This window comes from Trichosurus vulpecula, chromosome 1, assembly GCF_011100635.1.
Source record: "Trichosurus vulpecula isolate mTriVul1 chromosome 1, mTriVul1.pri, whole genome shotgun sequence".
NCBI classification, from domain to species: Eukaryota; Metazoa; Chordata; class Mammalia; order Diprotodontia; family Phalangeridae; genus Trichosurus; species Trichosurus vulpecula.
This window is the reverse complement of record NC_050573.1, coordinates 415,562,194-415,634,282: the sequence shown is the minus strand read 5'-3', so window position 1 is coordinate 415,634,282 and position 72,089 is coordinate 415,562,194. Positions and strand designations below refer to the sequence as shown.

The window sequence follows — 72,089 nt, the reverse complement described above, 5'->3', positions numbered from 1 at the left end:
TTGAGCTTTGGTTCTTTTCTAGGTCCAGGTCAATGGAATGTACATGAAACCAAACTAATTTTCTGGGGACTTCCCACCTGTAGGGTTTGGTTGCCATGCTTCAAACTCACATCGATGTGGTTATGCTGGAATTAAAATCCAACTCACATTGAGGAATGTGAATCAGTTTTTCAGGGCATTTGTTTTCCCATGGAAGTTATTTGGACAGTGGAGCTCAGGTTAAAAGGCATCGGGAGTAGTGATTAGAGAGCTGGCCTTGGAGTCAGGAAAAGCTGGGTTCAAGTCCTGCATCTCATATATATTGATTGCCTGATCCTGGGAAAGTTATATCTTTCAGGGCTCTTGGCAACTTTTTAAGACTATAATTTGTGGAGCAGGTACCCATCTCTATCAATAGAGGGATTTCCTCATACAAAGTCCACTTTATTAATGAAATTACAGGACTGATTAAAAACAACAAAAGGGACATTATATTTCTTTAGTTAGAGTGGTAGCAGGTTTAATTGTGTTGTGGAGGATGATGGTGAGGCAGAAGAGAGTGGTTAGTGTCTTTCCTTTCTCAGTTAATGATTGGTGCCCTAGTGTGGGAGGAGGTCTGTGTTCTTGTCCAGGATCCTCTCCAAATGGATTGTTCCTGATGAGTGAGTTGCTTTATTGGTCTAGTAGATACATAAACTAAAGGAATGAGTGAGCCAGTCCTATCAGCAGCCTCCATGAATTCTTTCACCCTTCAAGTGAAAGCCTCACACTGCTGTGTCCCACCATAGGTGACTTGTTTTAGGAAGTGATCCCTGAAAAATTCTTTGGCTGCCAACTTCACACACTGCTGCTTAGTTCATAAATCTGCTTTGTCAGTGTGCCCTAAAGCAGTCGACTATGGCCTGTCTCCTCTCTACCACAGCAAATTCTGCTTCCTGGGAGGATTTTCCAGGTTGCCAGGAAGTGACTGAAGCTGAGAATTGTAATAGGAATGGTCTTAAGTCAATTCCTGGGTGCAGTTGAGCCTGAGGATGGATTGGTTTGGAGCCAACCTTTCTCTGAGTACCTCAGCAGGAGAACCATTCTGGTTTTCTGCTGCAGGGAATTACTTGCTTTTGTCAGATTTTCTGATCTTATTAAATATGTTTTCTAGCAATGCACTTCCTGTAAGCCACATGTTTCTAAACATTTGAGGAGGGGGTCTGTGATTTTTCATTTTCTTCAATGGCTGTACACTAACAAAGATGTGTGGCAGAGGTGTGAGAGTTGACATAATAGACTCTAACAGCTCCAAAAGTGGCATTAAGATCTACCATGTACAATAAATACATATTCTATTTACAACAGACTTGGAATTCTTTTCTTTGCATTAGAGACTGAGAGTGGCTAAGAGTCATTCATCACAGTGAGGTTTTTAGAAGATTTATGACTAAATAAAATTGCTTGGAAGTTTTTTTTTCTTTCAAGGACAAAATCATTTCCAATTTTCATAGCTTTTATTGACTTTTTTTTCCAGACTTTAAGCCCCTACATTTTGGATGTGGAGGATAATATTAATTATTTCTTGTAGGTCTATGTAGAACTAATGTCTGGCTCCATCATTCAACTGAAATTGCTCTATCCAAAGTTACTAATACTCTCTTTATTGCCAAATCTAAGGGCCTTTTCTCAGTCCTAATCTTTCTTCTTGACATTGTCTTCTCTCTAGATTTTTGTGACATTGATCTATCCCGTTCTCATCTGCTTCTCAGTATTTGATAGATCTTACCTGTTACCTGTGCCCCCCAAGACTCCATTGTAGGTCCTGTAATTTTAACCTTTAGAATATCTCTTTTACATGTCCCTTTCTAATAATATAGCCACCACCCTTGTGCAGGCCTTCATCATCTTACATCTGGAATATCTCAGTCATGTGGGTTGATCTTCCTGCATTAAATCTCTCCCTGCTCCAATCCATCTTCCACTCAGTTTTCAAATAGATTTTCCTAAAGTGCATCTCTGACTACGTCACTCTTCTATTCAATAAACTCTTCTCACTCCTTATTGACTATAGGAAGAAATATAAAATCCTTGCAGTGGCTTTTAAAGCGCTTTATCACCTGACCCCTTCCTACTTTTCCAGTCTTCTTCTACCTACTCCTTTCATAGTACTCTGAGATCCAATGACATTGGCCTCCTAACTGTTCCTTGAATAGGACACTCCATTTGCCAAATCTGAAGGTTTTCATTGGTTTTCTACCATGCCTGGAACTCTCTCCTCCCTCTTCTCTGATTCCTAGCTTCCCTGAATTCTTTAAAGTTTCACTTAAAGTAGCACCTTCTCCAAGAAGCCTTTCTCAGTCCACCTTAGTCTTAGTGCTGTCTCTCTGAGACTACCCCAGTTTATCCTCTCTCTCTATGTGTATATGTAATTTGTACACAGTGGTTTATGTATTGTTTCCTCCAGTGAACTCCTTGAGAGCAAGGACTGTGTTTTTACCTTTCTTAGTTCTGTGTCTGGCATATAGTAAGCGCTTAATAAATACTAGCTGATTGATTGAAATTAAAATAAGTGAAAGGGATAAGTATATTATCTGATGAAAATGTATTCCCTCACTTACTTCTCTGCCCCCCACAAAAAAAAATAAGGATAAAGACTCACTCCATACCTTACCTTGGTTTTGGCCTCAGCACAAGACAGAAATTTCTAAGGGATTTGAATTCTTATGACAATTCCTTGTTACTCTCCCTTAAAGAGTTCTTCCCTTGGCAATAAATAAACAAAGAAATAAATAAAAGTAAACAAACGAATGAATAAATAAATAAGCAAATAAATGAATAAATGAATAAACAGACAGACAAGCTGAGAGAGAGAGAGAGAGAGAGAGAGAGAGGGGCAAGGTTTGTTACTTTTTCTTGAGAAGGAGTTATTATAGGGGCCTGGACCTATTTAGGGCCTTTTAAACAGGGAGAATTTCAGCAGGCCCTCAATACACACCTATGGGTAAGGGACAGTGCTAGGTGCTGGGTATACAAAGACAAAGATGAAAACCAGACTCTATTCTCATGGAGCATACATTCTATTCAGAAGCGTAACCAGATAAATGAACACAGGATAATTTGAAGAGGAAGAGAATATTAGCAAATGGGAGGATCATGAGAGGTTTTTTTTTTTTTTTTTGGTAGGAGATGGCAGCTCAGCTGAGTCTTGAGGGAAGATACATATTTTAACAGTAAGAAGTGACAAGGGAATATATATCAGGCATTGAGATAATCTTGCAAAGACAGTGAGGCCAGAGATGGAATGCTTAGTGGGGAAAAGAGCAAGTAAGCTCATTTGGCTAGATATAGAATGTGTGAAGGGGAATAATGTTAAAGAAACCTGGAAACCTACCAAAGATCTGTAGGTTTTGGTAAAATCTAGTAGGAACAATGGAGGATTGTTGCATAAGGCAGCAATTCAGTTGAATCTCTGCTAGACTGTAAGAACAAAATCCTTGTTCTGAACTGCCTCCTTGGGGAGGACTGAGGCCCCATTCTCCTCAGTAAAGAGAGCGATTGCAACATAGTGCAATCAATCAATTAACAAACCTTTATTAAGCTCTTATTTTGTTCTAGGCACCATGCATAGGTTCTGGGGACCCACATGCAAAACTATAACCGTCCCTACCTTCAAGGGCATTCTACTAAGTTAACACACACACTGAGCATTGAAATCGAGTGCATTTCTAGATTGTGAACTTAGCTAGTGGCAAAATCATTGGCATTATTTTCTTGGTTTAACTTCTAAATCTTGGTTCAGCCTTTGAACTCCCTCTCATAAATGCTTGGTAAATTCTTGACTTGTTGCCCGTAAAATGCTGGCCTCTCAGAAATGATATGTTGAGGCCTTCTGTCCCTAGTCCATGTACCTGACTGGCTGAGCCATTAGATCTACTGACAGTGCCTTGCTTAGAGGAAGTGACTAATAAATATTTGTTAAGTAGAATTTCTGTGGACAATCTCAGGACAGTCAATCAGGATGTCACGGGTCTTCTCAGCAGCAGGAGGAGAGTCATAGCTCTTTGTTCATTTACTCCATGAAACTCAGATAGTGACTTCTTCATTGAAGGTCTCCAGCACCTCTGCTTCTGCTTTGATGTGCAGTAAAGTCCCATGTTCTTCAGGAAGTCTTTCCCAGGCTCCCGAATCTTAGTGTCTTCCTTTTGAGACTACCCCAATTTATCCTTGATATATTATTTTTACATAGTTATTTGCATGTTGTTTCCTCCATTAGACTGCTGTTCTTAAGAGGAGAGAATGGTTTCTTATCTTTTTTTTTTGTTTGCCTTTCTTTATATCTCCAGCACTTGGCACAATTTTTGGCGCATAATGGGGGTTAATAAATGCTAGTTGACTGACTGGAAGTGCCCTATCCATTTTGTTTTGCTTGACTATGAATATCTGATACAAGTATGTTTCTTTTTTTCCTTTTAAGGGTAAGGGATAAGTGGAAGGGAGAGGGGGGGCTAATAATAGGGTCACGAAACACAGATAAGCAGGACAGTTTTGGAAATAATGTTTTGAATATATTAGATGTTTAAAGAGAACATCAAGCTGTTTATAATACAGATTAGTCAATTAAAATTTAAAAAGGAAGGTACTGTCCCACTGCCTGCTGGATTCCTTGACCTATTCATGACCCTTATGCCATCACCCAGGATTTCTCATGGCTGAGGATATGGGCAGATGAGTTTTCTCACAGAAAATTGTGGGGTATGAGGTATCTCCAGGAAAACTGAGGCTTTATGTAGCTGTTTTTAACTTTCCATTGGCCATGAGCTATTCTATACTAATAGTTTTGGACTCATTAACCCTGCCAAGACAAGGGATCCCCTGAATTATCACTGACAGGGATATTTTCTATCTCTGTGGGCTACCTAATGTCATCATTTCAGAGCAAGAAATTCAATTTCTCTTCCATTTGGGGCAAACCCTCTTCTCCTACCTCCAGGTAAAGGCATATCCATGTCCTATATAGGAACTATAGACTGATGGCTAAAATAAATGGACTAAACAAAACATCAGAGCATACCTTTGGTGCTATAATACTACCAGGATAACTAAGCCTTCCTATACAAAATTATTCTTTTCCCATATAAAGCTGTCTTTCATTTTCCACCCACACACTAGTCATGAATTAATGAGTTGAGGAACTCTAGGCAGCCCAAGAAACCCAAAGTACCATGCCTGGTAATGCCAAAGTGACTTACAAAGCTCAGGTTGACAAGGAACAGGTTTTGTGGCAACTCCTATACAACTCTGTTTCCAAGACCTGATGAAGCACAGAAAAGGCAAGAGATTAATAGATGACAGCTCTGTTGGAGTACAGGTATTCCCGCTGGAAGAGGAAAGTTTGAGCTAGTTTTGTTGTCAAAAGGAAATCCAGTGAAATAAGCAGGAGTCAGGAAAGGAACCGGAAATGTCAAATCCAAGGAGGGTAGGATGAAGCAAAGACCAAACACAAATCAAGTTGAATGGAGAATGAAGCTGAGTATAGTACAGATGATTAAGCTAAATGAAAAAAAAAGTCTGTAACAGAGAAGCTAGGGATCAAAACCATAGATAACCAATGTGTAAATATTGGAAGCCAGGTCACTGTGTGGATAGCTGTTGAATGATGGTTTCACATTAGCCTGGGGCCTCTTGGCGGAGACACAATAATCACCCCATGTATTAAAGACACTGCCATATGTGAAGCCAGTGTCCTGACACACTGGATGCCCACCTGCCCTCCAGTGTGCTCTACTTTCCTGAAAAAAGGCATGATTCCTTAGTAGAGGCCTTCTTCATCATTAAAGATCATTATTTTAAAGATTATTTAAAGATCATTAGCTCCTCCATGTGGTCCAGCTAGTATTTCAATGTTCTTTTTCACTTAATCAATTTTTGCCTCTATTCTTACCTAACCTTTAAGTACTGAATGGGCATTGCTTTAGACAAACTGAGACCTGGGAAAGACCTTACTTTAAAAAGGCCAAAGTCTCCCACTGCATCTGGGGCCATTGCCAATTGTCTTGATCTGTGTCTTGCCACCGGACTCGATGACTTGAAGAGAGAGAGAGAGAGAGACAGAGAGAGAGAGAGAGAGAGAGAGAGAGAGAGAGAGAGAGAGAGAGGCTGATGACTTTGCACAGCTCTGCCTCACTTAAATCCAATTCACTTGCAAGTAAAGACGTCACCCTCCTGATGTCATTGGTCCTCTTCGGGAACGAAGAACAAAACAACAATAGAGAGGATGAGGACAGTCTGAAAGGGGAACTCTTAGCAGCTGGGGTACTAGGAAAGGTGCCCTGCAAAAGCTGAATTTGAAGGAAGCCAGGGAAATCAGGAGGCAGAGATGAGGAGAGGGCAGAGCATTCTAGGCACAGGAGGACTGCATGTACAAAGGTGGAGTGATGGGAGTACACAGTGATGAGTGTCACTGGAATTTTGCATCATAGGACAAGCCAGTCAATTTTACCCTTTGAATCTCTATTGACCCATGATGCTAATATTTATATATATATATATATATGTATATATATGTAATATATCTATGTATATGTATATATATGTACATATGTATATAGTATATGTATATATGGATCTTGGACATCACTGCTACTTTTGGTCTCCCTTCTTGCTTTTTTTTCCCCCTGATGATAACAGAATCATTGGTCTTGCACAACATTGGATTTTCTTCTGGTCCCTTAGTATTTGCACTGAAAATACCACCCTTATCCCCAAAGCTGGTCATCTGGCCCCATGGAGGATAATTCACCACAGTCAGAGATTTTGTTTTCACCCTGTAAGGTAAGGTTACCACCCACAGGTAAGGATTAGCTCCCCAATAAATAATTTTGAGTTGAATAACAGCGAGTGCTTAGGCAGAAATATGATTAGAGACTGAGGGTGGTAGGCTCTACTTTAAGATTTCACATATTCCAAGAAATTTTGTGTTGTCAAATTTGGACCTCCAAAGAACCCAACACGAGTTTAGCAAATGCCTTAGGGAAACAGTTTCTCTTAACTATTATTTATTACTGTTTCCTATGTGTCAGCTTTATTTCCCCAACTCAAATTGAAGCTTCTCTCAGGAAGGCATTGTCATAAATGTAGAGTTGAAAGGGACCATAGAGGTCATCTATCCAATTCCCTTATTTTATTTTATTTACTTTTTTGGCCTGACAAGATGTACTTCATTTTTTAAAATAATATTTTATTTTTCTCCCAATTATGTATAATAAAAATTTTTAACATTCCTTTTTTTTTTTTAAGTTTTGAGTTCTAAATTCTATCCCTCCCTCTCTTCCTCTCTCCCAGAGATGGCAAGCAATCTGATATAGGTTATACATGTGCAATCACATAAAACATTTCCATATTAGTCATTTTTGTACAAGAAAAATCAAATTTAAAAAAAGAAAGTAAAAATTAGCATGTTTTGGTCTGTATTCAGATGCCATCAGTTATTTCTCTGGAGGTGGATAGCATTACTCATCATGAGTCCTTTGGGACAATCTTCTCATTTTAAAGTTGGGGTGACTGAGGCCTGAGTATATTGAATTACTCCACCAGAATCACATAGGTAGTAAAGGGTGAGAGAAATGATTATTAATAACCAATTAATATCAGGGAGAAACAAGGTTTTTTTTTTCCCTTTCTATTTCCTCATTTAAAAGCAGCCTCTGAAGGACAGAGTTGATTATGATTATTGCATGGGACCACCCAATTGGGAAAGCTTATTTCTTTTTAAAGGGTAAAGAGGATTTAATCTAGGTGAATTCTGTCCCATTGTTAAACTACATAAGTGGTCTGGGTGGAGGACAGATCCTTTGTATAGATTGCTAGAGGCAGAATGATCTGGGTGTGGAGATGAGTCTCTCTGTCCCAGTGATATGATTAGAGTCACATCCTCAAGCACCTCCTTAGAATAAGCCTGCCTTAATTCTATCATTAATTGTTAACCAATTAGAGTTGATTTCTGCCTGTTGGCTACACCCACTCTTCGAGGGTATTTAAGGGTTCAGAGGCCTCCAAGGGGCATCTTTTGTCTACAAGAAAAAGTTACTATCTTCAATCTATTATTTGCTAGCCATAATTAATAACTTGATTATTAATTACCTAGAAATTATCTCTTGGATTTTTAATTTGTCACAGGATAGGATTAGAACCTAGGCCTATGTTCAAATCCTACACTCACTCCATTGAACCATACTGCACAGTTCTGAGCACAGAGCAGAGTTTGAGAAAGTGCTTATTGACTGATGATTGAAGTGTGGCAAATATAAAGTGAGTGTGCTCTTGATGAGAAGGCTACCAGTTAAGAAATGAGTATGATTTGCTATATGTTTGAGTGAGGAGAAAGAACACCACAGGAAAATTCTTTGGATTGAGTCTTGTTATTTCACTAGTATGTAGACACCCTAGTAAGGAAACTCCCTCCACCACTGCAGATTAGTGATGGTTCCTCTAATTATAGCCTTAGGGTAGTACTTAGAAGACTGAGGGGTTCATATATTCCCCTGCAAAATCTCAGTGTTGCCATCAAACTTTCTACCCTCTGTATTATGAAGGCAGAATTTATGATTTCAAAGAGAATCATGTATATGTCTGAATGGTTCAGAACCGCAGGATATAAGGAATTCTCTAAGTAGAAGGCAGAAGAATTAAAGCATTTATTCAAGCTCCAAAGTAACAGACCCATGAACCAGCGTCCCCATTTTGATATTTCGATCAAAAGCTTCCAGGCCCAATAAGTCCGCCTCACAAGAGTAACCAGGAGGCCACAGAAAAGCATGATGGTATTAAGCCAAATCACATTCATGCTCCCCCTCTCCGGTAAGAGGATTACCCACTGGCCCCAAGTCCTTGCTCAGCACTCCTTGGCCCACACTCGGGTCAGCTCTGCTACCAGCAGCTCCTGCTTTGGCTTTATCTTCAGCTTTGGCTGCAGCTGTCTCTGGCTCCAACAGAAATCAATCTTCAAACTGTCTTCTCTCCTCTTATAGAGTTTTTGACGTCATCAAGCGTCGTCTGAATGCTCTGGTGATTGGTTCTTGAGTTGGCCCCTCCCCTTAGGACCCTGGGAGGTTCACAACCACACAGATTAAGTTAACACCTAATAGCGCATGGCTCCAGAGTTAACACCTCCCCTTAGCCAGCCCCACCTTGTCACCAATCCACACCCACATAGGTTCCACACCTAATAGGGGTTTGGGCCTGGGGCTTAGCACCTAGTAAGGCTCAATGAAATACACTGAGTTACTCAAAGAAAACAAAGGCCATTTTGCTTACCAACACACCCTCACTTGCTTCAATGATGTTTTTCACATAATCCCTAATGCTTGAAACTGACTTCTTCTCCAATCTCCATCTGTTAAAGTTCCTCCTTCACTTCATAGCTCAAATCAGGTGCTGTTTCCTCTTTGAAGTGTCCCTTGATGTTACCTCCACATCCCAATGTGTGTTAGGTGTAGAACTTGTACCTAGGCCTTCCTGACTTGGAGCTGGTTCTCTATAGTAACTCTATACCACTCTTACTCTCTGTTTGCAAAGTAGAGGATGAAATGATTGATGATATAAGTGAATACTGGCCATTTGCTAATCCCTCTTATCCTAAAAACTTATTACCAATTAATAACCAAGAGAAATCAAGGGTCAGAAGAAAATAGCTTAGAAACTTGTACATTTAAGGCTCTAAAGGGAAATATTCCAAATTGTGATGAATCATCCAGATTTCTCAACAAAAGTTTAAAGCAATATTGATAAATTCAGAGATCATTTCAGTGGTTTTTAAAACTCTCAACAAGTTGACTCAACCAGCTATTGGTTGAGATCAGGTAACGGAACTGATATTATCTCTACCTGTTGATGATGAGACTATGCAAAAAACTTAAATGATACTTTTAGTTATCTGTCTGATTGTGCTTTTATTTTTTTAAAAACTATTTTGTTTTATTACATGTTTCCAAATTCATATAAAAATTATTTTAATAACCACTTTTTAAAATTTTGAGTTCTGAATTCTCTCCCTCTTTCCTGGCCATCCCTTCTTCTTGAAAAACCAAGCAATTTGATTTTGATTATACAACTGAGGTCATATAAAACATATTTCCATATTAACCAAGCTGAAAATGAATACACAAACAAAACGTAATAATAAAAGCAAAGAAAGTTTTAAAAAAGCATGCTTCAACCTGCATTCAGAGTTCATCAGTTTTCTCTCTGGAGGCGGATAGGATATTTTTTATGGATCCTTTGGAATTGTCTTGGATCATTGTCTTGATAAGAGAAGTTAAGTCTTTGAGAGTTGATCCTCCTTACCATATTGCTGTAAATGTCTACACTGTTTTTCTGGCACTGCTCACTTTGCTTTGCATGAGTACATATAAGTTTTCCCAGGTTTTTCTGAACCATCAATCATAATTTTTTATAGCAGAAAATTATTACATCACAATCATATATCACAAATTGTTTAGCCATTCTCCAATTGATGGGCGTCTCCTCAATTTCCAATTCTTTGCCACCACAAAAAGATCTGCTATAAATATTTTTGTATCTTTCCCTTTTCTGTCTTTGGGAAACAGACCTTGTAATGGTATTTCTGGATCAAAGGGTATGTAAAGTTTTATGACCCTTTGGTTGTAATTCCAAATTGTTCTTTAGAATAGTTGGACTAATTCACAAGTCCACCAATAGTGCATTAGTGTCCCATTTTTTCCACATCTTCTCTAGCATTTGTTGTATTCCTTTTCTGTCATCTTAGTCAATTTAATATGTATGTGGTCATATCTCATAGTTGTTTTAATTTATATTTAGAGCATTTTTTCATGCAACTATTGATAGCATTGATTTCTTCTGAAAACTGCCTGTTCATATCCTTTGACCATTTATAAACTAGGGAGTGGCCCTTATTTTTATGTTTGGCTTAGTTCCCTATATATTTGAAAAATGAGGTCTTTAACAGAGAAACTTGCTGCAATTTTTTCCCCAGTTTCCTGTTTTACTTCTAATGTTAATTGAATTAATTTTGTTTGTGCAAAAGCCTTTTAATTTCATATAATCAAAATTATCCGTTTTACCTACCATGATATTCTATCTTTTGTTTGTTTATAAACCCTTTTCTTATCCATAGACTTGACAGCTAAAATTTTCCACACTCTCCTAATTTATTTATGTTATCATCCTTCATATATAAATCATTTATCCATTTTGACCTTATCTTGGTATGTAGTGTGAGATATTTGTCTATGCCTGGTTTCTAGATTTTCAAGCAATTTTTGTCAAATAGTGAGTTCTTGTCTCCAAAGCTTAGATCTTTGTGTTTATCAAATACTAAATTACTATGGTCTTTTGGTACTGTGTATTGTATACCTAATCTATTCCACTGATTCGCCACTCTATTTCTTAGCCAGTACTGGTTTGTTTTCATGATTACCACTTTGTAACAATTATCACTAGGCAACTCTTAAAACATTTTTTTCATTGATTCTCTTGATATCTTGTGTTCCAGATGAAGGTTGTTACTATTTTTTTTTCTAGCTCTATAAAATAATTCTTTGGTCATTGATTTGTATGGCATAGAATGAATTAACTTAGGTGGAATTGTCATTTTGTTTTAATATTGGCTTGGCCTACCCAGGAGCAATTGATGTATGTCTAATTGTTTAGATCTGTTTTTAATTGTATGAAAATTGTTTTGTAATTGTGTTCATATAGTCCCTGAATTTGTCTTGGCAGATACACTCACAAGCATTTTACATTATCTGCAGTTATTTTGAATGGAATTTCTCTTTCTATCTCTTGCTGCTGTGTTTTGTTGGTAGTGTATAGAAACGCTGATGATTTATACTGGTTTATTTCATATCCTGAAACTTTGTTGAAGTTGTTAATTGCTTCAGCTAGTTTTTCAGTTGATTCTCTAGGTTTTTCTAAGTATACAACTATATCATCTGCAAAGAGTGACAGACTTGTTTCCTCATTACCTATTTTCATTCCTTCATAGTTTTTGTTCTTGTCTTATTGCTGTAGCTAGCATTTCTAGTACCATATTGAGTAGTGATGGTGGATATCCTTGCTTCATTCCTGATCTTACTGGGAATGCTTCTAGTTTATTTGCAATACAGATAGTGCTTGCTGATGATTTTAGATAGATATTGCTTATGATTTAAGGAAAGCTCCATTGATTTCTATGTTTTCTGGTGTTAATTAATTAATCACTAGGAATGAGTGTTTTATTTTGTCAAAGGATTTTTCTGCATCTATTGGTATAATCATATTATTTTTTGTTGTTTTTGTTATTGATATGGTCAATTATGCTAGTTTCCAGTCCTGTATTCCTGGTATAAACTCCACCTGGTCGTAGCATATGATCTTCGTGGTATGTTCCTGTAATCAACTTGAAAATATATTTTTTTAAAAATTTGCATCAATATTCATTAAGGAAATTGGTTTTTAATTTTCTTTTTCTGTTTTTGATCTCTTTGGTTTAGGTATCAAAACCATATTTGTATCATAAAAGGAAATTGGTTGGACTCCTTTACCTAGTTTTACCAAAAGGTTCTGTAGTATTGGGATCAATTATTCCTTAAATATTTGGTAGAATTCACTTGTGAAGACTATCCTTTCAGGGACAATAAGGAATAGTTGGCCTTTCAGATTTATGGAGAACAGAAGAATTTTTGATGAAACAAGAGATAGAGAACATTATTAAATGCAAAATGGATGACTTTTGTCACATTAAGTTGAAAAGTTTTTGTACAAACAAAGCCAATGCAACCAAGATTAGGAGAGAAGCAGAAAACTGGGAATTTTTACAACCAATGTCTCTGATAAAGGCCTCATTTTAAAAATATATAGAGAAGTGAGTCAAATTTATAAAAATACAAGTCATTCCCCAATTCAAAAATGGTCAAAGGACATGAACAGGCAGTTTTCAGATGAAGAAATTAAAGCTTTCTATAGCCATATGAAAAAATGCTCTAAATCACTATTGATTAGAGAAATGCAAATCAAAACAACTCTGAGGTACCACATCACACCTATCAGATTGGCCAACATGACAAAAGAAGAAAATGCTGGAGAAGATGTGGGGAAATTGGAGCACTAATGCATTATTGGTGGAGTTATGAACTGATCCAACCATTCTGGAGAGCAATTTAGAACTATGCCCAAAGGGCTATAAAAATGTGCGTACCCTTTGACCCGGAAATACCACTTCTAGGATTGTATTCCAAAGAGATCATACAAATGGGAAAAGGACCTACATGTACAAAAACATTTACGGCAGCTCTTTTTGTGGTGGCAAAGAATTGGAAATTGAGGGGATGCCCATCAGTTGGGGAATGGCTGAATAAGTTGTGATACATGAGTGTAATGGAATACTATTGTACTATAAGAAACGATGAGCAGGCAGACTTCAGAAAAACCTGGAAAGACATATATGAACCGATGCTGAGTGAAGTGAGCAGACCAGGAGAACATTGTACACAGTTACAGCCACAATGTGAGATGACTAACTTTGATAGACTTATCTCTTCTTGGTAATGCAAAGATCCAAGACAACTCCAAAGAACTCATGATAGAAAATGATATCCATATCCAGAAAAAGAACTACGGAGTCTGAATGCAGATTGAAGCGTATTATTTGCTTGCTCTCTTTTTTTTCTTTTTCTTTTTTTGTTTTGTTTTTTCTTTCTTGCAGTTTCTCCCATTGGTTCTAAGTTTTCTTTACATACATGACTAATGTGAAAATAGGTTTAATCTGAATGTATGTGTAGAGCCCACATCAAATTACATGCCATCCTGGGGTGGGGGTGGGAAGAGATGGGGAGAAAATTTGGAACTCAAAATCTTGTGGAAATGAATGCTGAAAACTAAAACATAAATAAATAAATTTTTTAAAAAAGAATTCACTTTTGAATCCATGTAGTCCTAGGGATTTTTTCTCAGGGAAGTCATTTACGGCTTGTTCAAATGTTCAATTTCTTTCTCTAGGATAGTGTTCTTGAATTATTCTATTTCCTCCTTTGTTAATCTGGGCAGCATATATATATATATATGTATATATATATATACACATATATATATATATGTACATATATGTATACACACACACACACACACACAATTTCTGAACTGTACTGTTTATTTTGCTGCTTGAAACCTAAGCGACAGTATGCCACTATCATTATGGGGTTTCATTTAAACCTTTACTACACTGCAGGCACAGAAATATATGGACATATTTTTAGAGAATTAACATTTTGCAAAATGCAGGAAACATTTTTATTTATATATGAGAAATGGAAGTGTTCAAAACGGTATACAATTCAAGTTTTTGTAGGTTATTTCTATGAGTGAATTTCTGCAGGTAAAACATGTTTGAATTTAACCAACAGTAGTATGTCAATATATTTAAAATCATGACAAAAATCTTCTCTCTGGTCATTAGTTGCCCATAACAAATTATTATGATATTGTATATTTAGGGCAAGATGTTAATATAGCATAAATCCCATGGCAGTTTGATTTTCTTCTGGAAATTAAAGCTGTTTTTCTTGGGATAAATACAGCAGCAAAACACAAACCAGCTAATCAAAAAAGCCCTTCTGCTATAACTCCAAAAATTTTCAGGGCACATCAACCAAGAGTAGTTTTGCCATTCCCAGTTCTTTTAAGGTTTACATCACTGAAGTGTTGACTTAAGTATGTCTTGTAAAAGCTAGTTCTCTGTTAAGCCAGTTTACTGACTACAGCTTGGTTGAGAGAATTTATCTGGCTGGTCCATTTATCTAGTGCAGTATCAGGGATGACCCCTCTTCTGATGATACAGTTCAAGGAGATGGTTGACTTGATCAATTCGGCCATGAATAGTGTTATCCAATATGCATTTTACCAGTAAGTTCTCCCCATCAGCTACATCTATCTTTAATTCCTTCAATGTACTCCCTTATAAAGGGAACATCCATGATGGTGCTGTGATTTGTTTTCAGAATCTTCTCAAATTCAGTGATGTCATTACTCTGATCAGCACTTAACTAAATTCATCATCACTAGAATCTCTGGATCACTTTTATATGGTTTTGCCTCCTGAGAGTAAAATGGATTTATTCCCAATTTCATTACCATATTTGCTAAGCTCAAATATTTTAAGTAAGTGGTTCATCTGGGACTCCCTGATTCATCATAATTCTTGAATGCTTCAAAAAAATCCGTGTGAGCCTTCTCAAATTCACCTTCTCATAAATGCATTTTGCTGCCACATTCTCCAATGACACCCATGATCAGTGGATGGGGGATGGCTGATTTGATGTGCAATGACTATTCATACAATGCTTTAAGTTTTTTGTTATTTTTCTGTGCTTTATACATTTGAATTTCTAATGCATAAATTTCTAATAATTCTAATAATAATAATTTTTAAGGTCATTTTCTCCAACATCTGTCTGGCATGACTGATGCAATTGCAGCAAAAATTTATGAAGCTTTCCATATTCTTCTCATTCTAGATATTTTTTTCCAAGCTTTGTGTTTGTCTTAAACCACAGACTATCATTCTTCCAGAGCTTCCAATGTTGTTTCATGGAATCCCTGCAGTAAATTCATCTGTTTGGAAGTAGAGATATAATCAAGCATTGAGTTTAATAGACTTTTCAGAATAGTTCCTTATGATTAAACTCCAAAAGTAGGTTAATAGTTGTTTATAGCTATCCAGCATTTCTGGATAGTTTGTCAACTTGAAGTTTATTTTAATCAACTGTTTCAGTGCTTTACATCTCCAGTCTCCCTTTTCACCTTCAAGCTCCAAAACCTTCTGGAAACTGCTTAATGCTGCTTTTGAGTCATCTTCCTTCAACACTTTGGAATTGCATTACTGGTTTTCCAGTGCTACATTTTGTTCAGAGTATTCCAGGTCATATCTTCCTCTTCACTGCATGTGAAATCATCCTCCTTCTTGGCCTGGAGTTGGGGGGAAGGAAAGGGAGGGGGAGGAATAACCAGAGATGACCTCCTCCCATGGAAGCTTATATTTTTGTAAATATTCATCCATTTCACTTAGATTATCAGTTTTACTGGCAGATAATAGGGCAAAATAACTCCTAATAATTTCTATATTTTCATCTTCATTGATGTTACATTTACTCTTTTCATTTTTGATACAAGTAATTTGGTTTCCTTTCTTTTTTTGATCAAAGTAACCAATGGCTTATCTGTTTTTTTCTCTCATAGTTTTATTTATTAGTTGAATAGTTTTTTTAAATTCAATTTTATCAGTCTTTCTTTTGATTTTCAGGATTTCCAATTTGGTGTTCACTTGGGGAAGGTCAACTGAAAATTAACTGAAACAATTTCATCAGATTTCAGGATATAAAATAAACCCACAGAAATCACCAAAATCTGTGAATAATACTAATAAAGCTCAGCAGCAAGAGAAATTTCATTTAAAATAGCTACAGAATGTATAAAATCCTTGAAAAATCTACATATATATATATATATATATCCTGTTGTTTCTCTCTTAATAACATTTCTTGTATATATCTTCTTCTCTCCTCTGACATTGCCACTACCCTGGTGTGGGACATCATGATCTCATGCCCAGGCTATAAAAGTAGCCAGCTGGTTGATCTACCTGCCTGAAGTTTCTCCCCACTCTGATCCATTCTCCACTCACCTGTCCAATTGTTCTTCCTAATCACCCATCCAAACAGGTTACTTCCCTATTCAAGGAACTCCAGTAGCTCTCTATTATCTCCAGCGTCAACTATAAATTCTGGTTGGCTTTTAAAGCCTTTCATAATCTGACCACTTCCTACCTTTCTAGCATTTATATTTCACATTCTTCCACCATACAAATACCTGAATCATGGTCATTTCTTTTTTTCTCTAATTTGTTTAGGATGTATCTTTTTATATCTAGGTCACATATCCATTTGGAGCTTAACTTGTTATGAGGTATAAAGTGCTGATCTAAACTTAGTTTCTGTCCAATTTTCTCAGTAGTTTTTAAATAGAGAGTGCTCTTACTCCAGTAGCTGGGGGCATTGTGTAGCCAAAGACTAGGCTACTAACTCTGTTTGTTTTTCTATATTGTGTACTGTTCCGCTGATCATTCTCTCCATTTTTAAGGTAGTAAGAAATTGTTTTGAGAATTACTGCTTTGTATTACAATTTGAGGTCAGTTATTGCTAGATCTCTTCAAAATTCATTTTTTCCCACTCTCTGCACTAAAATTCTTGACATTTTGTCCCTACATATGAATTTCATTTTTTTCTAATCCAATAAATTAATACTTTGCTAGTTTGATTGGCATAGTACTAAATAAATAAAAATAGGCATATTTTCATTTTAATTATTTTAGTTTAGCTTCCCCATGAGTAATTAGCATTTCTTCAATTATTTAGCTTTGTATTTATTTTTGAAAACAGTTGTAGATCAACAACAGGATTTGCAAATTGATTGGATATGAGGGGTGAGAAAGAGTGAGGAGTTGATGATCTTACCTTGGTGCAAACCTTGGTAACTAGTAGTGTGAAGGAGTAGGGAAGTTAGGAAGAGGGGACGACTTGAGGGGAAAGATAACAAATTCAGTTTTGAACATGTTGAATTTGAGACATCTATGGGACATTTATTTTGAGATGTCTAATTGGCAGTAGGAGATATGAAACTGGAAATTGAGAGACAGGTTAGGGATAGATGAGTAGCTCTGATAGTCATCTTCACAGAGATAATTAATGGGAGCTGATGAGATATCCTAGTGAAATAGTATAGAGAGAGAAAAGAAGAGGGCCTAGGATAGAACCTTCAGGTACACTCATGGCTAGTGGATGTGACCTGAATAGAGATACATCAAAGACAGAGTAGGAGTTGTCAGACAGGGAGGAAGAGAAATAGGAGACAGCAGTGTCACAAAAACCTAGAAAGAAGAGAGTATCCAGGATGAGTGTAATTTATGAGTGTAAGTATCAAAGGCTGTAGAATGATCAAGAAGGACGAGGATTGAGAAAAGGCCATTGGATTTTTCAATTAAGAGATCTTTAGTAATTTGGAGAGAAAAGTCCTGGTTGAACAATGAAGTCTGTACAAAGGACTACAAAGGAAGTAGTAGCCTTTTCAAGGAATTTAGCTACCAAAGGGAGAAAAGGTATAGGAAACTATCTAGAGGATAGAGATGGATCAAGTGTGGGTTTTTTTGAAGGTGGATGATGCATGAGCATGTTTGTAGGCAGTAGGAAAATAGTCAGTAGACAAAGGGAGAATGAAGATTAGGGAGAGAGATGATAGGAAAGGCAATCTACTGAAGACAATGGGATGGAATGTAATCATTTATCCATGGGGTTTGTCTTGGCAAGAAGAAGAGCCAATCAATCAATCAAAAAGCCTTCATTTTGTTTACTATGTGCCTCTGTGTTATCAGAGGACCAGCTTGCCTAGGTGTCAGAGAGGCCAGAGCAGGACAATTTTCTGTTACATTAACTTTGTAATATAGTCCATGAAAGGATTGGGGCACTAAGATTTGCTTAGGAATGGGAGCTCCCCCATGGAAATGATCACAGATCTTTGAAACCTAATCCTTTTCTATATCCTCTTTTGTTCTATGCTGTAGCTTCTGGTCTTTCCCAGCACATGGCAGGAATAATTGTGAAATGGAGAAATACAAATTTGGGAAGAGGCTATGACCAGACATGGATTGATGAATGGACCGAGGAGGGGCCAGAAGGAAAAATCAATTAGAGAAGTTGAATGGAAAGTAGTATATGTAGAACAAAGAATACAGAAGTGTTAGGGAGCTCAAAGTACATTAAAAAAGCAGATAGTTAAGACTGATCATAAGAGAAACTATCCTTAGAGTATCTAGGAGTGGTCAGGAACAGAGAGAACCTAGAGATTAAGAGAAAAAAAAACCTGACAGCAGTAGCTAGAGAGAAGAGGGGGAAATGGAAATGAAAGATTGAAATTTAAGTCACTGCGCATATAGTGAGAACACAAAATTGTTTCTAGAAACACTTCAGTTATAAAAACAAAAGGAAACCTACTGTCAAAGAGCTTAATTTTCAACTTAAAAAGAACTGTGTGATTACCAATAAACGACAACTTTCCACCCTCCCTCCCAAAAAAAAAATGAAGAATGACTCAAAATGAGGAAAGTATCATTTAAAAAAATCACATCTGTCTTGCAAAATGTATAACAGAGATTTCAGAGTTTCACTCATAAGTAGAGATACTTTCCTCTAATTACACTTCAAATTTGATTTTCCATCTGCTATGATTATACATATTTCACCTTATGCACCTCACAGGTGAATTTTCAAACTTCATCTGCACTGTAAAAAATCCTCATTTTTAAAATGTGTTTTATCTTTTCCAGTCATATCATTTCTGATTCAATTAGCTCAATGATGACTCTTGGGTTTTCTTCAAATTTACTGCAAGGGATCTCTCTATCTCTTTGTCTGTCTCTGTCTTTCTCTTTCTGTCTGATCTGATACAAGGAGGATTTACTGCCTCTCAATCCATTCAGTGAAAACAGTAATCCAAATTTCCCAGAAAAAGGACATTTGCTTGCTTTTTTAAAAATTAGTAAGATGATCCCACATTATCTTACAGGTGTTTTTTTAAAGATCTGTCTGGATCTGATAAGTCATTTCTAATTAGGATAAATTAGTCCCATCCTCACAGAAAGGATAACCATGCCATATGTCTTGACATTTCAGAGAGATCAGTAAGCCCCTGGGAAATAAGAACATGAAATTACAATGACATATTTAATTTAGAGGAAACAGGAGAGTCCTTCTCAGAAGCAGTTCATTTTCTAATAAGCAGATGATTATTCTCTGTTCTGTTGGACCTTCAGGCAAACCCTGGAGAAGAGTATTGGCAGGTAATGGAGTATGTATGGTGGTTCTCACTAATTATACTTTTTTTTAATCATACAGAAAGATCCTAATCAACCTGATGCAAAGGACAAAAATCCAATGACTTTCCACCTATGTTCTTGGTAAACCTCAGAAAAGGCTCTTGAAGGGAATTTAAGGATAGTGAATTTTCTAGGGCCGCTGATATAATTATAGAAATGAAAGTAGCCCTTGGAGATCATTTGATCTACTCCTCTCCCTCCCCTCCTTCCTCCTCCTCCTCCTTCAGCTTCTCCTTCTTTTTCTCCTTTTCCTTCCCCTTCTCTTCATAGGAGAGAAAGGGTAGTATTTGAGAGATATTACAAAGGTGAAATTGAAAGGCTTTGCCAACAGATTGGATATGGAGGGGTAGTGGTGAGAGATAGTTAAGATTTGGGCATGATACCTAGGTTGTGAGTCTGAGACAATGGGAGGTTGGTGGTGTTTCCTACAATAAGGAAAATAGAAGGGGGAGAAAGGGGAGAAAGGGAATGGAGTACAGGGAAAACGATAATGAGTTTGATTTTGGACATGGTGAACTTAAGATGTCTACTGGGTATCTAGTTTGAAATGTCTGAAAGGCAGTCAAAGATGTAAGAGTGGAAGTCATCAGAAAGGTTGGGGCAGGATAGGTGGATTTGAGAACCTTCAGCACAGATATGGTAATTAAATCCATGTAAACTGATGAGATCACCAAGTGAAATAGTATAGAGGAAGAAAAAAAGGCCCAGGATAAAACCCTATGGTACATCTATGGTTAGAGGAATACTCTAGATTACAATCCATCAAAGGAAGCTGAGGAGTGGTCACATAGGTGGGAGGAGAGCAAGGAGAGAATGTTGTCCTGAAAGTCTAGCGAGAAGACAATATCAGGGAAAAGAGGATGATCAATAGTTCAAAAGGCTGCAGAGAAGTCAAGGGGAAAGAAGATTGAAAAATATCACTGGATTTTGCAATTAAAAGATCTTTGGTAACTTTGGAGAGAGGTGTTTTGATGGAATGATGAAGTTTAGAAGCCAGATTATAAAAGGTTGAGAATGAGAGGAGAGAAAGTGAAGGCACCTATTATAAACTTCTTTTTGAAGGAATTTATCTACAAAGGGCAGAAAAAAAATGAGGATGATCACGGGGAATGAAGGATCAAGTGAAAGTTTCTTTTAGGATGGAGACATAAACACGTTTTTAGGTAGGATCCAGTATACAGAGAGAGGTTGAAAATAAGTGTTAAAGTGGGGATGACAGAGGGAGCGATCTGTTGGAGAAAATGGGATGGAATGGGATCATTTGGTCAGGTAGAAGTGTTAGCCTTTCTTAGAAATAAGTCTGCCTCATTATGTGATACAGGGGTAAAGTAAAAGATAGTGGTAGAAGGCATGAGAATGATATTCTATAAAATATAAGGCAAGGTTCTCAGTCTAGAGGGTAGGGAGAAGGGGAGACATGGGAGGTTTGCAGTGGGATGAAAAAGTCTGGAAGAACTGCTGCGGAGAGTGGAACAGTAAATTGAAGAGGAAGGTGTAGTAAGATTGCCTAGCAAAAGTGAGGTCCCAGTTGAGGTTGTATAACATAAATTTGTAGTGAATCCTATCAGAATGCTTGCATGATTCTTCTACCTTCTTTCAGTGGTAAATGTTTAGGCATGTAGACAGCAATGGTGGGAATGGTCCAAGGTGGGGCATGGCAGGACATAACTGGCAAAACGATAAGGGGCCTAGGGTTTCAAGAGAGGAGAATGGCATAGAATTGAATTGGTTCACAAGGAGTCAAGAAGGGAAAAAGAGAAGATAGTGGTTAGTACAAGAGAGATGATGTAAGAGAGAATTGAGGGGTCAAGGGATAGGAGGTTACAGGGTGGACAAAGAGTAAGGTTTTATAAGGGAAGGCAGAGGGAGAGGCAAAAAGCCAACAGATTAAGTTTAGATAAGGGGATTTCAGAATTCTTGAACACTGTACATTTGTGAATGATGGCAAGATCAAAGGTATGACCATCTATGTGGATGGCTGAGGGGAGGGGTGGAGAAGTAGATCATGAGAAGTGAATACGTTGAAGACCTGTGTGGTTAGGGTGTTTGAGGAGAGTCAGTATATATGTTGAAGCCCCCTAACATGCAGTGTGAGCATGTATACCTTAGAAATCAGCAAATACTACAAATAATGCTTTGACTTATTATTTTGTTGATTGTTTAGATTTAAGAAAGTTTTGATCTTCTTTATCACCAAAGTAAGATTCTATAGTCTGAGTTTTTTCCTGCTATTTACTCATTTTCCCAGCCAATTACCTGACTTTTTAGCTTTTTGTTAAGGTAAGAGGAAGGTGTACTGTCTTCAGGGGTTTTGTGTGGCTGTTTTCAGAGATATTTCTAGGGACCTGTAAATCTTCAGTTCTTCCAAGGTGGTATGATTGAAGGAGATGTGTTTACTCCATTCCTGGCCTGTGCTCTGGTCTGTGAGTGACCACAGCACTCTTTTCTGCCTTGGAATGATGAGGAGGGTTACCTCTCCACTGCCGCCACAAATTCTGCCACACCAGCCCTCCTCCTTGCCCCTGGACTGCCACCCAGTTGTCTTTGGCATTTGTGGATTGAGAAGTCTGGAAACTATCACAGCTGCCAGTGATTCAGTCCCCTGCAGCCTGTTCTAGGTTTTCTGGTGCTCTGGTCTGTGTGGTGCATTTTGCGCTGGACTGTGATCTTCTCTCAGACTGGTTCAACAGACCTTTTCTGTTGACCTTCGAGTTTGTCTTGGGCTGGAAATTGATTTCACTCTGCCATTTTATGGGTTCTGCTGCTTTAGAATTTGTTTAGAATAATTTTTTACAGGTATTTGGAGGGGTTTAGGGGACAGTTCAATCAAGTCCCTGCTTTTACTCTGCCATCTTGGCTCCACCCCCAGAAAGTTTTAATAAACCTAAAAGATTAACTTAAAATATGTATGCAAACTTTGTTCTTCATTTTTATGGCTTTCCAAAAGGCATGGTTGTTAAGTTGGTCTGTAAACCTCGCTTAAACCTAGCAGGAGAATAGCAGAAGGCTCAGGACATGCAAGACCTCACTAGACTAGAGGCCTGATGATTATAGGCTAATAATAATAACAATAACTACCATTTATATAGTGATTTAAGGTTTGCCAAGTGCTTTATATCCAAACCTCACAATACTCATGTTAATTGATATCAAAATCAATACTAAAGTTGATATCAAAACCAGGCATCATTATCTATATCCTAATGGTCTCACACACAAGTGGGTTATTGGTGATAATTTTCAATGAATAATTTCATATGTAAGCATCAGATAAATGATGAAGCATTTAAAGAAGACTAGTGAAACCTGCAAAGTTGCTGGTACTCCAAAACACTGACAAATAGAACATTCTTTGGAGAATGTGTCCAAAACAAATTCATTTCAATAAACATGTATTAAGTAATGACTATATGTATCTGCAAGACCCTAAGTACTGGAGATAAAAAAGATAGGATCAAAACAGTCCCTACTTTCAAAGAGTTTATATTCTATGGGGGATTATGGGAAACAATATATACACAGATAAGTAAATGCAAAATTTTTATGAAGTGTATACTCAATTTTATGCCAAAGTCTATACCAAATACACACTCAATGGAATGAGTACGGGTATATGATATGGCACTGATGACTGAGGGGAGGATGGTGTCAGGAATGGCCTCACATAAGAATTTTTATATGAGATGAGACTGGTGAGGAGAGAAAACATTTTAAGTATAGGAGAAAGCCTTTGCATTGATACAGGTGGGAAATGGAATGTCATGTACAGAGAATAGTGAGTAGGTGGTTGGAATGTAGCTTGCATGAAGGTGAGTAATGTTAACTCCATCAATAAAATAATATTTTATCAAAAAAGCTATAAAAAGACACTGAAATTTTCTGAGCAAGGGAGTGACATGGAGAGAGATAGAGACAGAGATAGATAGATTGACAGACAGATAGATGGATAGAGAATAGAGAAGACAGAGAAGAGAGACAGAGAGATAGAGACAGAGAAAGAGGAGAGTGAAGCGGAGAGAGAGAAGAGAGGAAAGAAGAGAGAGAGATGACAGAGGGAGAGAAGAGACAGAGAGAGAGGAGGAGGAGGAGGAGGAGGAGGAGGAGGAGGAGAAGAAGAAGAAGAAGAAGAAGAAGAAGAAGAAGAAGAAGAAGAAGAAGAAGAAGAAGAAGAAGAAGAAGAAGAAGAAGAAGAAGAAGAAGAAGAGAGGCAGACAGAGAGACAGAGACAGAAAGAAGAAAAGAAGACTCAGGACGGTGCTCTTGGCTATACTCACATGTACACACTATCAGAAGGGAATAGGGAAGTTTTTTTTGGCATACCCAAGTTGGCATGGTAAGATGGAAAGAACCCTGAACTTGGATTCATAGGACTTGGTTTGGTATTTTCTAGCTGGGTAATTTGAGCTCCTGTTCTACTTATAGGAGCTGCCCTGGGGCCTCATCTCATGTTCTCATCACCTGTTGAATGTATTAGTCTTACTTTTTAATTGTTCCTCAGACATTGATATCACTACACACTACATAGGGCACTAGTGTAAACAGACTAGGCCTCATGTTCTGCATACCACCCTAATCCTCACTCATACCACACTCCTTAAGTCAAAAAGTTCACCCTAAGGGCAAATGCAACCCACCGGAGCTGCCACATCCAGACACACCTTTACCCTACCTCTCTTACAGTCACTTCCAGGGCTCCACATTTGAACACACGTTACTGAACTACTCACATTAGCTCACAACCTCTCAGTCTCTACTTATACCATCAGTCTCTTCATTAACTTGGTCACTGAGCAAACTGATAATTCTCCATCCATTACATATTCTACTCTGTTCTCTGTACTCTGTTCTGATTGGATCAGAGGATTTGGTGTCTAGAAGAGATTTTAGAGATAATCCAGTGCTAGTCCAACCCTGTAGTGGGAACAAGCATGATACATTGTCTCCAGGCTTTGGTACCTAATGGACTGACTAGGCACAGTTAGAAAGTCAAGGCATTTGTGCAGGTCCCAGTCACCAGTCAAACAACATACATTTGTGTACCAGACACTGAGCTAAATGCTAGGGATACAAAGACAAAAGTGAAATAGCCCCTTCCCACAAGGAGTTTACATTCCAACAGGGAGATAACATGGACACATATAAGTTAGTCAGTCCATAAACATTTACTAAACAACAGGCCATGTGCTAAGCACAAAGAAAGGCAAAAGGTACTCTGCTCTGAAGGAGATCGAAGTCTGATGGGGGAGACAACACGAAAACAACCACCGACAACCATGCTGTATACAGGATAAATTGGAGATAATCAACAGAGAGAAGGTACTGGAATTAAAAGGGACCGAGAAAAATTTCTTGCAAAATTCATCTTGAAATAAATGGGACTTGGAGGAAGCCAGCATACCCAGGGAGCAGAAATGAGGAAGGAGAGAATCTAGGCCTTGGGGACAGCCAGATGGAGTATCAAGGAGGCCAGTGTCACTGTATTACAGAGTAAATAAGGAATGCAATGTATAAGAATACTGGAAAGCTGATGGTGGCAGGAGTCAGGCTTTGAATGTCAAATAAAAGATTTTATATTTGATCCTGGAGGTGATAAGGAGCCACTGGAGTTTGCTCAGTAGGAGAATGGCATGGTCAAACCTTCATTTTAGGAAGATCGTTTTGACAGCTGAGTAGAGAATGTTCTAGGGTGGGAAGAAACTTGTGGCAATATAAATAGATAATATGTGTAAAATGAATACATGAAAGAGAAATGATAGGTATAGGGTATGCCATTGAGGGAGCTTGTTTTGTTTGACTATGCACATTTATTATTATTATTTTTTCGGAGGGGGAAGGCAGGGCAATTGGGGTTAAGTGACTTGCCCAACATCACACAGCTAGTAAGGGTGTCAAGTGTCTGATGCCAGATTTGAACTCAGCTCCTCCTGACTCTAGGGCCGGTGCTCTGCTCACTGTGCCACCTACCTCCCCTGACTCTGCACATTTATTACAAAATATTTTTTCTTTTGTTTTTCAATAGAGTGGGGTGCAGAAAAATAAAATAAATTTCTGTTCACTTTGTAAAAATAGAGCGACAAGGAGGCAGGGTTCCAAACATGAAATGTTGCATTCACTTTCAGATGAGTCATTTTTTTTTATTATTATTAATTTATTTATTTAACATATTTGGTTTTCAGCATTGATTTTCACACCAGTTTGAATTACAAATTTTCTCCCCATTTCTACCCTCCCCCCCCACTCCAAGATGGCATATATTCTGGTTGCCCTGTTCCCCAGTCAGCCCTCTCCTCTATCACCCCCCTCCCCTCTTATCCCCTTTTCCCTTCCTTTCTTGTAGGGCAAGATAAATTTCTACGCCCCATTGCCTGTGTATCTTATTTTTAGTTGCATGCAAAAACTTTTTTTTTTTGTTTTTGAACATCTGTTTTTAAAACTTTGAGTTCCAAATTCTCTCCCCTCTTCCCTTCCCACCCACCCTCCCTAAAAAGTCGAGCACTTCAACCTAGGCCACGCATGTATCATTATGTATAACCCTTCCACAATACTCATGTTGTGTAAGGCTAACTACATTTTGCTCCTTCCCAACCCATCCCGCTTTATTGAATTTTCTCCCTTGACCCTGTCCCCTTTCCAAAGTGTTTGTTTTGATTACCTCCACCCCCATCTGCCCTCCTCTCCATCATCCCCCCCCTTTTATTTTTTTTTATCTTCCTCCCTCTTCTTTCCTGTGGGGTAAGATACCCAACTGAGTATGTATGGTATTCCCTCCTCAGGCCGAATCTGATGAGAGCAAGGTTCACTCATTCCCCTCTCACCTGCCCTCTCCCCTCCTCCCACAGAACTGCTTCCTCTTGCCACCTTTATGCGAGATAATCCGCCACATTCTATCTCTCCCTATCTCCCTCTCTCAGTATGTTGCTCTCTCATCCCTTAATTTCATTTTATTTCTTTTAGATATCTTCCCTTCATCTTCAACTCACCCTGTGTCTGTTCTCTCTCTTTTACATATGTGTATATATATATATATGTATATACATATATAAAAACACACATATATATATATACATATACCTACATACACATGCATGCATATACACATAGATACATACATACATACACATTCACTTATATATATATACATAAACATATATATATGCATATTCCCTTCAACTACCCTAATACTGAGGTCTCATGAATCATACACATCATCTTTCCATGTAGGAATGTAAACAAAACAGTTCAACTTTAGTAAGTCCCTTGTGGGGTATGACTGCATGTAGATTACAGAGTTCTATGTTCCACGTTTGGGGGGGGAGGTGCCAGCTCTGCCACACCAGCACTGCTCCTTCCCCAACCCCCAACCCGAACTGGGCTTAGATCTTCGGCCGACCGGCTGTGCACCCCTGCTCTGATCCGCCACTTAATTCCTCCCACCAGGTGGGCCTGGAGCCGGAAGTAACAACAGCTGTAGCTGCCCCACCTCCGCTGCCCCTGGGGCTGGAAGCCGAATGGTGAACTCCTTCCACTCTCTCAGCTTTTCCCACTAACCTTCTCCACAGTCTTTGGTGTTTGTGGGTTGAGAAGTCTCGTAACTGCCGCAGCTCACTGAATCAGGGCGCTAGGGCCCCCTCTGCCCAGCTTCTGGTCTGGATGGTCCACGCCGCTCAGGCTGGGCTCTGCTCCACTCCGTTCCCAGCTCCCAGCTCCCAGCTCCAAGCTCCGTGTGGGATAGACCTCACCCAGAGACCATCCAGGCTGTCCTGGGCTGGAGCCCTGCTTCCCTCTGCTGTTTTGTGGGTTTTGCCATTCTAGAATTGGTTCAGAGCCATTTTTTATAAGTTTTTGGAGGGTCTCTGTATGGAGCTCACATTATTCCCTGCTTACCAGCCGCCATCTTGGCTCCGCCCTCAAGACCCAGATAAGTCATTTTTAAAAAAAAAATTAATTTCTTTAAGACCTCTCAAGGAATGGGGGCAATCTGTAAACATTTGTAATGTAAAAAAACAAATCAATAAAACTTTAAAAAAAATGAGAGAAGGGTATATTTGAGTTGGGTGCATTAGAAGCTGGAAGGACCAGGAAAGACTTCACGTAGAAGGTAGTGCTTGGGCCAAGATTTAAAGAAAACCATTGACTTCAAGAGGCTGAGGCAAGAAGGGTATCCACTGCAGACAGGAGAGTGATAATACCAGATTGTATAACACAAAGATCCTGAACAAGGAGTATAGGCAGCACCGTAATAATCTATAGTGGAGTTCTTAAGACACATAAACAAATATTTACTATGTGACAAGCACTGGCAATACAAATAGAAAAGCAGAAATGGTGCCTACTTTCAAGAATTTTACATTCTAATGGGGAGGAGCCAACATATATAGTCATTTTCAACTGCAAGTCAGATGGAAAGGTCCAGTAGTACTTAGGGTGCAGTGTCAGAGCAGCTAGTAATAAATTCATCCACTTTAATGTTGTCTCAGATATAATTATGATTCAGAATTTGAGCCATTTTTTCAAAGACTTTGGTGTTAACATTCTTTTCTGGGTCTTCAGAAGCTGGTTGCTGAGGGGGAAAGGGGCTTTAGAATCTGAAGAAACAGTCGTCAAGTACTAACACCACAGGGGTTGTTCCTAAAGCTGTGACTTCCAGAGATGTCTTCCAGGCCTAAGCTGTAATCAAAACTGGTGGTTTGAGTGGCACTGTCATTCCCAGGGCTCTTGGGCTTACCTGCCTGTCCAAGGCAGTGGGTTAGTGGTTGGTGTTGCTTTTGGTTGAGAAGGGTGAGCTCTTCCACAGATAGCTTCTCTGAATGATGGACATGAGGGCCAAGTTGGAAGCAAAGCTTATAGTTTGGGGCCTGTAGAGCTATCATTATCAGGACTCTTGGATTCAGATTCTGGGATCTCTTCATCAGGGTCTAAGGAGAGGTACTGGTGATTTAACTTTTCTGGCACATTCTGCTTCCTGTCTCTCCCTCAGGATGTCTTACTACTTAAGCTCTAAATTAGACATTTGAGTTCTACCAGCTTAGCTCATTGGCCAAAGAGCAAAGGCCCTACCTCACTCCACAACATGAAGAATCCCCCACAAACCTTCAGCAAGAAAGGGGATAGCTTGTTGAACCACTAGTCCCCTCCCTTCAAAGTGGGTTTCCATTTGTATTGATCTGGTTCCTTCCCCACATAAAATCTTTATAAAGTATATCCTTGAAAAGATAAAATTTATCTCTGCGTTTGTTATTTACTTTCTTTTGAATATAATTTTATTTCATTAAATATTTCCCAACTACATGTGAAAGAATTTTGACAATCATTTAAAAATTTTTTTGAGTTTCAAATTCACTTCCTCCTTCCCACACCTCCTTCACCCTCTTAAGAAGACAACCAATTTAAATCCATTATCCATCTGAAGTCATGAAAAACATTTTCCTATTAGCTATATTTCAAAAGCAAATAGACAAAAAATAAAACAAGAAAAATAAAGTATAAAGAAGGATGCTTCAGCAAGCATTCAGAGCTCATCATTTTTCTTTCTGGAGTTGGATAGCATTTTTCATCATGGATCTTTTGGAACTGTCTTGGATCATTGTCTTGATCAGGACAGGTAAGTCTTTCACAGTTGGTCATCTTTATGATATTGCTTGCTATTACTCCTAGTTCTTGCTATGTTCTCCTAGTTCTGCTCAATTCACTTTGCATGAGTTCATATAAATATTCCCAGTATTTTCTGAAAGCATCCTGCTCATCATGACTTATAACACAATAGTATTCCATTATAATTATATACCATGGTTAGTTCAGCCACTCTGCAATTGATGGGCATCTCCTCAATTTCTAATTCTTTGCTACCACAAAATATTTTTGTACAAATAGGTCCTTTTGCTTTTTCTTTGATTTCTTTGGGGTACAAACTTAGTAGTGGAATTTTTGAGTCAAAGGGTATGCATATTTTTATAGCTTTTTGGGCATAATTCCAAATTATTCTCTAGAATGGTTGGACTAATTCACAATTCCACCAACAGTGCATTATGTCCCTATTTTTCCACATGCCCTCCAGTATTTTTCGTTTTCCTTTTCTCTCATGTTAGCCAATCCAATATGTGTGAGGTGGTATCTCAAAGTTGTTTTAATTTGCATTTCTCTAATCAGTAATGATTTAGAGCAGGACTGTCCAACCTTAGGTTTTCATCGAAACGATAGACAATATATTTGGATTTGCCATTTTAATGAGAGCTGTTGAGTAGCTCAGCTTAATTTACTAAAGCATTTATGTAAACTTCTATGCTTGTAGGTGGGCTGCATAAATCCCACTGAGGTCGCATTTTGGACAGCCCTGATTTAGAGCATTTTTTCCTGTGACTATAGACAGATTTGATTTATTCTTCTGAAAATTGCCTATTCATATCTTTTGATCATTTATCAACTGGGGAATGGTTCTTATTTTTATAAACTTTGCTAATTTCCCTATATGTTTGCGCAATGAGGCCTTTATCTGAGAAACTTGCTGTGAATGTTTTCCCCTAGTTTTCTGTTGTCCTTCTAATTTTGGCTGCATTAGTTTTATTTGTGCAGAAGTACTTTTTTAAAAATTTTATGTAATCAAAATTATCCATTTGATGGGCTGTGATGCTCTCTATCTTGTTTGTTTATAAAGCCTTCCCTTATCCTGATTTGATGCGGTGCTGTGTATCCCAAGGCTTGGCTGAGATACAGTGAAAGAGGAATGATGAATTAAAGAACATTCAAAGGCCATCTCAGACAGATCAAGAATATTGATGATATCACTAAATTCAGAAGTGGCTTAATGCAGCCATAGTGGATCTTGTCAGCCCAAAGACTGGCCCCCTGTGTCCATGATGCAGCCCTGTTCCTTCTTCCGACCTGCCCCCAGTGGCATGGGATTAGATGAACTTGCTCTGACTTTGAGTAATTTTGCACTTTGATCTATGCTGATATGAGTCAGGCCTGTGGCATCTTTTTGAGTTTAATCTGCCAGTTGCATCTTTATTGTATTGCCAGGATTCATTTAAAAGTGAATGCTTTTGATTGAGGCTGGCTGACTTTCACCACAGGGGTGGGTATGGGGACTGGAAAAGTAAAACACTCAATGCTGCTTTTGGATTTTGACTGGGAGGGAGGTTAGCTCCCAACATTAGCACCCTTGCTATTCAGACTTCTGCTGCTTTTAGCTGGGGGGCCTGGGTTCACGGTCCATTTCTTCATTTCCCATCCAGCATCTTCCAGCATCTCTGCAGTGCATTATGTTCCGTGTCTCTTTGCATTAGCCAAGGCCTACATGATGTCAATTGAGAAAAACAGTAGCTGATGTTATGAAATCCTTGTAGTGGCATGACAATGGATATGTTATAGGCCTTTTACTTTGTTCTATTGTATATTTTACTATTATAGTTTATGCCTGTAGCTTGACTACATTGAAAGAAAAGGCTTCAGCAAGGCCCTGCTGGGGATTTAAAATTTGCTTTTGAAATTCTAGATAACAGAGTACTTGATACATAGTAAACTCCTGACATTCCTTTCAACTTAACAAATGTGGGACAAATAACCCCACTGAGGGACACAACAACACCTCAAATACTATACTTGAGAACAACCTTACAAATGTAGAAATAATCTGCTCTAAGTGTAAAGAAGGTTTGATTTAACTTTAGTGTCACAGATAAAGTACTTCTGATGGCTGTAAATTACAGTCACTGAGAAAGTGAGACGACTCAGCTTCCCTGGAGGAGCCCAGAGGGTTTGGCTCTAAAGTGGGAATTTGACACCTTGTGCTTAAGTAGAGGAGAGGGGTATGATTCTTCTATTACACTGATAAAATGAATATATGCATAAAAACTCATACAGTCAGGGAATAAATGGCACCTTCCCTTTCAAGTAGTCCCACAAGACTAGATTATACCATGGAAATTTTATCCAAGAATTACTTGAGCATTTAAGATGGCACTCCCTCCCAGGTCTAGTACCTCCAAAGGTCAAGGTGGGAGATTAAAGAGAAAGCTAAGGGTAATTTTAAAACTCAAGGGGAAAACCTATTGTTAAGTTAGATGTGAACTTTTCTTTGAAGCTATAATTTTGAAAAAACAGTAGCAGAGATTTAGGGCTGGAAGGGACCTTAGAGGTAATATAATTTAACCCACTTATTTTACAGTTGAGGAAACTGAGGCCCAGATAAGTTAAATAATTTGGTTAAGATCACAAAGGTGGAAACATAAGCATTAGTGTTGGGATTTGAATCCAGGTCATCTAGGGATCTTTAGAGGGCATTTCACCTATACCACTCATTTTACATCTGAGGAAATGGACCTCAAGAGATGAATTAACTTGTCCAGAGTGACAAAGGCAGTAAGTCTGATTTTTGAACCGAGATCCTCTGACTCTAAATTCAACAAGCTGTCCATTGCAACAGAGACCTCACCTCAAAAGAAATGTTATCCACCAGAAACAATGCATTTTTCATTGTTATCAATATTTTAGTTTTTGAAATAAATTAATTTGCTAATTTGGATATGACTTGAAAAGCTAACATAGATGTACCGATATGTACAAAGTAATAAAATTATATTTCTAATAGAATAGACCTGAAGAGAACTTAGAAATTGAATAATATAGTACCCTAAGTTTATAGACAAGAAAAATGAGGGTAAGAAAAGTGACTTGTTCAAGTTTCTTCTTCAAAGGTGCATTCTGTATTCACTTATTTGTTTTTAATCTTATTTGGGTTTGTTTTGGTTTTTCTTTCCGGTGATTAATTTAAGTAATGTCTCTCTTCTTTTCAAAACCCTTCAATGGCTCTTTATTGTCTACTGAGTAAACTTCTAAGAGAGACAGCTTGATATAGTAGGAAAGGAATGGAATTTGGAGAAAAACAAAAGTAGCAGCAACCACAACAACAGCCTGGGTTTAAATTTGGACTGTGTTACTTATTGTCTTTGTGTCTTTGAACAAGTTCATTCACCTCTTTGGGATTTACTTCCTGCCTTCGTGAAGGCAGGGACCATCTTGGCTGAATTTTGTTCCATTCTCCACATCTAACAGTATATTGCACATCATAGGCATTTAACAAATGTTTATTGAATGGAATTATAGCTAAATCCTATGACTAGGCAGCAATGGTTCCTTATCAAAGCCAAAAGGTAATATTTATGAATAATATGAACATATGAATAGAAAAATTTACCCTATGATATATAGTCAGCATTATTATTCCTTCCTTCTTCAGTCATCATTATTTGAGGTAGAGGACAGGAAATTCACATATATGCATGTACAAATGATAAGTATATATTAAATATTTATATATTACACACATATGAATAATATGTAGGTATACACATATAATACAAAATATGCCTAATTATATAATATTATATGCTTTCTTATATAATTAATATTGTATAATTAAATAATTAAATCTATGCATAACATATTAATGTGCATATACACATTAATTAAACAACTATATGGAATTAGTGAGAGCAGTACTTCTTTAAAAATCTTGGGTCATTGTGTGCACCATGTATTTATAACTAATGTTTCATGGCTGGCCAACAGCTGCTTCCAAATTATTCAGTCCATTGAATAGCTCCTTCAGGGATGGACTTAATCTCCTCTTAGTGTTTCAGCCACAGATCACTGACTTTTTAATAAGTGTGTAGCTTGTTATTAGTGAAAACTATTTTGTGAAACTTTAAACATCATTTGAAGGGGTTAAATTTATCTGTGCATGTTTCTATTGTGTCTTCAGTAAGCAGTCATTCCAAACTCTCCATTATTTGTAAAACTAGTGGATGAATGAAGATTTTAAAACCGTTAGTTGTCTGGTTCCTATGGAAACCAATGGTAATTGACACTGATTGCTGAACTCAGGGAAAGTAGAAACCGAATGTACCATTATGAAGAAGGCACCTCCACAAAATGTAAAGGAAAATTAGCTGCCAGAAATCACCGTTGTACTTTGGGTTTTCTATCCATGTAAAATGACTTTCTATACCTAAAGCATAGTTTATGTGTAGCAGGGTTCTGAAAGGCTACTTTCACTTTTCTTGGATAATGCATCTATTAAGGTGTGTGTCTATGTAGGTGTGTATAAAAAAGTGGCAAACAGATAGAGTTTTGTTTTGTTTTTTAATGCCAGATTCTGATAATGGTCTACAATTTCACTAGGTCCAGGAAAATGGAATTGGCTTGGCTACTTCCCTGCTTTATCACTGACAACTTGCTAGGTTGGGCTAACTGTTGAATGTAACACTGTGCTGAACCCCAGCTCTTGGCTTTTATAAACTAAAAGGGAAAAAAAACCTTTATTTTTACTCTTTGTCTGCATTATGGGGAAAGTACTGTGATGTCTGTAGAATTGTTAATGATATAGCATCATATCACAATGTCACCCAATAAGCTCATTACAGGTTAAAAAAAAGTTGAAGTTTTATCAATCTAGATTCAATTTAACACATTCAACTCCACAAACATTTCTTAAGCACATACTCAATGCAAGACTGCACTAGACACTGAGAAAAAGCTAGAACACTAATTTCTCTCAAGCTTACAATTCAATAGAAGGGGTAAGAGATACATCCTCAACTAAAGATGATACAGGGAGAAATGAGATTAAGTGCAAAGGAGAGCTACAGGAGAAATGCTAGGAGAAGAAAGAGATCCCTTTCGCCGGGTACTTGGGAAAGGTGTCAGTATAAAAACAGTGGCATCTGAGTTGGGTCTTGCAGGAAGAGAGGAACTTTAATAATTTGTTGAATTCAGTTCAACAAGCATTTTCTAAACACCTCTTATGTGGAATGTACCTTTTTAAGCATCAGGGATATGAAAATAAAGCAAGGTCCAATCCATACCTTGAAGTAGTAAATAATCTAACAGAAGAGGCTGCTGTTTTACAAAGGAGAAAAACAATCAGTTCATGGAAGAAGATGAAATAGTGATACATACGATTCAAAGAGAAGGGAAAGTTACTTGTAACTGGGGAACAGTTAAGCCTTCTGGAGGAGGAAATACCTGGACTATGCCTTGAATGAAGAGGATTCCCACAACTGAAGATATAGATTGAGGGGATCAGTCCAGGTACCCAGGTCAGTCATATGTGAAAGAATGAAGATGGGGGAAGTCAGGGTAGATGGGGAATGTTGAGCAGGGAAGTTTGTTTGGACAGCATGATGCACGAAAGGGAACAATAGGTTATAAGGTATAATCTACAAGACAGGAGTGAGTCAAATCACAGAGACCCTGGAATTCTAGGCTAGGGAGCTTGCAATTTGTTTGGTATGCAATTGGAACCAACAAAGGTTTTTAATCAAGTGAATGATGTGTTTTTATCATATGATGCAATGAAATGAGATAATATTTGCAACGTGCTCAGCATAGTCCCTGGCATATAGTAGGCACTTAATAAAAGTCTGTTTCCTTCCTCCCCTTGTATCTGTTTAATATCAGGCAGATTACTTTTCTTGGTATAGGGAGAAGGGAGGACATAGACTAGAGTCAGATTCTTAACTTGAAGACTGTGGCTAGATTTCAGAGGATCTGTGAGCTTGGTGGAAAAATTATATCTTTATTTTTATTAATTTCTAACTAATATTTAGCATTTTCTTCAATCGTGAATTAAAAGAAAATGTTCTGAGAAGGGGTCTATAGGCTGCCAAGGTGGTCTGTGACACACAGAGGTTAAGAAACCCTGTCCTAGTTGAATGGAGATAGATCAGTGACATGTTCACAATTTTGTTACTAGAGCTATATTGGCCGATGAACCAAGAATACATATTTGAAATCTTTTGTGGTAAATGGGGTTCAAATGCTATTAGCTTGGCCAGCTAGGTGGCTCAGTGAGTAGAGTACCGGCCCTGGAGTCAGGAGGACCTGAGTTCAAATCCGGCCTCAGACACATGTACTAGCTGTATGACCTTGAGCAAGTCACTTAACCCCAATTGCCCTGCCAAAAAAACCAAACCAAACCAAAACAAATGCTATTGTCTTTAGAAAAGGAGTTTTATATTTATTTCTTGAGGAGGAAGATAAAGAGTTTCTAATAATTTCAATATTTCTTAACACCCAATGTGAAAAGCATTGTGCTATATGCAACTTAACTAGCATGGGTGATATTAAAGATATTTTAAAGATCTTATTAAATTCTATAGTAGGAGACTGCATATTTTTTCGAAGGTTGGACCAGTTTCATTTAAAGCAACAACAAAAAATCCAAGTATATGGGTGATATCGATATGTGTTTCTGGGCCAAAAATAGAGACCATTACGAGACAAAAGGCCTTCCCTGCCCTACAAAATCTGAACAAAAAAGATAGCGAACATGTTTGTTCTCATCCACTTTTCAAATGTTATTTCTGCTACCTCGATACTTTCCAATTAGTTCCTCTTTTAAGGGGAAATCATCCTAATGTGAAAATGAGCCATTTAAAAGGAGTTTTGAATAATTCACTGTGCTTCTTGTGATAGTTGAATAACAAAAGGTTTGAGACTCGGAGGACTGTTTCAAAGTCCAAATGCTACCTCCTTTCCCAGAGGTTATAGCTTTGTACTTTGTGTTCTTTATTTTATTCCCTGAATGGTCTCTCCAGGGGAGACCAAGATAAAGGATCTCCATAGCAAGCCTTTGAGTTAGAAAGATCAGGGTTCAGGTATTGCTTCAGACTAGTACTGAGTAAGTGGCTGTTGGTAAATCACTGAACCTCAAAGTGCCTCCTAGGCAGGACTCTAAGAATCTAAGTTATATAGGAGTTGTTGATCTCTGTCAGTGGAAGGAGTTTCCACACCAAGAGATCCTGACAATCAACAAATTCACATATTTGGGGCAAAAAAAAAATGGTAAGAAAAGGCTTAGATTTCTTAAACCTTATTTTTTGTTAAAATACCCCAAGAGGAGTGGTTCAAATTTGGGGGAAGGATCATTTGCTCTATTCTTCTCTTGTTAAGATTATTACAAAGTCTGTCTCACTGCCCAACCTTATTTTGCCCTTGCCTTAGTTTTGTGAAAGTAAAAAAGTTCTGACTTTCTTTTAAAACATATAGCTTTGAAGAATTCTAAAGCCCATGGGTTACCATTTGGATTCAGGATTACCAGAACATTGATTAGCTAGATTCAACAAACAAAGGCTGAAACATAGAGCATTGAGACAAAATTTTTCAGCTCTAGTCAGGGATGCTTGTGGACAGGTTCCCTGACTTTTCCCTGGTTAGCCCTGAACTGCATTACTTGCTTCTAGTATTGCCTGGATAAAAGTCTATTCATATTGTTCTCAACTTACTTGTGTGTGCATAGTTGGGACTGGAACTTCTTCGTGGCTAAAAAGGCAGAATTTCATCAGTGTGGTCATTGTCTCTACCAACACAAAGAGTGAACCCTCCATGCTTTAGGAGACAATTCCATAAGATGCCATGATCAATAAATTCAACGCTCAATACTGGCCTTCTAGAAAAGACTTCTGCCTTTCCAAACTCAGCTAGTCTGGTCATCAGATAACAGATGCAGAGTCTACCTTTTAGTTCCCTTCCACATTGGTAGGACCAACCAGAGCTTGTGCTCTGTTGCTGCAATTTTCAAGAGCCCAGGGTCATCTTCATGCCACTATAAAATATTGGAGTAGGGCTTTAGAAGTGGCAGACTTAGAGTGGCAAGACATTTAATAATAATAAACAATAAAAGCCAATATTTATATAATACCTTAATGTTTTAAAAACATTTTACATCTCTTAAATCTTTTAATCCTGACAAAAACTAGGTTAGATGGGTACTATTATTATCTCAGCTTTACAGGTGAAGGAACTGAGGCCCAGAGAGGTTAAATGATTTGTTCAGAGTCCCATAGCAAGCAAATGTCTGAGGTAAGATTCAAACTCAGGTGTTCCTGACTCCAACTCCTGAGCTTTGTCCACTGTATCACTTAGCTGCTTATAAAAATGACATGATTTGATGTGGATCAAAAGAGAAAAATTCTCTCCCTCATTTTGATGGCTCTATAGCAAGTTAGTGGAAAGAACATGGACTCTGAAGTCAGAGGACCTGGGTTCAAATATCACCTCTGATACCTACATGACCTTGATCAATTCCCTTAATGGTCCTGGCTTTCCTCCCCTATAAAATGATGAAGTTTTACTAGATGGATTCTGAGGGCCCATCTGTCTTTAGAGCCATGAGCCCATGTTGTTTCCGGACCTGTTTCCTCATTTATAAAATTAAGGGGTTAGACTAGATGGTTTCTGGGGCCCCTTCTAAATCTAAAGCTATGATCTTATCTTGCCTGTACCTTGGCTAATCAGGGCATAAAAACTCTTCTTTTTCCATCTTGAACCCTCTTGTTCTGAAGGAATGCTCCAGCTGAGAAAACTGGTTCTTTCTCTGTCTTTTTCCATGTCTTCTCCCAATGTCTTAGAGAGGAACCGCATAGCCTGTTGGATAAAGTGCTGGGGAGTCAGGAAGAATTTGATTCAGATCAATCTGAGCCTCAGGTTCCTCATCTGTGTATGAAGGTTTATTACATCAAGTGGTAGCATCTATATCACAGGTTTAAGTGATGTAATGTATACAAAAGGCTTTACAAATAATACATATGCCAGTCATTATGATTTCCCTTTCTCCTTCCTTTGTCACCCCTGAGACTGATGGCACTATGACTCAGAGCTTCCTACGGAGAAGATCTGGCTCATTATGTCCTCCTGTCTGTCGAGTTCTGCTGTGAACCTCATTACTAGAAAACCCACTATTACAGATAATGTCTTGGTCTAGCAAAGCATCATGTATCACTAAGTTGACATGAGGGTGCTTTTCAGTTTGCAAAGAAACCACTACATATAATCTTCAGAAGCAGTTTGTAACTGGGCTAGCATAGCCTCTTTTTACATAACAAAGCATTATTTCTCATATTTATTTTCCCATTACTTTTAGTTTTCTGAAAAGAATGCTTAATATAAAAGGTCAAGGTATCAGCAAAACATAGACAGATTTTTGCTGAATGACATAAAACTGTCAGAATGCTGAGCTTTGATGTTCCATTAAGTGATCGATGTAGATTACTGACTTTTGGCTAAATGCTGCTCAACCAGATAAGGTCAATATCTGTTAGTTCATTGGTGGAATAATTAATCAATCAATACAGGATGCCTGAAGTCAGGAAGAATTATTGCCAGGCCTGTATCTCCGGCTTTGGTCACTGAAATTATTTTAAAACATCTTTGCAACATTATTAACCCTCTCAGTGCAGAGTTTATTATAACGATTACATTTCTAGTATAAGGGCAGGGGAGGAGAGGAAGCACACTAGCACATACATGCATACACACACACACACACACACACACACACGAAACAAAATCCAAGTGAGCAGCACTTCCTGCAGCCTTGAGCTCCCTAGAAGGAAAAGCCTCTCTGTAATAAGCAGAGTGCATCGTCATTAGTCCTTCCCTTTCACATCGTCGCTCTCAGCTTGTAAAATAATTACATGCAATTTTTCTATTTTACAGTTGGACCACATGACTCCATGCTCTTTTGCAGAGCTGCCCACTGCTCCCCAGACTGCCTTGTTGCAGGGAAGGACAGTTTACCTCTCTGATGTGGCCAAAGGCTTTGTGCTGAGCCACAAAACAACACACACTCGCGCGCACACACACACACACATCTGGTTCACAGCAAGCTTCTCTCTCATTATTCCTCATTTCTAAGGCCTTACAAACTTCCTTCTCATTGACAAAAAAGGCCTTGCTAAAGATCCTTTAAAAACAAATCAAATTCAGGGTTGTGTAGTCTTTAATATCTTTGAATTTCCAAGCATTGTGAAAGTACTTTATACTGGCTAATGATAACATGTTGTTGATTCCAAGCCCATCGTATCTAGAATCTTTTCTTATTTGTTATCATGATGCTCTCTGTATGTTTTGCCACAGAGATTGATAATAATACCTTGATTTTCAATGGTTCTTCATTTTTTTTCAGAGCTCTTCTTAATTTGATCCTCCATAAGAGAAATCAGAGCGGGGAGAACCTTATTTCTTGGGCAGGAGAAAGTGATGCATTTGGAGTCAGAAGCCCTGCGTTCAAGTCTCAGTTCCGCTACTTACCACCTGTATGTACTTTCGTAGGTCACTAATCCTTTTGGTCCTTAGTTTTCTCACCTGTAAAATGAAGGGTTGATCATGAAGGTCCCTTCCAATATTCGATCAGTGATACTGTGTAGAATATTCCTTACTTGTCCAGAGTCAACGAGCTGGCTGAGCTGATGCAAGAACAAAGCTGTCCTGGCTCCTGGTCCATTGTTCTTTCTATTGTAGAATACGCATCTGTGGCCTCACCCAGTTTGCCAGGCTGCAGGAAAGTTTGCTCTTGGACCAAAGTCTGGATGTCTTAGCCCTTGGTTTAAGTGGGTTCAGTAGAACTCCACCACAGTCTAATGGTTGAGCGTGAAAAGAGAAGAAATGTTCAAGAGTTAGTTTGAGAACCAAGATGATATCGATAGCTACTCTAGTTCAGGGAAAATTTCTATTCATGTATCCTTTATACTAAGAAAGTTAATAGTTGGGGGCAGCTAGGTGGCACAGTGAGTAGTAGAGCACTGGCCCCGGAGTCAGGAGGACCTGAGTTCAAATGCGGCCTCAGACACTTGACACACTAGCTGTGTGACCTTGGGCAAGTCACTTAACCCCAATTGCCCTGCCTTCTCCCCTCCAAAAAAACCAAAACAAACAACAAAAACAGAAAGTTAGTAGTGAAAAGTTTGAAGGCCAGCTGCCAGTCCCTAACATGGACAAACATTCAGTGTTAACATTGTCCTGAGTTCTTGTAACTACCCTGTCCAACCTTTTAAAAATTTTCCCTTTATTGTGCTTGAAAGTAAAATGTGACTAAAAATATGATATATTATAGCCCAGTGGGCTATTCCCAGATCAAGACATAGCTAGTCTCCATCATTCATTAGTTGTCATTGAGGGCATCTGGAGGGCACATCTTTCTCCTGTCTTTATGTTGGTGCAAATAAAATTGATGTGGCAGTTTTCAATTTAATATTTATTATGTTTTAAAATATATGTGTTATATTGTGCTAAAACATGATTTCTTATCCCTTACTTTGTAAAACTCAGCATTCTTAACACAAATCAGATTTTCAGAGAAATCACTACAATTTTAATTTTTTTTAATTAATAAGCACTTATTTTCTCTCTTTCCCTCTCCTCCTGCACATTCTCCTTCTTGGCTGGGAGGGGAAACCTTGTTACAAATATGCCTAGTCAAGCAAAACAAATTCTTGTGTTGGCCATAGCCAAAATTGTATGTCTCATTCCATATAATTTTAATTAAAAAATTCAAAAAAGCAAGGATGAGTCAGACTCTCATCTTCCAGATATCCTCCAACACACAGTGCAGAGCCTCAGAATGCCTCCTTTGTGATTGAGAATTCCTGCAATGTTAGCCAGGTAATTTGCATCTAGTTCTGAAGAAAGAATCACACTGCAGTTTCCTGGGTCTGGGATGTTTGTGTCTCAGTCTAAGTGACTGTGCTTGTCCTCTCAAACCTACTTTTAGCGACAGACATTCAATCCCCAATTCCCAAAGCAACTTAATTATTTATAAGCTAATATGGGTCAGGTTGCTTTATTGCCTTCACAGATCTTTATTCGGTCTAATCTAAACATGTTTTCTTGGAAATCACTGGGTTATGGCCAGGCATGTCATAGTGGGTCATAGTCCTCTTAGAGTAATGGAGCTGAAATGAGGAGCAGACTGGTAGGTAGTACTATTAAGCAAATGAAATGGTCTCCAAATAGCATGGCCTCTGGATGTCAGATCAGTTTTCCTTTCTCTTCAGTAAAAGCATGGTGCCTGAACAGATTTTCCACGGGTATCACAAGACCTGGGTGAAAGTGTCCAGGAAGCTTACTCTACTATACGGTTGGTAGGGGTCAGAGATGCTCAAAACAGGAAGGAGCCTTAGAAACCAGCCAGTCCCTCTCCATCATGCAGAGAAAAAGAAATTGAGTTCCACCTCTGCCACTCACCTGAAGGGATTTCACCATATCTAGGTAGCTTTTGGTGTGCTTTTCAAAGTGCTCCATGTAGTTGAAATGTGTCTTCAGAGGAATAATAAATATATACACAAATCTTAAAATAAAAATTATTTCTGTCTTAAATTTAACATAAAATTTTAAGTCCTACAATGTAAAAACGCCAATAACCTTTCCTCATTGCCTAATAAGCAAATAAGACTATTTGGAATGGCTGATTTCATGTGGTCCAGAAAGAGGTCTAGTGGCGCAGCAGAAAGTGTTAGACAAGGATCTGGGTTCAAATCCAGGGTCTGACAAGTAATAGTTGTGTGACCTTTGGCAGTCACTTGACCTTTAGCAGCAAGTCCATGAAATGGAGATAATATGAACCCTAGTAACTACTATCCTGAGTTGTTGTGAAACTCAAATGATATGACATAGACTGTCATGGCCCTCACTGCCTAGAAATCCAGGTAGGTTAAATTTTAACACTTTTCCCAGGGTTCTCCCCAGCCTTTAAGGGATTTGGGGGTAACTAGGGTTTCTACAAATGGTTCCATCCCCCAACCAACTGATGTTATTTTCCCAGTTCTAGGGGGTAGTCTCCTGAGGTCTCCTACCTAAGTCTATTTGGCCTCTAAAATCAGATTTGTTTTTACAAAGGAATATTTATTTCAAAAGGCATAATCACAAAGGAGGTATAATTCTCCCCTTCCTCAATCACTTTACTCTCTGTTTAGGGAAAAGGGTTTAGGTCCATAGGTTAGCTCCATTTTTGTAGAGTGTAATCCCAGTTCCAAGTCTAAAATTTACCTTGGGCTCATGTGCTTCTCAGGGCTTCCATTCTGGGGGGACTGGCTGCACCACTCTGACTGTGCAGTCCTGGCTCCTTGGTCACAATAGCCAAAAATCCTATGAGGTTTCTTCAGGCACCTGAAACAGAAGAGGACAAACAACTCAGAAGGGAAACAAATACCCCAAGGCCTATTTCTCAGAGGCTAGGTAAAAGTGAGGAAACAGAGAAAGGAATGCCCTTCCGCTCTCTCTGGTTTGATTCACAGCATCTTTGTCGTAGGTGAAATGGGATCTTTATCTGTTGGATAAAGAAGATAAAAGTGGCCAAAAAGAGAGCAGCAGTAAAAGAGCATTGAAAAAGAGTTCTTGAAAGATCATTTGGCTATCTCAGCAGTTTTAAAGACAAAGGCATCCAATCGAAGGAGGCTACCACCCACCCTCATGGGGAGAGGGGAGAAAGAAGCTTCCGTGTTAGGCAATCTAGACATGCTCCAAAGGGCCCCTAAAGGTACCTCCATGTCAGGGAAATTGAACATGTCCAGATATGATGCAAAATGCTTTTCATTCTTTTCTAAAGTACTATCAGTTGTTCTTCTTCTTCTTATCATTATTACTATTATTATCACTGTTATTAGTTCTGTCTATCAGATATTCAGTGGCTTCTTGGGGCCAGGGACTATAACAAAACTAATCCAAATTATGTAATGTTAGGAATCTGATGGACACCCTAAGACCATTCTAAACAAAAACACTCATAGGACCTTTGGCTTATTAAGGACAGAAACTGGTACCTCTGGCTCCTGATAGGCACTAGGACTTTGGGTTTGGGAAATAATACATTTTTATGAGAATGTCATATACAAAAAAATGTGAATGTAAATTATCTGGGGCAAAAAATTCCCTTTGGACATTGGCAAATGTCAGTAAGTGAACCTGGCAAATGACTCCAGGTGCCTCATGCAATAATACTATCCCATTACACAGTATGGTTAGGAGAAATAATTAATAAACGTAATTAAAATGTATAGTGCTTTATGAATATTTGATGATAATAACATGCAGTCGTCACTTCTCATCCATTTGAAATGTAGTTGCTGTTCAACCAGCAAAGACACTGCACAATGATTCAGGAAAGAAATTCACAACAATTCAATCCATGTAAAACTACACAAGTAATTCTGCCAGGAAAATGTGATTATCTGAATTATTAGGAAGAAGTAGGTTAATAACCTTACTGTTTTCAGTCAGTCAATAAGCATTTATTAAGTGCTTAGTATGTGTCAGTCACTGTGCTAAGAATTGAGAAGACAAATACATGCAGAAAGAAAGACAGTCCCAGCCCTTAAGAAGCTAACATGCTAATGGGGAGAGACAGCAGAACAAAGGAAGCTAGAAAAAGAGGAGGAAAGGAAGAAGGTGCCCACGGGGGAATAGAAGAGAAAGCCCAGAGAGTCAGGAGTATAGCCTGGAGAGGACTGCTGACAAGGTTGACCTGGTGGTTGCCTAAAATCGAGGTTCTGGGAGGAACTATAGTTAGAGGAAGGAGGACAATAGGGGCAGAGGGTATATCTGGTGTGAGAAGTCCAGGTGTACAGTAAATTTCCAGGATAAGGAAGATTCTGTGGCATGGTAGACCAATGCTGTGGAGATGTATGGGGTCTTTGAGTGATCCCAAGTAGTTAGGACTAAATTTTCTAGCTCATCTCAAAGATATTGTATTGTACAGTAGAAAGGTCCCTAATTCTGGGATTAGAGGTTCTTCATGGTTACAATCACTTTCTGGAATGTATTGCTTGAGAGGACTTGAATAACTCACTAAGTTTCACTGGGCCTCAGTTTCCCTCTCTGTAAAATGAGGTAGTTTGGACCAGATGGCCTCTTAGGAACCTTTTGGCTTTAGATCTATGGTCCTATGCATCTTTGAAAGTGATGCCTTCTTCATGCTTTTCTGGAGCCCTGACTCAGAACAATCTTAGGAAACAGACTGTACTGAAAGTGAAATACTGAATAGACTGGTCCCTTATATGTCTATTTCCTATCATGGGAAATACTAATATTTTCAAAATCTTTCTATATTTTTCCTTGTCAAATCATCTAACAATGTATTTGGATTGTCTGTCTCTAGAGTTGTTCACATTTGGCTATATCTGGCCCAAGACTGTGATCAGTCTTCATACCACCATTATGTAAGACTATGAATTATTGCTCACGAGTTATACAGTGTTGCCATTTTGAGGATTCTGTGTATCCATTTGCTACCAATGCTGTAAACAAAATTAATTCCTTGATGGAAGGACAATTCAAACACATTCACAATAATTATTTAGAAGGTTTTCCCCTTTGTAAGAATCCCAGGTAACATTTCCTCTTTTCTAAGAATCATGGGAAATTCTCCTTGAAAATATTTTTAGGAAGCCCTTTTGATGAAGAAAATGTCAAAGGAAAAACATAGGAAAACCAAGAACTACCTATAATTACTTTCTTGCAAAACTGTACCTCTTTTCATCCCTCAAAATTTTTTACAGTTTGGTTTTATTGAAGTGAAGACATGTGGAGTTTAAAACTACAACCACAGAGCTAGCAGAGGAAGAGTTGGATTGGGAGCCAGAAAACCTGGGTTCTTGTCCTTTTCTGTGACTGACTACCTCTGTCACTTTGGACAAGTGAATCTGGACCTCAGTTTTCTTATCTGCAAATGGAGAGATTTCCTTTCATTTGCAGATAAGAAAACTGAAAAAGAGATATTACCTAAGGTTGCTTTCCTGTTTAACCTTCATACACACGCACACACACATGTGCACACACATACTTCAGAGCAGGTACAGATATTCTCTGGTTGCTTGTTGTCTGTGATGAAGATTCTTTTTACCATCTGTTGAGCCAGAAATATGTGGATATCCTATAGGGCAAAGTGTTCTCCTTCCTGAAAGCCTTTAGGTATAAGGATGACTTTCTAAACTCTGGAGAGTCAGTGAGAAAATATCTGTTCCCCATTAGGCTAGCCTCATGAGTGCATGGGTTCCTGGGCAAACCTGTGTTGGAACAGGGCCACTTTTTGTTTATAACTGCTTTCCTTTGGTATGGGACCTTGTGAGACTTCAAAAGACCTCTTCCCACTTTTCTGGGCACCCAAGCAGTGGGATGTAACAGTCAGAGAAGTAATAGTAGTGGTCAGCATGCCCCTGGATGAAAGTGTTACAGAATTATCTCTCTATCATAGAAATATTACCAGTAACATTCAGAAGATTAGATTAGCTCCGATACTCAAGGTGCAATTTGGTCAATTCTAATAGATGGTACTTGTTTTTGAATGTACTCTACTGAAAAAAAAACATTGAAAGGATGGAACAAGGATTTTTAGGTGGTGTTGGGGAGAGGCCAGCAGAGTACCTTATTTTCTCTCTGTTAAGGCAGGATGAACTGTCTTAGTGTATCATCGATGTAAACTTGCCCAAGAGAAGGTAGATGGAAGCATTTAAATTACTAACTCCTCATAGCTGGTTGGTTGCTGAACTTTGTTCTCTAGGAGAACCAAAATGATATCACTATGTTGGAATCAAGGTACAATGTGTACAATTGTGGTTGATCAGACCAATACAAACTCAGAGTGCTCTGCCAAAGGTCCAGCACAAATAGTTCACATGAAAATTTGGAGTGGATTCTCTAAATTTGGGTACATTTCTTTTGAGCTGTTTCAATTCTACTTTGCTCATAGAGCACGGCACCTTCTCTGATGAAGGCACTCCGTTCTGAGTGTCCTGTGCTAGTGTCTTTCATGTCACGCAATCAATTCCGAAGTTCTTCAGAGAGGCCTTGAGAGTATCCTTGTATCACTCCTTCTGACTATGATGTGAATGCTTATCCTTTGTGAGTTCTCCATAAAATAGACTATTTTGGCAAGTGGACATTTGGCCTTTGAGCAATATGACCAGCCCATCAGTGTTGTGTTCTCTGCAGTAGTTGGAATGCTTGGCAGTTTAGTTATAGAAAGAACTTCAGGGTCTGGTACCTTATCCTGCCAGGTGATTTTCAGAATCTTCCTAAGACAATTCAAATGGAAGCAATTCAGCTTCTTGGCAATGCACTGGTAGACTGTCCAGAATTTCACAGGCATACAACAATGAGGTGAACACAAGGGCTCTACAGATCTTCAGTTTGGTAGTCAGTCTAATAATACCTCTTCTCTCCCACACTTTCCTTCAGAGCCTCCCAAACACTGAGCTAGCTCTGGCAATGCATGCATCAACCTCATTATCAATGTGTACATCCCTGGAAAGTATACTGCCAAGGTAAGTGAACGGATCCACAGCTTTCAAAACCTCTCCATTTGCTGCAACCAATGGTTCCACATATGGATGGTGTGGTGGTGGCTTATGGAGCCCCTGTGTTTTCTTGGTGTTAATTGTTAGGCCAAAATTAGCACAAGCAGCAGAGAATCAATCTTTATTGTTACTTTACAGATAGAGCATGAGGCTGAAATGGATGATCATTTCTAGTCTATTCTTCTTTGGGTATTTTGAGCATTTCAGCTACTTAGGCTGAAAACTAGCCCAATTCAGCTGGCTCTCAGATAGCGTTTTACAGCATTTTACTGCAGGGCTGCCATTGTTTTCACATGAGTTCCATCAGTTTTCCAGTCAACAAAATATTCATCTCAAGTGTTAGAATATTTCAATTTGATTTGCATACCAACTTCAATTTATACTAGGAGTTGCTGTTTTTCTTCTGAATTGTGTTGTTTATTTTGTGAGATTTTGGTTAGAGAAATAGGACATCACTAAGACTCAAAACTTAAGAATATTAAACTAAAGAAACACTTCGACACACAAGTATATGAAGCTATCTTCCCAATTGTTAAACTCAGTGAATATGTAAGTATAGATTATTTAATTAGATTGGCATATTTCTCTTGATTTAATTCTTAAAGATGTTTTGATTGTGAACAAATAGATGAATAATTCTATTTTTATGCTTCTATAAAAGTATTCAACCTTTCACACTATTTTGCATTCATGTGAAGAGAATGGAGTGATTCCCATTGTTTATTTGGGGATGAAGTATCACTTTTCATCTCATGGGGTTTCATGAATTTTCTAAAATAAGATAAATTTCAATCGATTTTAATTTTTAAAATTCCATCTCCATACTTTGGGGGTTGTGAGGGTAGGAAGATGTCTAGGAATGGAACAATCAATAAGGTATCACAGATCTAAAAAGGTCAGAAACCTCTGATATTTAATGTTCCTCTATAAGGTAACATACATGACATGCATGCATACAGCTGCCTACCAGTGTATTTCATGCAATGTTATACAAATCAGGCAATATGTATTTATAAATATTATCTACAGACATGTGCATGCATACAGATGTCCAAAACATGCTATATTACACACATTTGCAGATACATATAAACAAAAATGCATACATTGGCAAATAAATGCATGTCATATATGAATTTAAAAATATGCATGCTATTTACATGTCACATATAGGCATGACTATGCATATAAATATATAATGCTTAAATGTTATATAATTTATATTCTATTTAACATACATTTGACACCCATATGTTGTTATATATCATATAAATTGTAATCTACATTTATAGATACCTATATGCCTATATATCAATATATAGACTTATATATACATGCTTATTTCTATGCATAGACACATAAATGGTGATAATAGGATGCTGTAAAGTAAGAGAACTCATCTTTTTGCTGCCTAAGGCTACTTCAACTGCCCAAACCTTTGATCAGAATGACGGTTTTAAACCCCTGAAGGAGACTAAAATTGAGAGTAAAATAGCTGATAGTTAAGCTTCACTTTTCCACTGGTCCTTAGCTCTCTCCTTCCTATTATACTAACCCCTTGAGATTCTTTGGAGAGAAATATAGATGATACCACATAGCCAGTGTGATGGAGCCACAGTCACTGTGAGGTCTCAAAAAACAAAAAAGCTACAGGCTATCTTGATTTTATTTTGCCGATGAAACCAAATGGACTCTAAGAGTCCAGACTTGGACCCTGACCAGAGGAAGGATGTAAGTGACTATTCAATATGACAAGTGTCAATCCTTATTCTGCATACTCTTCTTCAAAAGAGGAAATATTTTATTTCTTACGAGACATGCTTAAATATCGAGAATTACAACCAGTGCAATAAATTCTAGAAATGATTGGTTATTCTGTTGAATATTGGTGGACAAAGGGCATTTAGGGATTTGACTGGTCATGTGGTAGTAGGTGGAAAAGCATTCTTTATATTGCCCCAAAGATTGCTTAATTTAAAATTCAGTCTAAGAATTGACATGTATCATGCTTTCTAGGCTTTAACAACTACACAGCATGATTTTTCTTTTTTTCAGATAAGGGACTGAATTGGAAAAGAGAGGCTATTTCACAAAGCTGAGTTCCTTCATGGCTTTTTAGGGATTAGACTCCTATACCATTCTAGGCCCTTGCCTGTGCTATCAAACTTGAACATCTGGGACAGAAACAGCCATTTCAACTTAGGCTCTAGGGGTGGGAGATACATCTATAAGTGGAGAAGGAAGAAAGACATGGAGACAAAGTAAATGTTAATTTGTGGTTGGGACACACAAGGAAAACAGTTGGTGGAACTTAATTTATAACGTTGTGATTTCTAGGATCTTCAGGTGTGTCTACATGATTGAATACTTGGGAAAGCAATTGAAGGAATCATCTGCATGATGCTTTAAATCAGGGCCTCATTATTTGTAAACTTTTCACTAAAATGGGAAAAGAACACTTATTTGGTTAAATTCTCTGACATCCTTCAGAGAACTAAGAAAGCTCAAGTGATTTTTGAATAGTTAGCAATAGAACTACATAGCCACACACTGTGGCAATGTGGTAACTTCTTTGAAAGCTTTGGAAAATGACCCAAATGTTAGAATATACACACAGATGCACAAAGACGCAGACACACACACCCCACAAACCTTTACACCTCCTGGTTTTGAACATTAGGAGAAAGTCAGACCACAAGGGAGAGGTAATTGGAGTTCATCAGTGTCCAGGAAAACAAAATGTCTACACCATGATACCTTGCTATTTGTGACTGTCTGTCATTTAGCAGTTGCTGGTCATTCGAAGTGTCAAGGTCATCATATCCCCTGTTGCACTACAATTTTAAGTTTAGGTGGTTTAAGTGGGAGTAGGAGAAGTGCCATTCAGGTGAACTAGGCCATATGAGAAGCGGCCAAAAAAGAGAAAAATACCTTGCAAGAAAGAAATCAGTGTCTATGTATATAGTTGGCACTTTCTTAATGGAAAATCCTCAAGGGGCAATGTGGTGCAATAGGAACACTGAATTTGAAATTAGATGGCAACGTTAGAATCCTGTATCACTTACTTATTACTAGAGTGACCTCGGCCGTATCTTAATCCTCCCTGTGCTTTACTTTCCTCATTTGTAGAATAACGAGGAGTGGACCTACACCAGCCAACTTCTAATGTTCCTTTTAGTTCCAAAGCTATTATTAGAATATTTAAAGAAAATGTCTTATCAAAATTTACTGTTTTCTGCACCGAGGGAAGACTTATAGGCAAAATGCTTGATCATCTTCTTTCAGATGGGTCAAATAGTTTTCAGGACTAGGATTTCCTACTGATGAACTGCCTGCCTTTAGCATGCATATGACTTTTCTGTGTAGAATTGTTTCAATCTGTAAGAAGAAGCATCCCATCTACTTTGCTGCTGCATCCTAAGGACCACGAGACTTTTCCATCTGACTTGTACCTGAAAATTCCTCGAAAGACATGTCATTTTCCTGATGTCATGGTCTTCTTTGAAAACAAAGGACAAATACAACCTGTGGGTAGTCTGAGCTGCCTTAAGGGGGACCCAGACAGTTGGGTAACTCAGCTTGTCCTCTCCCTCTTCTTCTTCTCTCCAAAGGAAGGAAAATTTTGATGGCCATAAGTTCCGTAGTTAACTTGAGGTTTACTGGCTAGATTTCTGCCTTCCTGTCTTTCTTTTCTCTCTCCTTCTTTCCTTCCTTCCTTCCTCCCTTCCTTTCTTCCTCCCTTCCTTCCTTTCCACCCATTTCACTCTGAAGCTCATAGATTGGACCACAATAGGTCCCTGCCCAAGATCCACTTAATGGCTATATTTTGGGCCCTCCTGGCTCAGAGTAAAAGTCTATGGTAACTGTTTCTCTCTTGACCAGAAACCCTGAGGGTCTTCCCTTCCCAGTTTGATTTTTAATTTTTTTCTATTTAAAGGGGGCATCCTTTAACACTTCTTAAAGAGGCCTATTCGCTGAGCGAGGCCTTATCTCAATCAAAGTGAGAACCTGAAAAGGCCTTATCCTCAAAGGGCCAGGTATTCACGTTGCATCCTGGGCCATCTCCAGTCATCCAGATAAATATCAAGCTACTGGACCCAGATGGTTCTGGAGGAGAAAGTGAGGCTGGTGACTTTTCACAGCCCTCCCCCACTCAAATCCAAGTCAACTGCAAGTCATGTCATCATCTTCTTGATGTCATGGTCCTTTTCGAGAATGAAGGACAAATACAAACCTGAAAATTCCTATATTTGGTATCTCCCCTTATTAGAATGTGAGCTTCTTGAGAGGACAGGCTGTCTTGTTTTTCTAGTTGTATCTTCAGAACTTAGCATAGTTCTTTGCACAAAGTAATTAATAAATGGCCATTCCTTCATTTGCTCTTTCGTTCCTTGTATCTCCAGCACCTGGGTCACAGTGTCACTGAATAAATGGGTATTGATTGTTTGGCTGTGTATGGGGTGAGGATGAGAAGGGCATTTCCCAAAATTCTGTTGAAGGCAAAATAGCAACTTAGAAGTTGCCCAGTTTTACCATGATATGTGGCTCATTGGTTCCTTGACCCCAACATGGGGTTGTATGAAATGTTTTTGGGAGAGGTCACTTTTTAGAGCCCCCAAACATTTTCTTCTGACTTTTATTCTTTTTAAAATAGATTTTAACTTTTTAAATTTTAAACAGTTATTTTTCCCTTCCTCCCACCTCCCTTGGCCTAATGAAACAAGCAAGCTATAGAGAATCCTTGAATCGTGTAAGCATACTCAATCAAAACAAGCTTAATTTTTATTCTTGTTTATTAGTCAACTGGCAAAAATATCAAAACAAAACAAAAATCCAGAACCAAAATACTTTTCTTATATATACAGGCCCTAAAGGCCCACCATTCTTATCATCAGTAGAACTTTGCTATTTTGGTGGCTGCTTGCTAATGCCATGGAAATGTCTGAAAAGCTCAAGACCTCAAGATGTCACTCTTGTTGTGCCGTATTGTTATATTTGTGAAGCTATGCATGCAGATCTCAGCTCTGAACTATGACTACAGAGAAAAAAACATACAACAAAGCAAGATAAAACATTGATTTGTCAGGACTGCTGTGATGTCATCATCACTCTATCACAGTTAATGTGCTTTTTTTGAGGAAACTTCATAAAAATCCTTTTTATGGCATACAAATATAAGATGTAAAAGAATTGCTTCACATATTCCTTTTTTCACTCTATGATGAGCATAAAACTAGACCCGTATTTATAACTATGCTATTTTATCAACTATGTCCGACCATCTTTTTCTGTCTGTCTATCTGAACACAAATTCTGGTATTATGGTGTCTGTCTTGTTCCTTCATACTTGTATATGCATATTTATTTTATCTGAATCTTTTTTTGCATTTAAAAAAATCATTATATCTCATATAACCTGTGGAATTCTTTTCTTATCTTTTGTCCTTATATTTTTCTTTTGCATATATCCTGATTAAAACATGGTAAAACAGATAATCAACCTCAAAGTCTAGAGATTCAAATTCAGGGAAGATGAATTTGACCTCATGGGTACAACTGAGACTTAATGAGACTATTGGAAAATGACTAAGATCAAGGACTAACTTCTTCAAAAAGAATGGAATGGATAAATAAGGTGATGGGACATCACAATATATTAAGGACAGAGTCAGGATCCACAAAGATCTTGATAGGCTAGAATAATGGACTACACCTAAAAACATGAAACTTACTAGGGAAAAAGTATCAAGCCCTTCATTTGGGTTAAAAGTACAAGATGCTACTAAACAGCAATTTGAAAAATTTCTGGGGGTTTTAGTGGATTACAAGCTCAGAGAATCAACAGCACCACAGAAAATAGGAAAGATATGATTTTATATTATTGTTCAGTCATTTTCAGTCATATATACATGTCATATATGTGTACATGTGTGTATATACACATATCATATATGTGTAGTGGAAGAGATGCATAAGAGAAACACAAAATACCAGGGGAATTCAGAGGGAAGTTAGCTTCTGGTGGGTGGGTGGGAAAGTAGGGGGGAGGGAAGGAGAGAGAGAGAGAGACACAGAGAGAGAGAGAGAGAGAGGGAGAGAGAGAGAAGGAGAGAGAGAGAGAGGGAGAGAGATAGATAGAGAGATAGATAGAGAGAGAGAGAGAGAGAGAGAGAGAGAGAGAGAGAGAGAGAGAGAGAGAGAGAGAGAGAGAGAGAGAGAGAGAGAGAGAGAAATTGAGATTTAGGGAAAGCCACATAAAAGAGACAATTTAAAATAGGTCTCAAAAAGAGCCAGCTCTGCTACGAAGCATTCTAATCCTAACTCTACTACCAATTAGTGATTTTGGGTGTCCAGGAACTTGGACAGGAAAAAATATACCTTCTTTATTTTCACTAATCTTCAATTATTAATATAGGCAACAAATATTCTTCTTTGGAGGGGCCCATAGTCTGGCTTCACCAGACTGCCAAATAAGTCCATGTCACAATAAAGGTTAAGAACCTCTGCATTACTTGATCCCTAAGGACTGGATTTAATGAGATTGATTTGTTTGATGGATCTATATGAGGGAGCAACCTGTTTGTGACTGCTGAGTCAGTATCATGATGCAAATTGAAGTCAGTTTAAAGAAGCCAATATTTCAGTCTCTTATGGACAAAGTTGTCATATGGTCACACAATTTTACAAACATCATTGGGCTGGAAGTAGCTCCTTATTTCTCTAAATTCAGCATTCATGAATTGAATGACTAAATGATTGATCAGAGATTAACTTTTAGGTAAATAAGCAAGATCTGGCATGAGTACAGTAAGTATGTTCTAGATACATAGTAGCCAATAAATATTGTTTGAGAGATTGATTCATTGCTTACTTTTTGGTGGCAATTTTTCCCTTAGACCAAAGGAAACCTCTCTAAAACTGTGATGGGCCAACTGGAAGCAAATAAAGTATCCTGGTGAAGTCTAATCCATCTCCTGGAAAAATTTCATTACAAATTATTTATAATTGAGGAGCATGTGATACAGATTATACAGTGCTAGGCTTGGAGTCAGCAAGATGAGGATTCAAATTCTACTTCTGATCATTAGGGTCATGGATTCCAAGATGGAAAGGACCTTAATCCACAAATAGAAGCATCTGGAGGACCATACTATCCATAGGGAAATCTTCTCTGACCTTGACTCTGTGTCGGACATTTTCTCTGACAGTACTGAATATTTTTTGGTGAGTATAGACCTCCCTAATGTTTATCATTAGAAGATGATTAAACAGGACTATTTCCATTATTGTATCTCTCGAGATTCAGCCTCCTCATTTTGTGGATGAGGAAAGTGAGGGAAAGTGACTTGCTCCAGGTCATATGGGTAGCTATTGGCAGAGCCAGGATTCAAACCCAGGTCCCTTGATAGCAAATCCAATGACTTTTACCACTATAGCATGCTGCCTCACTAATTGTGTAAACATGGGCAAGTCCCTTTACCTCTGTCAGAGGGTGGATTACAGACCATTAGCAAAAAGCATAGGTCTTTGCCGTAATGGAAGCTGTAGCAGGACCGAATTTCAAATGCTAAAGCTTTGAGGTTCTCATTCATTTCCCTAAAACCAATTTCTTTGAATTAGTCACAGAAGAAAATACAGCTGATACCTGAAAATGAAGGTAAGAGATGACATCCAGGGTAGGGTTAGTCAATGCTTCAAAGAGGTGATACTAAGCAACAACCTTCTGTAGGTGACTGAGGGAGGACGACAGCCAGCAGCCAGCAATCTACATCCAGCAGCGAACACTGTTTGAACTGAAAGATGGGTTACTTTGAGCCCAACACACCAAAAACCATAGGAACTCACTGTAGGCAGCTCCCAGTACAGTATTCCACATACAGAATAGATCATCTCTAAAATAAGGAATGCTGATGCCCCATATGTTTTCATAGCTTTGCTGGAAGGAGCAGAGTCAGCGGAATTTGTCTTGTGTTTGAAGGACCGTGATGTGCATTTATGTCTCCCTAGCTGTACTTATCCTTTGTGTTACAGTACTTACTGTATAGAGATGGATTACTGGCAAATTGTTGCTATCAGATTTTCAGAATCTGAAATCACTTTGAGAAAACAATACCTGGTAATCTAGATGATGTCAATTCATTTTCTTATTATCACTGTGACTTCTTCTGTGCGCCATTAAACAGAGATCGTTGATTTTCTCTCCACAGTCTCCTGATCTGCTTAATTCAGTTAGCTTGTATCTTAATTTAACCAATTCATCATCGATATTTAACTTGGCCTCTTCAGGGCCTAATCCTACTGTTTGTATATGGATTGATAAGAATTTGTCATATTCAAGAAGAGGATACAGTCCAAAAATGTAAGTTGATTTTTTTAGAACTCATATAATCAGTCAGAATGTTAATCTTCCTCAGCAGAACTCCACTGGCTAATTTTGCATGATGAAAAGGGGCCTCAGTCTTAAGCCTAGAACTGTAATGAAAGTCAATATATAATCAGTCCAAGCTATTTAATTTCTGTCCTACAAATATGAGCCAAAAATTGAATGACACTGGTTGCCAGTCTCCGTAGGCTGCTGCTCTTTTAGATATTTGTATGGAAGGTTTAAACTTCTTGGCCCTGTGATAATTTCCTTTTGGTTCTAGGCTGAGAAAACCCACTAGAGTTCTTGCTTGCAAATGCAATGTATGCAAAATATTTTAACTTAGCACACATTTTTTATTTCCTCATTATGTTCTAGACACTAGACTATGCCCTGGGAATACAAAAATAAATATGAAATAATCCCTGCCCTTTAAGGGCTTACATTTCACTACATATACATCTAGGCATATTTGTAGTGTTGGTTCTGGAATGGTAACTCAAAAGGATCTGTATCCTCCAAAGAGTGCCTTCTAGTGATACAAAACTCAATCCATTTGTGCCCTCCAATGCTGTATGACTTTTGTATGTTTCTTCCAAGAGGTTTACCACAGGAGGTCCACCCAATTCTCTGGTGCCTTCCTCACTTTCTCTTGGCATTCTAATGGTATCATTGAATCATCTGGCAATTTACCTTTTTATCCTTATTATAATACTCCTTGATGACATCTTTTACTCTTGTTTTTCTTTGAAGTTCCTCATTGCTTATATGAAGATATGTAGTTCAGAGAAAAGAGTAATTTGTTTTCAAGTCAGAGGACCTGGGTTCAAATCTCAGCTCTGATGTTTTCTATCATGTAACTTTGAGTGAGTCATTTAGCATCACTTTGGCTTCAGTTTCTTCTTCTACAAAGTGAGGTGTTTGGTTCCAATGGCCTCTGAGGTTCCCTCTAAGTTCACATTTATGATATGTTGCTTATACCCACCATGTGTCTCTCCATTTGCTTCTGTGTAATAGTCACTCTTAATTCTTCAGAGATAGCTTATTTCATATCTCACTGCCCTATACCAATATTGGAATGTGTCAAACATTCTGATAGAATGTTTACATTAAAAGATGAACTTTTGCTTCCATCTGAATCTTGTAATTTTCCAATATTAATCCATCCTATTCTCCTCCTCCTGTTCAGCTCTCAGGGGAACTCACTGCTCATGTGTACTATCTGTCCCAGATAAACACTCTGGTGGACTGGTTCATCACATGCAGGTTGAAGTATGGGAAATAAGCAATTTTTATCTACTTGGTCTTTCCTGGACAGGCCAAACTCCTTTGAGTGATTGCAGATCTCTGCAATATTCTGGAGCCTGAAGCAATCAATACAATGCCATCCCCAAACAGAAGCATCTGGAGAACCACACCATCCATGAGGAAATTTTCTCCAACCATGACTCTGTGCTGGACATTTTCCATGATACTGCTGAATATTTTTGGTGAGCCTAGACCTCCCTGATGTTTATCATCAGAAGATGATTAAACATGACTATTTCTATTATTATATCTCCCAAGGAATATTGAAATTCCTTTGATGTGTGAATGGAAAATGTTATTAAAAAAAAAGCTCATAAGGCAATGTTTTGTTCTACCCAATCAAATTCATTTTTATAGTCAATAAACACTCAACACAATGGGATTTTATATCTTTCAGCTAATTGTGAAAAGATAAAGATGCAGTCCACTGTTGAATACTGCTTGTGAAGAAAGCCTACTTGTTACATCCTGATTCCCTCATAGAGTGTGTCTTCAATGCGTGTATCAATAATTCTCATAAAGATTTCACATAAAGGGAAGAAGGAGACTATGTCAGTAGTTTTAATGCTCTTTTAATCAGCTTCTTCAGCACTATTAAGTTTTGAGATTTCGTCCATGTCTTTGCTCTCTCTCCTTCTCTCAGATACCTTTTCATTTGAGTCTCTCAGTTCCCTTGTAACTCTTATTGCCTCCAGCACAGATGTCCTTTATATGGGCTTGGTCCAATCTGACTCCCTTTCCCCCCATTTTTGTTCTCATTGGTTTCTTTTATTAGTACCCTTTATTAGCATATATAAAATTGTAATGTCTAGGTCCACCATACCTGATGGAGAAAACAATTTGTTATAATGATTTTTGTTCTCATTGGTTTCTTTTATTAGTACCCTTTATTAGTATATATAAAATTGTGATGTCTAGGTTCACCATACCTGATGGAAAAACCAATTTGTTATAATGATTTTTGTAAGGCTTTTTTTCTTCATTTTCCCATTTTAGTCCTCTTTCCGTTTCATCCTTGAATGCCCTTGGGATGATTTTGCTTAGTCGGGGCTCCTGCCAAGCTTCCTTTAAACTGGATTTACTTTCCACTGCTTCTCTCTCCACTTTATGAGACAACTCTGCTTACAATTGTCCATCACTCTTTTTCATAAGACTTTTTACAAACAAGTTTATATGCCAACCCAGTATTGCCTTTGGCAGCCATCTCTTTCTGTTTGGCAAGTAGGTTAGATGTTTGCTGACTAAGGCTCATTGGGTCTCCATTTGGGGTAATTAATTTATAGTGGTTAAACTTCTTGATAAAATCATTATAATGCTACAGTTGAAAAAAAATACTCCCCTTGTGAATGCTTGCTGCATTGCTTGGACAGACTCTCCCAGGGTCTCAAAGAATCTTTCATCATTAGGGCAAGCTATGGGAATAGTGATGGTATTATTTTATCCAGAATAATTTTGGATTTTCCTTCTACCATATGACTATTCTTTACTCCTTTGCTTCCTTCTTTTATTACCAGTCATCCTATGTTTCTTAATTTGTTCTTTCTAAACCACAATCACTTGCTTCCACTATGTTTCCTGCCTCTTCAATCAGTTTATCAAAAAATTAATTAACAAATATTTATTAAGCACTTATATTCAAGGCATTGTACTATGTTCTAATAAAAATACAAAATTAATATGATGTATTCTGTTTAACCCACCATCAACAATCCCTTTCTTCTTTTCTGCCTGCCAGCTTGAATGTCTTCCTTGAGGACAAAGACTATCTTACTTCCCCTCCCCAGAGACTAAGGTAATATAAGCAGGGAGGGTGGATTATGTCTCCCATGTGCTGGGGGAATAAATTTGTATATTTACGATTATATCTTTGAAAGTAAATATTTCTGAGTAAAGGCTAATGCAACTATCAGAGGTTTAATGGAATTGGCATATAAGGGACCAGCCCCTACAATTGAGAGAACACCACAGAGAGGAGCTAGAGCCATTCACAGAAAGCCTAGACAATCTTCAATCTCCTTAATGGATCCAAATCTCCATGGGGGAAGGATGAAGTCTAACATACCTGGCCTTCTGCAGTGGGGGCCAGTGGGGTCTGTGTTACACAGTGCCTGAACAAATGCTTGTTGATTGATTCATCGATGGATATTTCTTTGCTCAAAACATAGGAAACAAACTGAAAGAAAATGATCCAGATTGATTAAAAAAAACAATGTAGGGGATAATATTAGTTTGGGGAGCCTATTTTGCATCGTGGATAGTGCTGGAATTAGAGTCAGAAAAATCTGAGCATGGCAGCAAAGGGACCTTGGAGGCCAAAAAGCCCCACCCTCTGTGTTTGAATATATGGAGACTGAAGCTCAGAGAGCTGAAGTGACTTACTCAGGCTCACGCAGTTAGTAAATATTAGAGGTGGTATTCAAAACAGGATCTTTCTGAATAAATGCAGTGCTTTACCTGTGGTGCCACACTAGCTCACTGGAAAACCTGGGTTCAGATTTCACCTGGGTTCAAATTGACAATGGACAAGTTGCTTAATCTCTCAGTTTCCATATCTGTAAAATGCAGATAATAAGAGGATCTATCTCACAGGGCTGTCCTGAGGTCCAAATGAGATAATATATCATGCTTTTCAAGCCTTAAAGCCCAATATAAATGTGAGTTATTGTCATGATTGCTTTATCTAAGAAATTTTGCTTATGCATCTTGTGTGACCCAGGTTTTATCTCTGGTTATTTAGGATGCCTTCTCCATAGTACCAACTGCAAATACAGTGAATACACTGTTGCAAGTGGTGAAGATAATAGCTGGCATTTATCTTTAACCCTGGCTTGTCTGGGCAAGCTCAGTTCTAGGCTCCCTGAGAGGTCTACTGAGAATGTTTAGGTTACAATTATAGGGATGCCCATCAAATGGGGAATGAGTGAACAAGTTGTGGTGTATGATTGTGATGGAATACTACTATGCTATAAGAAGTGTTGAGTTCAAGGATCTTGGGAAAAAACATGGAAAGATGCGCATGAAATAATGAAGAGTGAAATGAGCAGGACCAAGAGAACATTGCATACAGTAACAGCAGTATTGTTTTAAGAAAAACTGAGCACATAAGTCATTTTGACTATTATAAATACATAAATTAACTACCAAGGACATGTGAAAAAACGTTATGAGCATCTAGAGAAAGAACCGATAAGAGGTACATATAGAAAAATTTTCCATATCTATACTATTTGTGTCTAATGGTAGCCCTCTCTGGGGGTGGGGGGAAGGGGGAAGGGAAGAAAAAAAAGAAATTTACATGATAACTTTTTTATATATTTAAAAGAAATGCAAATTGTACATAATAGATTTGCAGTTTCATGTGCAATCCTCTTTTTTTATTATACTATGCCATGAAAATGCTTGTTTTATTCCATAAATTAAAAACAAAATAAATTTAAAAAAATAACATTGCCTAATACAGAGGCATCTTTATGCCCTACCACATGATTAGGGGTAGCCTCCTTTGATTGACTTCCTGAGTCCTTAAAATTGGCCAGAATGAATAACTTGATCTTCTGGCTGCTCTTTTGTTTTTGCCATTTTTTTTTTCTGAGCCCAGAGAGTGAAGTTCACCTACAGAGAGGATGCCATGAACTGAACTGCTGAGAGAGGAAGGACTTCTTCCCTTATTCCTCTTTTACTCCTGCTCTAAGAAATGGCTGCAGGGAGGTAGGAGGGGGTTGTTTCTGTTCTGCTGTTTGTCCTCAGTTTCAGGTGCTGGAGGTAATTCTCATAACACCTAGGAGTTTGAGCCATTGAAACCTTGGAGCCAGGATTTCAGGTGGGATGGTACCAGCCAGCCAGCCCAGCATAGAAGCCCTGACAAGGCAGGATGTCTGGAACTTAAGCCTGAAAGGGGTTTTGGGTTTGAAACTGAGTCTATGTGATATGGGATTGGAGCTAAACTACGAACTTCATCTCATTCCTCCCCAGAAACTGAGGTAGTGTAAGAGAGGAAAGGGTTATACCTTCCATGTGCTGGGAGAGTAAGTTTGTATATTTATGATTAAGAGATCCAAGTCCCCATGGGGGAAGGGTGAAAGGGTGAAATCTAACTTCAGCTGGGGAGGGGGAGGGCCGCCAATATGGTCTGTGTTATACGTCTAATGTTTTACATCTCCTCTGAACTTCAGAAATAGTTCTGAGGTCTCTACAGAGGCCGTGACTTAGATCAGTCTGTGTAGGGAGTAATTATGTATAGTCTAGATTCAAACTCCATCCTTTCCTTAGAGGATATGGGATCAAATACTGCTTTTGATACTCAATATGTATGTGACCCCTTATAAATGATAGCTAACATTTATATATTGCTTACTATGTGCCAGGCATTACGAGCAATATTTTACAATTATTAATTTATTGGATCCCTTACAACAACCTGAGAGGTAGGGGCTATTGCTACTATTTTACAGATGAAAAAACTGAGGCAAACAGAGGTGAAATGACTTGCCCAGGTTCACATAGCTAGTAAGTATCTGAAGCTGACTTTGAATTCAGGTCTTCCTGATTCCAAGACCACCACTCTAATAGCTGTGCCCCTGTGTTATTTGGAGTGAATTATTTAATCTGTCCCAGAGACTGTTTCCTCATTTGTATTGAGAAAATTGGACTAGATGGCTTCTGAGGTCCAACCCTTCTAGTTCCAATCCGTGCTTCTGTGAGTAACAATCCATGGTTATTTGCTGGCCCATTCAGGGCTTCTGAAACTTTTTCCACTTGTGACCCTTTCAGCACTTCTTAAACTACGGATATTCTGGATACCATACACCTCCCTAGAAAGTGAAAAATAGCACTCGAGCAAGACCCTTCCCTGCTCGATTATGATGGGGGAAACTGGTGAATTTTATACATTTTTTGTGATTTTTTTCTAACAGTGCCTTCTGAAACAAGTTAACATTAATGCAAAATTATCACTGCAAATGTTGAAATTAATTGGAATAATGGTGAAAATTGAAATGAAGGCGCAGACAGGGAAATTTATTTAATAATATGTTTAGAAATTTTCATTAGATTCTTGTCTATGGTAGGGCATATATGCTGTGAGATCATTCTGTCTAGACAAGTCTATTTAATTTTGTTGTGTACAATTGGGCAAATTCTTTGTCTATAGATCTAAACATAATTTACAATATCCAATATAACTAGCTGCACCTGTATGTTTTGACTCATCCTTGGACCATATCATTTGACTTCATTTACACTGAATTGCCCTGTTTTAGCCTGAAGGCAACCCAGAAATTAGTTCTTCCTTATAATGTAAACCTTTGTCAATCGGTTTACAATGTTGGTTTGTAGCCAGGTTGAAAGAAATAATCTTTCATTTTTCCCCCCAGTGGTAGATTTATAGCTGAATTGATGTCTTTATGCTATTTTTAAGATGTCTGAGTTGAACCGTATAAGCGTTGGTAAGTTCACAAACATTCATTAGCATTTCAATTCAGGCAGCTAAAAAAATCACAGGAAATGAATTGATTTATTTGCTGTTGAGTTGCAAATGTAACACAATAGAACCAGATATTACTTTGTGCAGAATTTACATTCAATATAAAAAAAAAACTTTATTGATTATAATTCCAATGTATATAGATTCTGCTGTGTTCATAATGCAATTTTTTTCATATCTGTTTTCCTACAGACACTGAATATGGCAGAGAATTGCCTTCTTTTAGAAACATGTGAAATCATTGTTCAGAGATTCTTGGTGGCAGTTTTCCCGTTTTCATCTCTAGTGTTTAGGATTGTGGAACGATAGATATTGAGCTGAGAGTAACCTCAGAGGTCATCTAGTCCAGTGCCCCCATTTTCCAGATGAGAAAGCTGAGGACCAGGGAGGCTAAGTAACTTGTCCATGGTCACTCACATAGGAACAGAGACAAGATTAGAATGCAGATCCTCTGACTCCAGAGCCCATGCTCTTTGTGCTGCACCGCACTCTCTCTTTTGTTGTCTATTGTTCAGTCATTTCAGTCATGTCCAACTCTTCCTGACCCCATTTGTGATTTTCTTGGTAAAGACATTGGGGTGGTTTGCCATTTCCTTCTTCAGCTCATTTTACAGATGAGGAAACTGAGGCCAGCAGGGTGAAGTGACCTGCCCAGGGCCACACAGCTAGCAAGTGTCTGACGCTAGATTTGAACTCAGGAAGCATTCTTGACTCCTGGCCTGCTCTATCCATTGAGCTGCCTTTCCTGTTATTTAGAGCAAAACCATAAATGGGTTTTCTTTATCACAAGAAACAACCTGGTATAGCTTATAGAGCCCAAAGTCAAAAAGACCTATATTTGAACCCACCTCTTATGCTAATCACTAGGTGACCCCAGGCAAGTCACTTAACCACTCCAGTCCACAGTTTCTCCAACTGTAAAAGAGAGATAACAATACATGTAGTGCTCTGTCAGAGTTATTGTGAGGCTTAAATGATATATAATGGATGTCAAGAGCTTCACAAACTTTAGAAGTATTATACAGGGTATTCCAAAAGTCTTAGTGCTGTTTTAAGTTTTAACAGCTTAAATGACACACTTTTCTTCCCACTATGTCCTCAGGTAGCAAGAGGAAGAAATCTATCTCTAACAATTCTGTCCAATCAGTCATTATTTAGTAATCTCACCATGGCGAAGCCTCTTGATTTAGCTGGAAATCACTTAAAAATGTCCACTCTCACCTTCCTCGTAAGTAACCCTTTCTTAAGCAGTCAAGTAGATTTCTCATAATTATCGTGATGTCAATGGCCAAGCCGTATAAACCGTTAGTCCCGTCCTAAGAGATGCCAGGTCCTTAGGAATGTTTCTTTTATCCCACAGCCCACCTAGAAGAAGGGCCTTTCAAACCAGAATAGTAAACTATGAGCTGTGATTGTCATAGGAGCCCATAGGAGTCTTGGGCATTTAAATAAAGCAAATAAAACCCCCCAACACTTTTGGTTCTGAATGTGATTCATCCACAGCATATAGCCCAACTTTTTTTTTAATACTATGGAAGCCCTTAATAATGGTGGTATTAGGAGACAAGACTCACCTACGGGTACTCTATCTGGGTTTTGCTGGATGCATTTGATCTGTTTAGAGAGAGGTGTCAATCACATAGGAATTCTGCAACAATAAGCCTTATAACAAAATTCTAGTATATTTTAAAATTCCCCAAGAGATGAATGGGTGATTATGTACTTTCATCAGATAACATGAGCACCAGTTACACATTTATTTATGTTACAGCAAAGCTGAATCTAAATATGCTCATGATTATGGAACCCTCAGTGTTCTTTCATTATTAAGATGAATCCAACACTTTTCTAATTTCAGCCTTATTGAAGACCATTAGTTCTTTGATCCATACCACAAATTCACAAATGTTTATTTAATTGCAGTCTTGCCTAAGGCTCAATAATACTCCAAATATTAATTAGGAAATTACTCACCCCATGGGGGAGGAACCATTTAATTTGGAATTGTTGCATTCAGAACAGCTTTAATTATATTACATTTGCGATTAGGCTACTGCCTCACTAAAAGGACTTTGCCATTTCTTTTTTTTTTTGCATGTGTGACATTACATTAAAAATGAACCTAGCAGTCTCCACTGCAAGTTTTCTACTTTATAGGGCCATGGCCCTTTGTTTGGTGAGCAATGTGGTGATGGTAGAAAGCAGACAATAGGAAAAATAGGGAAGCATTCATTGCATTGTTCCATTATTTATTCCAAAAGAGGGCAGCAAATGTCTATTTTGCATCAGGCCTGTGTGCTTGATGCTGATTTGTCCTGGTCAGCACTTGTTACTGAGAAACAGACATATTCCTTTTTGAAAATCCGATGTCCCCATTCCCTTGTCCACTTCCCCAGAAGAGCAAACAAAAACAAATACATGACAAATAAAAAATAAGTTTATTATGGGGAAAATTCAGAGGGAGGCAAGAAAGTTTGTCCTGATCCAACCTATTTTTAAATTACCTATAGGAAAGAAAGTGTCCTCCATGGCATGATTTTCTTTGTCTTTCCATTTGAATTAAAATATTGATAAAACCAGTCTTTCCTTTGACTTAGATTAGGTTCTGTGATTAAAAGGTATACTCATTTAAAAAAAACAAACACCCTATCCAATCACAATACAAACATGAACACTGTACTCCTTTTAGGGCAAGATGTCAGGGAATTTTGAAAATGCTGGTATTTCTCAAAAAAAAAATAGTATGAAAAATAAAGAATTCAGGTTTCAGAGATCAGATGAATTTTCGTTTAATTACACTTATGCCCATTAAATGGATTTTAATAAGTGACCATTTGAAAGTTACGTTGGCTTACACGTCACTCTTCATTTTGCTAGCTCTCTTCTCTAAAGGAAAATTCAGCCCTGAGGTCGGTGGCACAGAATTTAAGGAACATCCAAAGCCAGAGTTTGTTTGCCATGTTTCTGATACTGTCTCTGTCTGTCTTTCTTTCTGTCTCCCCACCCCCCTCTTACACATATGTCTTTGTGCCTCCACATTTCCTTTCATTTGTCCATGGAAGTTTTTCTTTTCTTTAATGACTAAATGGTTAAATCCCTTCCCCCCCCCCCCCACCAAAAAAAAAAACAAACCCTTGAGAAATCTTGGGAATGAAACTGAGGAGAAACTAGGAGCTTGAGAGCTGTAAAAATATCTGAAAATTCCAAACAATTATCATTGATTTTCTGAGAAGTAACACACATTTTACAGTCATTTACTGGCACTTTCAAGATGGAAGGGGAGGGGGCAGGGAAGGGAAAGCATGGTACTGTAGAAATAAATTGTCCCAGGGTATTTACCATACCCCATAAGCAATATGAACCAAATATATAGGGTTGCACATAGTATGCAAAATGTAACAAAGACTTTTTAAAAATTCTGTGATAAGATAAGAATTTATGTAGTAATTCACCACTTCCATTTTAATGCTGTTCAGCTGATTATTCTTTTTTTTTTGTCTTTTCATAACTTTTTAGAACTGTCAGAGAGCTAACAAGTGTCCATGTGCTTCTGCAACAATAAATATTAACATCTGATAACTAAAGGGTTGGTAAATGGCAGAATAATCATGGCTATTTTTTTAAATAGTTCTCATTTCCCTTTATCCTAAGGAAGAAGCTAACAGTCTATGAATTCTTGAGGAACTCTCTAGGTCACCAAGGCCTCCCCCAGGCAGAACTGTGATGGAAACCAGTTCCTCCTGGTTGCCTCCCTGACACTCTTGTTTCTGTGGTCCTGTGCTCCTTTCCCTTATCTAAACCTGTTTTTAAAAAAACTCTAATAACAGTAATTAAACTTACAGCTTAGCTTGAATTTGTCCCTGCTTCTCTCAAATGTTCTTAGGTTTTAGCCTCCTCTATGGAATGAAAAGCTTGGTCAATTTCAGTGTTGGTGGAATTCCAGGCATTGATAAGTGAGTACGGAAAGCATGAGGTGAGAGGAGGAGTATTTGAGGTGGGAACCTTCCTGGCTCTGAAGTCACTCCTTGTAGGTAGGCCACTACCTACATAATTAAGACAGAAGAAGGCACAATAAGGCCAGAGACTGGGTGGGGGTGGAGGAGTGGGTGGGTGGGGGGGTAGTAGTAGAGAAAAAACAGTGAAAGTTGTTTTGATTTTCACTCTAAGAGCAGTGATTATTGCTAGTTAGTTCAGTTTTAGTTTAGTCTTGTCTTTCTTTATATGAACTCATGCCCACATTGTAGGGGTCAGTCTCAGATCTGAACTGCCATTTAACAAGATATTTCCTTTGTTTCTAACTAATTCATTCATGTGATAAAAGAGGGAGAAAAAGAGATACTTAAAAAAACAAACAAACAAACTAGGTGACCTTTAGAAGATAAAAGTTTTTGACGCATAAACTATTTGCCTCAGGACAAATTATTTTTATTTGTTGTCATTAATAGCTGCCATTTCACTTCTGCATAAGTACTCCAGAGATACAGATGAGGAAACTGAGACTCAGAGAGGTTCCAAGGCTTGCTTTCAGTCACAAAGCTTACAGTCACAAAGTTGGGTTAAAACCCAACCCTAGTAACCTAATCACTCCAGGTTCAAGACTCATTCCACGATACCGTACTGCCTGACTCATACAATATGTATTTATGGAACACTAATGCACAATTCTAGTTGTGAAAATAGTGGTTCTCAATGAATATTACACATATGTGCTGGAAATTTTGCTAGCTGGGCCATGAAATTTGATATATTATGTTACTGCAGATGAAAAAAATAACAATTTTAATATAAACCTTACTGTTTAACATACATAGTATGTTAAGCATAGTATTCTTAAAAATAAATGAAAATTGCCTATTAGAAATCCTCCCTATTCCCAAAACACATAAAATTTTGAGCTAGTAAAGAGTTTAATAAAAATGGTTGTCTTTATGGAAGGAAAATTGCATATTAAAAAAATGTCAACCCTCCAGGTATGTTGCCAACTTATTAGGTTGCTGTAATTCCTCAGAACAAAATGTTTTGTATTTTGAACAAAAAGTTTGAGAACTACTGTGCTAGAGAGTTCCTGGAAATGAGTTTCTGTCTTGGGGGTAAAGCTTAATTTTGCCTTTTCTAATTGTTTTCCTTCACTTTGACTTTTTTCTTTTCATTTATTTTATTGCATGGTTAAGAAAATATGAGAATTAAACACCACTACCACAACACCACCACAATAGTAATATATAGCATTGATAAATCATTTCATTATCAGGAAAGAACTTGCTATTAACCAACATGAATGTAATGATATTCCTAAACTGAATGGGGACATATTATCATGCTGTTGATATCACTTATGAGGAAATGGAGGCATGGACAATAAATACACATGTAATGTATATAAATACACACATATGTACACATATGCATATATACATCATCATCATGGCTCATGAAGACTTTGGCTTTCCATTCTACCAGTTCAAATAGAATTTTCATTTATCTTAATGAAGCCTTCCCTGGTCAGCCTCTGGGATTATGTTTCCTCAATACCCTTACACATAATTTTATTCAATATTGCTTTGTATTTATATTAATCATAATTATAAATATGTTTATTCCTTTTCTATGAGTATATGCCTTTCTCAAAGAAAGAGGAGATGCCTTTCCCTCCCTCAACTTCCTACAGTGCCTTGAACCCAGAGGGCATGGGACAAATATTTAGAGATTTATTGAAATTAGAAGTGCTCCCCTTAAGTTAGAATATTTATTTCATTTTTCATTGAAATGGAAGTGAAAATTTGAACTAGTGTAATATGGCCAGTTTCCAAACAAAGTGACCTGAAGTGCCCCCAGATTCCTGAATGGAAAGACCAAGAGGTCAGCTAATCCCACTAAGCTTCCATGAAGTCAGACAAGGTTTATTTTTTAAGACACTGATTGCCTTTCACTTTTGTTTGAAGTTTGCCCCCAAATCAATAGTTAAATGAATCAAACATCAGCCTCCATAGCAGCTAATTGTGAAATTAAATTCTCTCCACATAGGGAATTTCTAATGTTTGCTGCAGCATTTTGTCAGCAGTTTTCCTGCTATTTAAAAGATCAGTGTCTAATAGGATTAAGGTAGATAATCAAATAAAAAACTCAGACCTAGGTAGACTGTTTTGATGCCTCTGTAGTACTTCCACAATGAATGTGAATGAAAGCTGTTCAGAGGTTGGGGTAAGAGTTAGCATACTGCTCTGATAAGCCAGTAATACTCAGTATTTGGAGGTGTGAGTTAACACCTGATTTGTTTCTGGGGGCAGAGGAGGATTTTAGCAAAAAGAACAAATCTGACTGAGCTGGATGCTGGAGGTGGGGTGTGCAAAACATTGATGGGGGTGAGGAAGCAATGCAATCTTTTGTGCAATAATTTAGTGGATTTGGCCTTGTGATGAAAGTACTTTACAATTATAAAGGGCTTTACATACATTAATTCATCCTGTGTCAGAACTTGATGGTGCTGTAGGGCTAAATGGAAAAGAAGGATCAGCTGTAGGCCAGAGGCTGGGGGCGGGGAGGAGAGGAACAAGCAGGTGTTTCCCATTCTGTTCATCCTATTTAGAGGTGTCAGCCACCTTACTGCTGGTATTTTGGCATAGGGGGAAGGTACAGTGTAATGAAGGGGGTGTGCACTAAGAACTAATGTTAGAGCAGGAAGAGCTTTTGATTTAATCAGGAGAAAGCACAGAGAAGTTTGAGGGAACGATGTCAGAAATAGTGAAAATGCTTGTTAAGTCCTCTGAGGTTTCAAAAGATTGTGAGAACAGTGGTGGAGGGACCTTGGACAGAGTATACTACTTTCCCAATTGCAGCTTTCTATACTCTCGGACAGGAAAGGGTTGGGAATCAAAGTGTATGGGACAGGATTTTTAAATAATAGGAGAGACATCCTTAGGAGAAACAAAGTAAATTTATTTCACAAACCTTGCAAGATTTGGGCACACCTCCATAAAGGAGGAGGTGAGGTAAAAGGGAACCTGCCCTAATTTATACTCTTTAATGAAAAGATTCCCACCCACCTCTATCCCTTCTCACCATTGGCTGGGAGGTGGGCTTATGAAAACTACACAGAAGACCAAGGTTGATCCAGTCCATTCAGGTTTTTCCCTATCAGAACTCAACTGCTAGGGTGGCATCTGAAAGTCTAGGAGAAGAAATGGGGTGGAGGGGGAGGAGAGACCTTTCTGGATCAGAGAACAAATAGCTCACAGGAAGTTCATTATCTTCTAACATCTGAGAGAGAGGGGGGGAAGGGCACACCTTCCCAAAATTACAAGGCCAAATCTCAAAACCTCTCCATTAGACATACCCTGTGAAGTCTTCACAATTATCCATCCCATTCAAAAGGAATGAATTTCAGACAGTTTCAAACACAGTTGGGATTTCGAAATTCAAATCAATATCCTCCACACTCCTCCCCTCCCCTCCAACCTCAACCCTTCACCAACTTTCCTCTGTCTTATTTATGCAGACCAACTAAATGAAGTCTTTTCTTTTTTAAAAAAAATTTTTTGGGGTGTGGTTACAATGGGGAGGGTAGGAAGAGAGTTAAATCATACCACATAGGTGAAATAGCTAGATGTTGTAGGGTGTGGTTAGAGCAGTAGGCCTGGAGTTCGGAAAACCTACCTTTGAAGCTGGTCTCAGGCATTTGCTAAGTAAGTGATCCTGGAGACCCTGTCTGCCTCAGTTTCTGCAACTATAAAATGGGAATAAAAATTGCACTTGTCTCCAAGGGTTGTTATAAGGATCAAATGAAATAATGCATCCTCTGAGAAAGAAGGATGAACAACAACAGCAAAATGAAATAATATTTATAAAATGTTTAGCATAGCGCATGGCACATAGTAGGAGGTTAATAGGTCCTATCCTTCCTTTCTTTCCTTCCTTCTCCTGTCCTTCATCTCTTCCTACATTTCCTGTACAAAGGTAGAAGGGGACTAGGAAGTATTTCTATAAAATCCACAACATAATGGCTGCTTAGCCTTTACTTAAACTTCAAGTGAAAGAAAACCAGTTACTTCTCAAAGCAGCCCCTTCTGTGGTTCTTCATAACAAAATCATTATGGCACTGAATTGAAGAGAGTTTAGTGGTTGTGGCTGGGAGGGGAGTATTGTATTTGAAATACAACGCATAGATAGGTTCAATCTTTGCTTTGCTACTGATGCCATGGATGATTGTTTTTAAGCATAATGCTTTGGTCCTCTTGTTACACACGATTTAGAATAAGAATGTTGTCAAGTGTCCTTCCTGGTATTAAGAGAATTGTGAGTTCTAATAACTTGGTTTTCCATTTATCCTTTAGTGTTCTTTGTGTATTGCTTGTAATACATTTGCTCATGGCTCCATTTTGCTTGAGAACCAACTTAGGATGTTTCATAACAAAACATTTTTAATGTCCTTAAGTGACTATTGATCTAGTGTGAAATACACTGCAGAAATAAACACCAGTTTAGCCTCATCCACATACATTTCGATTAACCACAATGTTGATTCATAATGCATTTTTCATACATTTAGTGTCTTGAAATTGATCCCCCTTCAGTGACAAGAAGTCAAATTGATTCGTTATTCTGGACAATATGTTGCTAAATTCTCTATCTACTTAATATCTGTGTCTAACACAGGTGGCTGCACACAAATCTTTTCTCAATTAAATTACCCATCAATTAATATCTAAATGTTTGCTGTATTTACTGTCCACTTTCATTGACTTAGTTCTGTAACATTATCTGTTGCTATGTTATCTGCAGTAGAGGCGAAATTTTTTATTTTAGGTTTTTTTTCTTCAATATCCATAAATTTTTTAAGGAAAAAAATTATGAAGTGTGAGTTAATAAATTCAAAGAGGAAATACCTATTTTAATATTATACACAAACCTAATTGCATCCCATATATAGTTTATGTTAGGAGTCTAGAAACTCTTTAGTCCTGAGTGCTGACAGCTGGGGTATTCAATGCCCCCTGTGTCACTGGCATAGACTTAAGACATGAGGAGGGTAACAGGACAAAAAAGAGATGAGTGAAAAGTGAAGGAAGAGGCTATAGCTTTGATATTTTGCTTATTTTTTATCCCTCCCTCTCTCCCTCCCCCCAGCATGCTCATCTTCTGCCTATTCCCTTCCTAGGAAAATTCTTTATCAAGAGATCAACAAGTATTTGAGGACATTGTACTCTGTGCTTTAGTGCTGTGCTATCAGGGATGGAAGATCATGGACTTAGAGCTAAAAGAGACCTCAGAGGTTCCCTGGTCTAACTCCCTTATTTTGCAAATGAGGAAACTGAGACTTGGGGAGGTTGTGACCATGAATGCACTGACTATTTTGGGAATATTAGGAATATTATGTCATTAAGTCTGGATAAAGTGTTACTGGTAAATTGGAATAAATGACTGAATAAGTCATTTATTCAAAGCTTTTTATGTGCAAAACACTATGCTGAAAGCTGGGGATATAAATAAAAAGAATGACAGTTCCTGCTCTCATGGAGCTCCCATTCTAATGGGAGAAACAACTTATATTAAAGATTGCAGATGCAAGTCTGATGAAAAGATCCTATGGTACTTGGGGTTCAGTGGCAAAGCAGAGAGTAATGCCTCTTAATATTTACATGTGTAAAATTATATTGGTTTCTGATGTTGAACTATTTGTCAATGCCAAATTCTCCACCGGAATATTAGATGCCATTTAAATTGAGTTATTTAGAAGAAAACAAACTTCACCTAAACATTTTAAATTTAGGATAATGGCTTTCAAACTGGAAAGGATAGAGATCATCTAGTTCAACTCCTTGATTTAACAGATAAGGAAACTGAGGCCCAGATAGGTGAATTAATATCCCCAAAGTTACACATTAAGTATCAGATATAAGATTAGAATGTAAGGCCTTT

The 72,089-nt window shown here is 38.0% G+C and overlaps 1 pseudogene; it reads right to left on the bottom strand.

Annotated features, from left to right (window-relative positions):
- Nucleotides 1–14,712: 14,712 nt before the first annotated feature.
- Nucleotides 14,713–54,614, bottom strand: LOC118839228 (annotated as a pseudogene).
- Between the last annotated feature and the right edge of the window lie 17,475 nt (nt 54,615–72,089).